General features: G+C 42.1%; 1 protein-coding gene and 3 long non-coding RNA genes across 4 annotated transcripts; 2 read left to right on the plus strand and 2 right to left on the minus strand.

The window, feature by feature from the left end:
- Window positions 1-862: 862 nt before the first annotated feature.
- LOC120105063 lies at window positions 863-4,693 on the minus strand. Its single transcript, XR_005507429.1, has 3 exons — window positions 2,484-4,693; window positions 1,736-1,777; window positions 863-1,045 (listed from the first exon to the last, which is right to left on the minus strand). It is a non-coding gene; the product is annotated as an uncharacterized LOC120105063 (long non-coding RNA).
- A 20,087-nt stretch (window positions 4,694-24,780) lies between these two features.
- Window positions 24,781-26,974, plus strand: LOC120105064. Its single transcript, XR_005507430.1, has 2 exons — window positions 24,781-26,106; window positions 26,203-26,974. It is a non-coding gene; the product is annotated as an uncharacterized LOC120105064 (long non-coding RNA).
- Window positions 26,975-28,607: 1,633 nt separating this feature from the next.
- Window positions 28,608-29,195, minus strand: LOC120105061. Its single transcript, XR_005507427.1, has 2 exons — window positions 29,072-29,195; window positions 28,608-28,927 (listed from the first exon to the last, which is right to left on the minus strand). It is a non-coding gene; the product is annotated as an uncharacterized LOC120105061 (long non-coding RNA).
- Window positions 29,196-47,867: 18,672 nt separating this feature from the next.
- On the plus strand, window positions 47,868-60,858 carry LOC103706073 (F-box/kelch-repeat protein OR23). The gene is given in 4 exon segments (XM_008790052.3): window positions 47,868-48,002; window positions 49,459-49,614; window positions 49,616-50,394; window positions 60,346-60,858. Coding segments are annotated over 4 exon segments (1,359 nt in total). The 3' UTR covers window positions 60,635-60,858.
- The last annotated feature ends 11,231 nt before the right edge of the window (window positions 60,859-72,089 follow it).

The raw sequence follows: 72,089 nt of genomic DNA on the forward strand, positions 1-72,089 counted from the left end.
TAATGAGGAGGTATGATAGTCATAATGATAAAACACCCAAAAGCTAAGAGAAGGTGAAAAGGTGGATGAATGTAGACATCCCCAAGGGATAAGGGGCACATCTAGAAGTTACAAAAAGTGGAAAATCCAAGAGGTGGAGAAACTCAAGAGGTGAAAGTTAAGTGGTCATCCACCTAAATATGGTGGATTCATAACAGATCCCTTTTTCTTTCTTTTCTTTCTTCTTCTTTGTTTCTTCTTTTTTCTTCTTGCAAAATAGAGTAGGAAGGGGTGCGCTGGCCCGCTGATGGTGACTGGGGGTGGTTCATGACCAGAACGTCAATGACAGGCGACATTGATGACGGTGGGCATGATGACAAGTGGCTGGCAGAGGAAGAGAAAAGAAATAAAAATAGAGGGTCGAGCCGACTTTTAGGAAGAGATAGACAGAGAATGGAGACCGAGGAATATGGTAATGGCAACGACCATTCACAGCCAGTAAGTTGAAGGCCGATGACAGTAACATTGGCGGCCACGACGTTGTTCAAAGAGAAGGAAAAGCAAAGAATCGAACAGGGGAAGAGCCATGGAAGATCTAATCCATGAGAGAATCCGATAATTTCTCACCAAAATCAGGTCAATCAAATCTCCTCTTTGATAGAAAAGATGGAGAGAGGAATTTTGAAAGAATAGACGTGGAGCTTACCTCATCTCTAAAGAGATTCAGTGGCAGCCACAATGAACTTTGAATATGTCATGCCCCCGGCCCGGGATCGCGAGCCGGGGGTCCGCGCCAAACCGCCGCACACCTATAGGAAACTCTCCCCACGAGCATGCAAGGCATCTTAACCAAATCTCGAAAATATAACTAAAATAATTCAGCTGAAATAAATGCAATCTTACTCCATTGACTGACTCAAATTATAAAGTCTCACAGTTCTCAATATGCAGCGGAACAATAAAAATAAAACATTAATTTAAATAAAGCCTAATCTAAGATAACTTGTGCTTCAGTTCTTCAAGTCGCTCTCCCATTTTAAATCTCCGATAAGTTAGTTCTCGGAATCTGTAAAACAATAAAAAATTGTATAATGAGCTAGATAGCCCAGTAAGTAATAAACATCTTATCTAGACGATTCATATAATAACATAAAATATCAATTGAAATAATGATGAATCAGCATAAAGACATAATCAATTTCTTTTCAAACATAAATCCATTGAAATCCGTATCTTTCAAATATCCATATACATAATCATAAATCCAATTCGAAACAAATCACATTCAACTCAACAGCCTTTAACTATGACCACACTTATACCCTGTGGCTAGGCCAGAATCAGAACCGCACTTATACCCTGTGGAGTGGCCCAAAATACCGCACTTATACCCTACGGAGTGGGCCAAAATACCACACTTATACCCTGTGGTGGGGCTAGAATTGCCAATGCATAACCTCCAATTGGCAGGGTCCAAAACATAGTCAGGCTGAGAGTTCTAAATCTGATGCACATCAAAATTCTTTTGGTAACATAATAGATATATCATAATCCGATCTAAATATGCATATACGATGCAAGAACAGTAAATATAACAATAGTCCGAAAAATATTATTCCAGTTCACATATTAATTTTTCATTCAAATCATCATCTCGTAAAATTCATAAATCACATATAAATTCATTAACAATTTATTTAATGCAAAAATAATATTATATAAATGAAGAGTCTAGGAAAGGCAGTTCATTACTTACATCCAATGCGATCCAATTAATCTCACAAATCCCTCGCAGAACCTAATATCCAAAAATCATATTTTTCTTTTTAAATTCATCACAATATATATAAAACTTAAATTTTTAACATTCTCACAGGGCCGACCCTGCAGAGGTGTCTAACACCCTAGGTTCGGATTCGGATTCGGGTTCATACCCGTAAACCACCCTCTCCCTTTATTTATTTATTTATTTATTTGTTTTTTCTTTCTTTCTTTCGTTCTTTCTTTTTTCTTTCTTTTCTTTTCTTTTTCTTTTCTTTTCTTCTTCTTTTCTTTTCTTTCTTTCCTTCTCTTTTCTTTTTCTTCTCTCCTTCTCCAGAACCTTCTCCCGACTTCTTCTCTTTCCCCCTTTTCTTTCTTCTTCCTTCTTCTTTCTCCCGACTTCTTCTCCTTCCCCCCCTTTCTTTCTTCTTCTTTCTTCTCCCGAAGCTTCCTCTCCTTCCTTCTTTTTTTTTTTCATCTTCTCCCCTTCCCCTCTTCTCCCATGACCATGGAGGGGGAGGTGCGACCCCATGTCGAGGCTCGGAGGGGGCAGCCTGAGGCCGGTGGCACCGGCTGCGCCTGCGGCTAGCCGGCAATGCCCACGGTCGGGACCAGCGGCGTCGGCGACGCTTGCGGCCGCACACGGGTAAGTCCCCTCTTCCCTCTCTTCTTTCTTTCGTTCTTTTTCTTTCTTTTTTTTTATCAAATGGCACAACAAGGAGGTGAAGGTTGAGAACCCTTACCTTAGCCCTGGTGAAGATCCGGCGGCTTTCTTCCTCTCCGGCGGCTCTCTTCCTCTCCGGCGGCAATGGAACCACCCGGATCAAAGAAGACCGGCTTCAACGGCTCCCTCCCTCTCTCTCTCTCTCTCTCTCTCTCTCTCTCTCTCTCGGATGGCTGCACGAGTAAGAAGAACACCCAAGGAAGGAGGTCTGGCGGCTCCTCTTCCGGTGGTCTCAAAGGGAAGGAGAAGAAGCCCTAAAAACAAGGCTTCCTTCTTCTTCGGGATGGAAAGAATCCATCCCGCTGCCTCACGTGAGGCCAAGTCTTGGGACCGGCCGGTGAAGTAGACCGGGCCCAGTTCCAGGGTCTCACGGAATAGCTAGTAGGAGATGGTAGCCAAACTCTTGAGATTAAACCAAAAACCAAGAGAGAAAGAGAGAGAAGCTCGAGATGCCTCTCTAGGGGTGGTGGGGTTCTTATATAGCTGGTGGAAGCTGGCTTTCCTAGCCTCCATCAGAAATCGGAGAGGAGCAGACTGCCTCCTCCCCATACTAAAATACGGGTCTTCACCCCGATTTGGGCTATACAAGGCCCATTTCAAACTAGTCCATGGGCCAAACTCCAGGTTGCACCCCAAATAAAACACCAGGCCTTTCAAGTGGACCATGCCTGGTTCACTTTTGGCCAGGGTATTACATGCATAAAGATTGGCTCCCTCTCGTAAATCCAACAATAAGAGTACTCGACTGTGAATTAAATTATTTCATATATAATGAAATTCAAGAACTTCTAGTCATTTTACTATATGATGCAAAGGTGTTCAAATGCTATTTATTGGTTGAGAAACATTATAGAATCAAAGCAGAATCCTAATAGAATTCATGGAAGAGTTTGAAGTTTGGTTTAAGAGGCCTTTTATCACGTATAAAAGTTAATGTAGAGTTATGTATTTCATTTTGGTGTTTGTGTTGGAACTCATAACAAGAGATAAATAAAAATAAAATAAGATTGGCTGTAAGTGGACAAGTATATAAGTTTCATATTAAAGATATTTTATTAGATAACCAAAATTTGTTCTATTAGGTTCAAAGGTCAAGAATCAAAATTATTATATGTAGTTGTTTGCTATGGAGCCTCTCCTAGAACAAGCATGCCAAAGAATTTGTTGACACAAGTTAGGTGGCAGGCATATGATGTATGCACCAATATGTTACCGATATCGGATCAATTGAAAAGATGGTGATTGAAGAGAGGATAGAGAGCAGTGTGGGTTTAAGTACCTTAAACTTTAAGAACTTTTACAACCATCATACCATCAATTAAAGAAGATGGATCTAGATAGGAATAGAGATATATTATTGAGTTACTATAGTAGAGATTTTAAGTTACAACTACTCTTAAGGTAAAAACTACTAGTAAATTGAGAACTAAGATGAGATAAAATACATTGATCTGGATTGTCTAAGGATCTTTTACAACTCTGGTGGTTGCCACCAACTCTAGCCAACACTTTTAGTAGTTTAGATAACTAACTGATGCCAGTTATCTTTCACTGTGTACGGTCATCATCATAGTCCCTCTGCACCATCCATCAAACCGACAATCATATTTTTGTAGCCTCGGTTGATTCAAACTTTTACATTGCCATCTTTCTTTACTCCAGCCTACAATACGATCTTCTGCATTTTAGGAATAACTTGGAGACTGATTCAATTATCTTAGCCTACTCTTGCCGGTTATTTGACTTCATACATCTTGTATTGTAATTGATTTGTTGGTCCACTCATTAGCATCATGGCCGAATTTTACCTCTTTGGTCTATACTAATGCAGGTAAATTTTCTCATGGCAGGATCCTGTCCAACTCAGCAAGGATCATATGATTTTTATTTATGTTTACTTCATCTAATATTATCCACTTGGTGCTTACTAATGGCCTATATTGTATGAGATATTAGTACGTTGCTCCATTATTATCATGCAAAATGCACACCGCTAATCTAATTGAACATTTAGATCTTGTAAGATAGGATGAAGTGGCACCATTTTTGTAATAAATTATGCATTCAAGTAATTTTTTTTTATTTTTTGATCCCCATTTAACCCATAGACACCTACGGTATGGGTTGGTGTAGGATCCATTAAAATTTAACCCATATCTTGACGCATATAACATTATGTACATTTTAAGAGACCCAAATCTAGACCTAAAAAATTTGATGGGTCTCTCTTGGACCAATATCCAGCTTGTAAACCCATGCATTCGGATCAGAATTGTGTTTTTTTTAAAATAAAAATATAGAAATTAAAGTAGAAAATAATGTTTATATATATATATATATATATTAAAAATTATTTTTAAACAAAAATGGAAGTGAGAAACATTCACATTTTTTTTAAGTCGGTTTAACTGGATGGGAAAGCCCTATTTGTGCCTCCTGACTGTCCTCTCCTTCTCCTTCGCGCCCTAATCCACATTCCGCCGTGACCCTCTGATGCTCCGTCCGGCCCTCGGACGCTCCGACCCTACCCTCCCACGCTCCGGTCTAGATAAAAGTCATCCCTTCTACCTCTCTCTCTCTCTCTCGCCCTCGTCTCTCTGCTTTTCTCTGTAACGTACCTCCTCATGTATGCACGTGACATATTTGGTGAATGTAATGTGCCTCCTCATGCAGGCATGTGACATATTTAGTGTTTGACATGTTCAATAGTTTGTAGTTAGTCTATTTCTGTTCCTACAAAAGTGGCGATACTTTCAGGAAAAGAGTTGCACACATATTAGGTAGTTTGCTTGTATTTTGTTGGATTGTTGTAACTTCTCCTGCGTGGGAAGATAGATTCTATTTTTGTGGGTTGTTGCAACTTCCCCTGCATGGGAAGATGGAGTCCAAGCTTCAGTTTTAGGAGTATTAGGAGTGGTTGTAACTTCCTCCTCCAATATAGGAGAGGAATCATTTATATTTCAGTTTTGAAAGAATAGAAGGGGAACATTGAAAACCCAAATCTCGTATCCAAGTTAGGAGGTAAGGAGCTGCCTCGAATTAGTTCCAGCAAATTTCACAAACATCCTTTACACAACCCCAATTTCCACTCATAAACCACCCTCATACTTTGTTGCCTCACCTATAAAATAACCCTCGGGTACGTTCCAACTGGTATCAGAGCCAGGCTTTCCTCATCATGGCTGAATCCACACGTAATGCCAAGCTCGATGAAATGATGCATCTTCTTAAGGCAACAACAGAGGCTCATGGCAAGCTGCTCCTTGATCAAGGAAAAATTCTCCAGGAAATAATCGGGAGGATGTCTCGTGTTGATGCAATATTGGAGAGCATCTCAGCTGGGCCACAATTTGAGCGGGGGGAGACTTCAAATGCACAGTCGCCCATCCAATCAGCTAGATCTGGAGATACCAACCAGTGTATTCAAACTCGAATAGCTAGGTTGGAATTTCCCAGATTTGATGGAGCTGACCCTGCTGGTTGGTTGTATCGAGCAGATCAATTCTTCCTTCACCAACAGATCCCCAACACTCATAAGTTACTGCTGGCCTCCTTCCATCTTGAAGGGAAAGCTTTGCAGTGGTTTCGATGAGTTGAGAAGGCAGGAGCTATATCCAATTGGGAGGACTTCTCCAAGGGTCTTCTCACACGCTTCAGCCCCAACCAGTATGAAGATCCCACCGGCTTATTGACGAAGCTCCGGCAATCTACTTCTGTGGAGCACTATCAAACACTATTCGAAGAGCTTGCCAACCGCACCGAAGGACTCAATGAGTCCTTCATGATCAGCTGTTTCGTGGGTAGACTTCGGGAGGATATACGACTAAGTGTGCAAATGCTACGACCTCAGACACTTTCTGACGCTATTGGCCTCGCTTGGATGCAGGAGGAGAAGGTCAGCACTCGACGAAGGCAAAATCATCTTGATCAGAGAAGGTCTAGTATAAATTCTCCTCCTAAACCTCCTACTCTTATTATTAAGAAGCTAACACCTGTCGAAATGAAAGAAAGAAGAGACAAGGGTCTCTGTTACAACTGTGATGAAAATTTTTTTCTTGGCCACAAGTGTCGTCAAGGGAAGCTATACCTAATGGAGGGTAGCTGGGCCAAGATGGGGGAGCCAGAGGTCGAAGCCGAGGCCCTCGAAGATGTCGTCGAGAAGGAAGAATGCTCTGAGCCAGAGTTGGCGATTTCCCTCCATGCAATCACAGGAAGTCGATCCCCTCAAACCATGCACGTGAAGGGGATGCTTGGCCGAGTCCCAGTCGTGGTGCTCATAGACACGGGCAGCACCCACAATTTCCTCACCCCCAGGATAGCAAGGAAGGTTGGACCCACGATCTGGATACCAAGCTTGAGGTCTCGGTTGCCAATGGAGATCGAGTGCATGGTCAAGGCAAAAGCACCGGCGTCAAGATGCGCATCCAAGGAGTCCCTCTAATCGTGGACTTCTTCATCTTGGAATTGGGAGGCTACGAAGCTGTCTTGGGAGCTGATTGGTTGCAAAAACTTGGGCCAATCACATGGGACTTTGCCAATCTCACAATGGAGTTCCAGTTGGGGTCGAGTAATACAAGCTTAATGGGAAAGCAGAGAAGAAATTGGAGTTTATAACAGAGAAGGATGTGGGCAAAAACATCTCTACCCATAACTCTTGTTTTCTACTTCAAGTACAAACGTTGCAGACAACCTCTGAAGATAGGAAGATCCCATTGCCAATAGAAGAGCTCTTGTCCAGCTATGCTGATGTGTTCCAAGAGCCCTGTGGTCTTCCTCCTTCACGTACATGGGACCATCAGATACCGTTGGTGCCAGGCACTAAACCCATGAACTCTCGCCCATACAGATACCCACACTACTAGAAATCTGAAATAGAGAGGTTGGTGGGAGAATTACTACAACAGGGGGTTGTACGCAGGGGCGGCTCAATACATTCTGGGGCCTAAGGCGAATCCAATGAATGAGGCCTTTTTTTTAATAATAATTTTTTTAATAATAATTTTTTTAATAAATATAAAATACTTAAAAAAATATATGAAAATAGATAGCTATCAAGTATACTATTTCAATCATGAATCTAAGAAGTTTTTCAATTTAATATAATTCTTGAATGGAAGCACATAAAAATAATTATTCTAAATGAAGGGCCATGAAACTGATTAAATAACTGAGATAATGCTTGGCAATACTGTTTACCATGTCAAGCAAGAGCCGAATAGGAAAAGGTCATCTCATGGCACTTCATGGTCAAAGTAAAGAAAAGAATTTGTCCATAAAGAAACCTCTCAATAAGAGAAAGTAGGGTTATTATGGGAAATTCACTCCATCAAATTAATAAAAGTCCCATCCCACCATCTCCCCTTCAAGTGAGTACCCAAGCAGCAACTGCAACATCACGGCACAGCAGCCATTCAACCCCCTCCCTCCTTTTCTCTCTCTACCACCCAAGAGGGGAGAAGAAACCGAGAGGAGAAAACTAAAAGAATCTCCACCCTCCAAGACGTCCATCTCCAATCCCCCTATCTTTCTTCCGGATGGCCCAGCTGGATCAGGAGTAATGTGAGGGAAGGAAAACCAAGACCAAAACCAAAAAAGAGAAGGGATGAAAGGTAAGAGTGGCTTCAGGCATCTATCAAGCCAACCAAATCTCTCTCTCTCTCTCCCCCCCCCTCCCACCCAAAACAAAACTACTGTCCCCAACTTCCAAATTGCCCCTCTGCAGGCCAGGAAACTCTCCATCGATGGAGGGGGAAAGATTCGTAGCCAGCTCCTGATCCCGTTTATATGGGGCCTTTGATTCCTTTTGATCAGCCTCCCGGGGCCTTCCATTGGCCCGGGGCCTTAGGCGACCGCCTCAGTCGCCTAAGGCTCGGGCCGGCCCTGGTTGTACGACCAAGTCAAGGCCCTTTTGCCTCACCTGTGTTGCTGGTGCGAAAGAGCGATAGTTCATGGAGACTTTGTGTCGACTATCGAGTGTTGAACCAGGCTACCATCAAGGATAAATTTTCCATTCCCATCATTGAGGAGCTGCTAGATGAGTTACATGGTGCTCAAGTCTTCTCCAAGCTCGACTTAAGGTCGGGCTACCATCAAATCAGAGTGAAGCCAGAGGACGTTTCCAAAACCGCCTTCCGAACACATGAAGGGCACTACGAGTTCCTGGTGATGCCTTTCGGCCTCACCAATGCTCCATCAACCTTTCAAGGGCTTATGAATGAGGTATTTCGCCCCTTCTTGAGAAGGTTTGTTTTAGTATTTTTTGATGATATCCTCGTGTACAGTCTGAATATTAAGGATCATTTGTTTCATTTAAAGACTGTACTAGAGCTGCTCCGTACTAACAAGTTGTTTGCAAAGAAAAGTAAATGTATTTTTGGAAGTACTTCTATCGAATATTTAGGACATATCATATCCAAGGATGGAGTTGTAGCTAATCCTGAGAAGATTCAATGTATGCTGGACTGGCCTCAACCCAAGAACCTCAAAGGATTTTGAGGTTTTCTTGGCCTCACGGGGTACTACCGCCGCTTTATACAAGACTATGCGAGGATTGTCCACCCCTTGACTGAAATGCTGAAGAAAAACTCATTCAATTGGACTGAAGAATCACTACGGGCATTCAACCAATTGAAGGAGGCCATGACACGACCACCAGTTCTAGCTCTCCCAGATTTTAATAATTGGGTTTTAAAAATAATTATTACAATTAAATGGTTTGTGAGATACTAATTAATCCTTTTTGCAAGTTGATTAATTAGATGCTATGTGCAGTGAATGAAATGAAAGTAAGAGAGACAAATGCAATCACAAACACAATGATTTTATAGTGGTTCGGAGCTAACCCTTGCTCCTACGTCCACTCCCCAAGCCTCACTTGGGAATTCACTATAACCCCTCGGATTACAGCCGGTTGTTTTACAAGCTCACAACCAAACTTGTTGTTTTACGAGGTCACAACGAACTCGGTCGGTTTTTCCAGGCTCACCGACTAGAACCACCCCGATTGTTTTTCCAGGATCACAATCGAACCCTTACACGTTGGTTTCAACCTAGGCTCACCAACAAACCTATACACCCTTGATTCAATCCCCTGATTGAATCAAGTAAGAACCAAATGGAAAGAAAGAACAAAGAGAAAAAGTACAGCTTCTAGGAAAGCAGATATTCAGCAATATAAACAATAGAGAAGTTAAGAGCCCTCAAACTATTTTATGACGATGTAGAGGAGGGCTTCTTGAACTCTGGGTCTCCTCTTGAATATCTTGAAGACTTGAAGGCAGATGGAGACTTCTTTAATGCTGGAAAGAGTTGGTTGAATGGAGTTAATAGCCCTCTTCCTTCTTTTCCGTTGAAATCAGTTTGCAGATGGAGGATTCTTGTTTTCTTTGAGTGGAATGTCACTTCTCTGCTTTGCTACAGTCCTCTGTGGCTATTTAAGCCATTCCCTACGGAAACTAGCCGTTAGACTCACTTTACTAGCCGTTCTGCACATTCTGCACATCCTGACAATGTGTCCGTTGGGATCGGAGTCGACTCGCGCGATCTAGAGTCGACTCGGCTGTAGCAGGAGTCGACTCATGCTTTTCTGGAGTCGGCTCGGCAACTGTTCCGGATTTGAATTAAAGTGAGCTTCTCGACTGGGAGTCGACTCGACTTAACCCGGAGTCGACTCGCCAAAACCTGGAGCTGACCTGGCATTTTAGGAGTCGGCTCATCCCATGGAATCCATAGAGCTATTCTTCAACTTGGCTCACTCGAGTCGACTCGGAAATTCTGGGAGTCGACTCGGCGCTCAGAGCCCGAACTCCCGATTTTCTGTCTTTTGGCTCGTGCAGTCTTGGAGTCGACTCGAACTGTTCCGGAGTCGACTCGGCTCTCAGTATCCGAAAAACAGCTTTCTGTCTTTTTGGAGTGGCGCTGCCTTGGAGTCGACTCGAACTGTCTTGGAGTCGACTCGCGTCTCAGAGACAACAATTCTGTCTACTGTCTTTTTGGGGTCGCGCTGTCTCGGAGTCGACTCGGGCTTTGCGGGAGTCGACTCGGCTCTCAGTGTCCGAAAACTGCTCTCTGACTTTTGCCTTGTATAACACTGAGAGTCGACTCTTGCTTTCTTTGGAGTCGACCTGCCAACCATCGGAGTCAACTCGCGTTCCTCAGGAGTCGACTCGGCTCTCAGGGTCGAAAATTGCTCTCTGACCTTTTTGTCTGTAACTCCCTGGAGTCGACTCATACTACTCCGGAGTCGACTCGGTAAGCATCGGAGTCGACTCGCGCTCTTCAGGAGTCGACTCACTGACAGGTTTTGAGTTGAGTCTTTCTGTTCGTCTGTCAGTTCTCAGTCGGAGTCGATTCATAACGTTCCGGAGTCGACTCGAGCCTGTGCCAATGCTTCTGATACGCCTGGAGTCGACTCGTAATATCCCGGAGTCGACTCGAGTCTCAGACTTTGGTTCAACTTGACTTCTTAACTTATCCAAAATATCTTGAACCAAATCTAGATGCACTTAACCATAAATTTATAAGATTTTTACTGAAACACTAGATTGAATTCATTAGTAAACATAAGATATACTCAAATGCTTTGAGCTCATCAAAATTTAATAGGATTATGATCAATCACTCCACAATCTCCCCCTTTTTGATGATGACAAAACATTGAGTATATGTAAAGTGAATTGCACAACAAACAAGGAAATTTATAATAAAATTTTTGAAATGAATTTAAGTGTCTGGTTATTTAATTTATCCAAACTTGAAAGGTGTGAAACAATAAATTTTGAAGTTAGAGCTCCCCCTTTCATTTGGAATTATATAAGCCTTCATGTCATGCAATCAATTATTTGGCTTATATATATTTAATGATTTTGCTTTCTTAAAAATTCAGATTCTCCCCCTCAACATATGCATTCAACTTTGTTTTGATTCTCTGAATTTTCTTTTAGTGCATTGAAGCTTTTGAACTTAAATTTTTGGTTTTTAGAGGGAAAATCTGCCAATTTGTTCTTGAGTATGATTCAACTAATCTCCGAATATCCCTTGAATAGATTCTGGAGATTACTCCATTAGGAGCCCCAACAGAGAGATAATGAGCCTCGAGGTATTGAATCCACTAAGAACAAATTATTGTGTGTTTTAAAAGTTTTTCTTTTTATTGATTTTCATTGATTCCTTTTACATATCTATTAAATATATTCTCCCCCTTTTTGTCATCGTATCAAAAAGGAAGAAGGCAGAACACACAAGCAAGCAGAGATCAATGTGCACAATTTTGAAGAAATTTGTCTACTCATTGTATTGATGTATATGTAAGTACATTTGTGAATACAATAAGTAAAGCAGTAAATACATGTCAAAGTAAACATAATCAGCTAGGGCTTCCTCGAGGATGTGGCTCCTCCTCTCAGTCTGGACTGCTCCATGAGGAGACCGACTCCATCCGTGACGTTCCCCAGCTGGGTGATGATGGCCGAGGTGGCCCTACTGTGCGTCGTGGATAGCTCGAGCAGAGTCTCCTGAAGTGTATCCAGCTTGGCGATCAGCACATTCGCCAAGCGCTCGGCCCCCTGACTAGTAGTGCCCATATCGTGTCGGATGTCATCTCGCATCTTTCGTGTGTTGCTTGTGACATCGCTCATGTTGGAGAACTGGGCTTGTATCAGGCTTCTGACGTTGAAGATCTCCTCCCTCAGATGAGCCGTCATCTCGGTCACGGCTGATAAGGAGGGAACCAACGCAGAAGAGGGGGCAGTGGTTGGACCTCTGAGCTCCCTCAGAAGATCGTCCCGAAGATCTCTAACAATCTCCTGCCGCAACTTTCGAAGCTGCTCAGGAGAAATCCGAACTTCCATCGACTGAGTGGGTGGAGCTGAGGAGGAGGGTCCGGCTGAGGTGGGTGGAGCTGAGGTGGAGGGAAAGGTGGGGAAGTCTGAATCAGGGTCAGGACTGGGGGAATGTCTGGTAGTAGGTGTGGAGGAAGATGGTTTCCTGACCCATGTTCCCTCTACCTTATGAAACCCCATCCTGTGTAGGGTTCCCTCACCCATGCGATATGTCCATCGCAATGCGCGAGAGGGTTCTCCCTCAGGAATAGGGATCTCGGACTCCCTAAAGATAAGAGTGTATAGCATCCCATAAGGGAGGGTGAGCCTAGGTCTGTCTAGTGGCTCACATAGGTATCTATAGATCATCTTGGGGAAGTTAATAGGTGTGTCTTGGATAATGTAATACATGAGGGCTAGGTCCCTCTCAGACACAAAGTCAAAACGGCCGGTTTTAGGGAATAGTGTCCTAGAAATAATGCTCAGGAGGAGCCGCATCTCAACAGAAAGAGAGCCAGCGGGCACCTCGTCTAGTGGGGACTGGGGTGGACTCCCTAAAATGGCCGTAAGGGCCTCAGTCCTATCCTCGGGGTGTGTAGGAGATACCCCTACTTGGGGAAGATGGAGGATTTGAGCTATGAAATCCTCCGAAATAAATAATGGGACACCCGCTACGGTTCCCTCTATACCCCCATTGCCCCTATGCACGGTTCCATAGAACTCCCTAACTAGACCTGGGTATGTGGGGAGATCTAATGAACACAAGAACTCTAAACCTTGGGCCCTTAACCTCTCTCCTATAGTGAAGCCCTCCCGGGAGAGATAGTCAAAGTTGACGTATCTCCCGGTGGAGACCGCCTTCCCGGCGCACGGTCGCGAGGGAACCGGCCTCGGCGGGGAACGAACCGGAGGTTGTGGCCTCGCGGGATCGTTTCGAGCTTTGGACCGTCGCTCGGCGCCGGTCGCGGGTTGGGGCCTCTTCCGGCTCGAGACAACCGACTTGCGAGGCATTCTTGACCTAGGGAAGGGGAATGTAACCTAAGGGACGGAAGAGGGTCGACGTAAAAGCCCTAAGGATGGTCGGAGACGACGTAGGAGACGGCTCTAGGGTTTGTGAACAGTGGCGACGGTGAATAGAAGTTTTGATTAAACGCTTGGATTAGGGTTAAAAACCCGGATCCCGACCGCGAGTCGACTCCTGTAAGTCTCGAGTCGACTCGTCCTCGAGTCGACTCCAAAATATGCGCGAGTCGACTCCCCTAATGCTGTCATCGACCTCGAGTCGACTCCCGTCTATGGGCGAGTCGACTCTCCTTATGCGGCCATCGATCTCGAGTCGACTCCCGTCTATATGCGAGTCGACTCCTCCGTATGAGCCGACTCTGAAACTTACTCGAGTCGTCTCGAACTCTGGCACGCACCTAAAAATCATGCTATTATCGTACCAAATGAGGGACAATCACTAAGTTATGATCTGATTTGATGATCATAGATGAGAAACTCTATATTTAGCACAATCTAATCATCAAAATCAATGAACTAGAAGAGAATATCACTAGGATGGATCAATCACTCCTAATCCTCTCCTAAGCACACTAAATCTCTCTTCACTCAAGGGTTTAGTGAAGATATCAGCTAATTGATCATCAGTGCAAACAAATTGAAGTGTCACATCACCATTCAGTACATGATCTCTTATGAAGTGATGTCTTATCTCAATATGTTTAGTTCTTGAATGCTGAATTGGATTTTTAGTTAGATTAATGGCACTTGTATTATCACAATTAATGGAAATTTTATCTTGTTTAATGCCATAATCTTCCAATTGTTGTTTGATCCACATGATTTGAGCACAACAACTCCCGGCTGCAACATATTCAGCTTCAACAGTAGATAATGCAACCGAGTTTTGTTTCTTGCTAAACCATGAGATTAAGTTTTCTCCTAGGAATTGACATGACCCGCTGATGCTTTTTCTATCAAGTTTACATCCAGCAAAGTCTGAATCTGTGTATCCTATTAAGTTCAGGCTAGATTCTTTAGAATACCATAGACCTATATTTTTTGTTCCTATTAGGTATTTAAAGATTTTCTTGACTGCAATTAGATGAGATTCCTTAGGATTAGACTGATATCTAGCACACATGCATACACTAAACATGATATCAGGTCTACTTGCAGTGAGATACAATAAAGATCCTATCATACCTCTATATAACTTTTGATCTACAGATTTGCCTGATTCATCTTGGTCTAATTTGCATGATGAGCTCATGGGTGTGCTGATTGACTTGTTTTCCTCCATATCAAACTTCTTAAGCATCTCCTTGATGTATTTGGCTTGATTGATGAAGATCCCTTCTTCAGATTGTTTGATTTGAAGCCCGAGGAAATAGTTCAGCTCTCCCATCATGCTCATCTCAAACTCATTCTGCATCAAGTCAGCAAATTCTTCGCAGAGGCGATTGTTAGTAGCACCGAAAATAATATCATCAACATAAATCTGCACTAATAACATATCTTTGTTTTTCTTCTTTAGAAACAATGTTGTATCTACAATTCCCCTAGAGAACTCATGTTCTAGTAAGAATTTGCTAAGCCTTTCATACCATGCTCTAGGTGCTTGTTTCAAACCATAAAGTGCTTTGTTCAGTTTATACACATGATTAGGGTATTGATGATTCTCAAAACCAGGAGGTTGTTCTACATACACCTCCTCATTAATATACCCATTTAAAAATGCACTTTTTACATCCATTTGAAATAACTTGAAATCCTTAGAGCATGCAAATGCTAATAATAATCTAATTGCCTCGAGTCTAGCTACAGGAGCAAAGGTTTCATCAAAATCTATACCTTCTTCTTGATTATACCCCTTTGCTACTAGTCTAGCCTTATTCCTTATTACAATTCCATTTTCATCAAGTTTGTTTTTATATATCCATTTGGTACCTATAATTGAATATTCAGAAGGTCATTCAACTAGATTCCATACCTCGTTTCTAGTAAATTGGTTTAATTCTTCTTGCATTGCATTTATCCAATTTACATCTTTTTCAGCTTCTTCTATGTGTTTGGGCTCAAAATGTGAGACAAAAGCTGGATGATTATTTAAGTTCCTAAGGGAAGCTCTAGTCCTAACAGGTTGAGATGGATCATCTAAAATTAATTCCTTAGGATGCCCGTGAGCATACTTCCAAGCCTTAGTCAACTCATGATCCATAATAGCCTCTTGACTTGATGCTGCATTTCCAAGTAATTTTTGTTCATTATCTTGTAATGTCATCTCATCAATCTTTTCTTCAAGAATTTCAGCATCATCATCAAGATTAACTTTCTTACTAGAAGAGGTATCACTAGAATCATCAAAAACAACATGTATAGATTCTTCTATAACTAGGGTTCTTTTATTGAAAACTCTATAGGCTTTACTAGTTGTAGAGTACCCCAAAAATATACCCTCATCAGATTTAGAGTCAAATTTTTCTAGATTATCTTTTCCATTATTATGAACAAAACACCTACATCCAAAGACATGAAAATAGTTCACTTTTGGTTTTCTGTTTTTCCAAAGTTCATAAGGTGTTTTCTTTATAATGGGTCTCAATAAAACTCTATTTAATATATGACATGAGGTATTGATGGCTTCTCCCCAAAAGTACTTAGGGAGGTTACTTTCACATAACATGGTTCTAGCCATTTCCTCTAGAGTTCTATTTTTTCTTTCCACAACTCCATTTTGTTGTGGTGTCCTAGGTGTAGAAAAATTATGAGTTATCCCCTTTTTACTACAAAACTCATCAAATAAATGATTTTCAAATTCGGTTCCATGGTCACTTCTAATATCTATGACTGAAGTATCTCTAGCATTTGTTACTTCTTTATAAAATTTTTTGAAAATTGAAAATACTTGATCCTTATGAGCTAAGAACATGACCCAAGTGTATCTAGAATAATCATCTACAATAACTAGACCATATTTATTTCCACCTAGACTTGTGGTTCTAGTTGGTCCGAATAGATCCATGTGTAGTAGTTCTAGAGGTCTAGAGGTAGAGACACAATTTATAGATTTAAAGGAGTTCCTTGATTGTTTGCCAAATGGACATGCTTCACATATTTTATTCTTTTCAAACTTTAGTTTTGGCAAACCTATCACGGAATCTCTTTTAACTAGTTTTGATATTGTGTCCATGCTTGCATGACCTAACTTACGGTGCCATAACCAACTAGCATCATTATCCTTAGTTTCATTAACAACTAAACATGGGTTATGTTTGGCAAGATCCTCAAGGTCTACTACATACACATTCCCACGTCTTATTTCTTTAAAAACTAAACTATTGTCATTTGAGTTGGTTATGATGCATAAGGTTGGTTTGAACAAAACATCAAAACCTCTATCACATAATTGACTAATGCTAAGTAGATTATGCTTAAGACCATCAACATATCGAACATTATCAATAAAGGTTGAAGGGGTAATTTGTACTTTACCTATACCAATGATGTGACCTTGGTTATTGTCTCCAAATGTCACAGCACCTCCCTTCTTAGCTTCAAGGGTGAAGAATTGATCCTTGTCACCCGTCATGTGTCTTGAGCAGCCACTATCCAAGTACCAACAATTTTTGTCTACCTTGGCTGCAAGACACTCCTACACAAGCAAATCATACAACTTTAGGTACCCAAGTTTTCTTGGGTCCTTCATGGTTAGTAATGTTGGTTCCTTTTGGAACCCAAATCCTTTTAATTTTTCTTTTAGTTTTTCCTTTTCTATAATCACACACATTTGCTTTATGTCCTAATGTTCCACAGCAAAAACATGTTATTTTCTTATTTTTACTCTCCCCTGCTTTAACAAAGAAATTACTAAGGAGTTTTTGCTTATTTTTAGGTTTATATCCTAAACCCGCTCTATTGAATACAGCTCGTTGACTATTAAGTATCATCTCTAATTTTTCTGAGCTATATGTAAATTTTTCTACAAGAGGCTTGTACTTTTCAAGTTCTAGTGTCAATTTTTGTTTTTCTGTTTTTAGATTATTTAGTTCTTTTGTGAGACTCTCTTTTAAGATATGTTTATTATTTTTAAGTTCTAATATTTCTTTGTTCAGCCTTTCGTTATCTTTAGTTAAGGTATTATTCTTTTGAATCAAGATTTGGTTGCTTGTCTTAAGTTCTGCATTTTCTTTAATAAAAACATCTTTATCCTTAACTAATGTATCATATTTACGGAGGTGAGTTTGGTTAGTTACTTTTAATTCTTTGTTTTTAAGGTTTATTGTCTTGTACTCATCCATTAATTCATTGAAAGCATCATATAATTCATCGAAAGTAAAATCTAAATGTGTTCCGGATATTACCTCATTGTCGTTAGCCATAAAACAAAGGTTGGCCTTTTCTTCTTGTTCCTCATCCGATGATGATGAAGATGTATCGGAGTCCGATAGGGTGGAGACGAGGACTTTCTTTTTCTTGTGCTTGCTCCCCTTCTTCAGCAAAGGACACTCAGCTCTGAAGTGCCCCGGCTTCTTACACTCATAACAGCCGATCCCCTCATTTTCCCTTTTCTTACCTTTATCCTTGTGATAGGAACTTGATGGGCCTCTCCTTTGATGTGAGGATTTCTTCCGGTTGATGAATCTTCTGAATTTTCTTACAAGGAGAGCCTCATCATCATCTTCCTCATTATCTTCCTCTTCACTGCTACTGCTGCAAGATAAGTCTTTGTTAGTTGAAACAGATTTTAATGCTATTACCTTTTTCTTGTGAGAGGACTCTTCTTCGCTGTGTTGTTTCATTGTGAGCTCGTGCGTCATTAGGGATCCAAGAAGCTCCTCAAGTGGAAGCTTGTTCAAGTCCTTGGCTTCTTGGATTGCCGTCACCTTGGCTTCCCATGACCTTGGTAGACAGCGAAGAATCTTCCTGACAAGCTCACTGTTAGTATAATTTTTGCCAAGGCTTTTTAGGCCATTGACAATGTCAGTAAATCTAGTGAACATGCAAGTGATAGTTTCATTAGAATCCATCTTAAACAATTCATACTTATGAACTAATATATTTATTTTGGATTCTTTGACTTGATTCGTGCCCTCATGGGTCACTTCAAGTCTATCCCAAATCTCTTTTGCAGAATTGCAAGTAGAGACTCTATTGAATTCATTTCTATCTAATGCACAGTAAAGCACATTCATTGCTTTGGCATTGAGTTGTGCCTTCCTAAAGTCATTGTCATCCCAATCCTTTTCAAGTTTGGGTACAGTGACACCCTCTACATAGATGGACGGGATGTATGGTCCATTTAGTATAATGGTCCACATCTCATAGTCTTGGGCTTGGATAAATATTCTCATCCTAGCCTTCCAATATGAGTAGTCGGATCCATTAAAGAATGGGGGTCTTTGGGTGGACTGGCCCTCAATGTGGGAAGATCCAAATGGGGTTGTCATTTTGATCTTTTACTCTTTGGGTAAAAGAGTTCAGGCTCTGATACCACTTGTTGCCCAGATAGACAACCCAAGAGGGGGGTGAATTGGGTTTTAAAAATAATTATTACAATTAAATGGTTTGTGAGATACTAATTAATCCTTTTTGCAAGTTGATTAATTAGATGCTATGTGCAGTGAATGAAATGAAAGTAAGAGAGACAAATGCAATCACAAACACAATGATTTTATAGTGGTTCGGAGCTAACCCTTGCTCCTACGTCCACTCCCCAAGCCTCACTTGGGAATTCACTATAACCCCTCGGGTTACAGCCGGTTGTTTTACAAGCTCACAACCAAACTTGTTGTTTTACGAGGTCACAACGAACTCGGTCGGTTTTTCCAGGCTCACCGACTAGAACCACCCCGATTGTTTTCCCAGGATCACAATCGAACCCTTACACGTTGGTTTCAACCTAGGCTCACCAACAAACCTATATACCCTTGATTCAATCCCCTGATTGAATCAAGTAAGAACCAAATGGAAAGAAAGAACAAAGAGAAAAAGTACAGCTTCTAGGAAAGCAGATATTCAGCAATATAAACAATAGAGAAGTTAAGAGCCCTCAAACTATTTTATGACGATGTAGAGGAGGGCTTCTTGAACTCTGGGTCTCCTCTTGAATGTCTTGAAGACTTGAAGGCAGATGGAGACTTCTTTAATGCTGGGAAGAGTTGGTTGAATGGAGTTAATAGCCCTCTTCCTTCTTTTCCGTTGAAATCAGTTTGCAGATGGAGGATTCTTGTTTTCTTTGAGTGGAATGTCACTTCTCTGCTTTGCTACAGTCCTCTGTGGCTATTTAAGCCATTCCCTACGGAAACTAGCCGTTAGACTCACTTTACTAGCCGTTTTGCACATTCTGCACATCCTGACAATGTGTCCGTTGGGATCGGAGTCGACTCGCGCGATCTGGAGTCGACTCGGCTGTAGCAGGAGTCGACTCATGCTTTTCTGGAGTCAGCTTGGCAACTGTTCCGGATTTGAATTAAAGTGAGCTTCTCGACTGGGAGTCGACTCGACTTAACCCGGAGTCGACTCGCCAAAACCTGGAGCTGACCTGGCATTTTAGGAGTCGGCTCATCCCATGGAATCCATAGAGCTATTCTTCAACTTGGCTCACTCGAGTCGACTCGGAAATTCTGGGAGTCGACTCGGCGCTCAGAGCCCGAACTTCCGATTTTCTGTCTTTTGGCTCGTGCAGTCTTGGAGTCGACTCGAACTGTTCCGGAGTCGACTCGGCTCTCAGTATCCGAAAAACAGCTTTCTGTCTTTTTGGAGTGGCGCTGCCTTGGAGTCGACTCGAACTGTCTTGGAGTCGACTCGCGTCTCAGAGACAACAATTCTGTCTACTGTCTTTTTGGGGTCGCGCTGTCTCGGAGTCGACTCGGGCTTTGCGGGAGTCGACTCGGCTCTCAGTGTCCGAAAACTGCTCTCTGACTTTTGCCTTGTATAACACTGAGAGTCGACTCTTGCTTTCTTTGGAGTCGACCTGCCAACCATCGGAGTCGACTCGCGTTCCTCAGGAGTCGACTCGGCTCTCAGGGTCGAAAATTGCTCTCTGACCTTTTTGTCTGTAACTCCCTGGAGTCGACTCGGTAAGCATCGGAGTCGACTCGCGCTCTTCAGGAGTCGACTCACTGACAGGTTTTGAGTTGAGTCTTGCTGTTCGTCTGTCAGTTCTCAGTCGGAGTCGACTCATAACGTTCCGGAGTCGACTCGAGCCTGTGCCAATGCTTCTGATACGCCTGGAGTCGACTCGTAATATCCCGGAGTCGACTCGAGTCTCAGACTTTGGTTCAACTTGACTTCTTAACTTATCCAAAATATCTTGAACCAAATCTAGATGCACTTAACCATAAATTTATAAGATTTTCACTGAAACACTAGATTGAATTCATTAGTAAACATAAGATATACTCAAATGCTTTGAGCTCATCAAAATCAAATAGGGTTATGATCAATCACTCCACAGTTGAGATTTTAGCCATTTCCATGCCAGTGGCTGATTGGTTGGAGGAGTTGAAAGGAGAGCACTACCAAGATGCACACATCCAAGAGTTATTACAACAAATTCAAGCTGGGCAAGCGGATTCTTCCAAGTACTCGACCAAGGGAGGACTTCTATTCTACAAGGACAGGTTTTACATATCCACTCACTCTCCATTCAAGGCTAAAGTCCTTTCTTTTATGCATGACAGTCCCATAGGAGGCCATGCTGGTTACCACAAAACTTATCAGCGGATCAAGCGAGATTTTTACTAGCAACATCTCAAAAAAGATGTACGTAGATACATCAAGGAGTGCGACCTTTGCCAGCGCACCAATGCTGAGAATGTGCATCTGGCGGGACTCCTCCAACTGCTAGACATTCCCACAAGCATCTGGACAGCCATATCAATGGACTTCATCGATGGGTTGCCTTTATCCCAAGGGAGATCAATGCACACTTCATAGCAATGGCTCATCCCTACACTGCAGCTATGGTGGCTCGTCAATTCCTCGAACACATATTCAAGCTACATGGAATGCCAACTTTAATTGTGAGTGATCGGGATGCAATATTCTTAAGCAATTTTTGGAAGTAATTTTTCAAGCTCCAAGGGACTAAACTAAACATGTCATCTGCCTATCATCCCCAATCAAATGGCCAGTCGGAGGTTGTCAACAAATGTCTAGAACGATACCTTTGCAGCTTTTGTGGTTTGAAGCCAAAAGAATGGAGTAAATGGCTTGCCAATCATCACTCAACAGCTGGAATGACTCCATTTCAGATTGTGTATGGCATTCCTCCTCCCAAACTCATCTCTTATGTTCGAGGTATGGCCAGAGTGGAGGCTGTGGATGCGGCTCTTCGTAGCAGGGAAGAGATTCTGATAAGCCTCAAGGATAACTTGAAAAAAACACAAGAGCGCATGAAGTTTATGGTTGATCGGCGTCGGACTGACCAGGAGTTCAACGTCGGTGATTGGGTATTTCTCCGTCTTCAGCCATATAGGCAACAGTCCATTAATTTGAGGACTAATTTGAAGTTGTCACACAAATATTTCGGTCCTTACCGAGTCCTAGAGAGAATTGGATTGGTGGCATATTGCCTGGAGCTTCCCCCTCAATCTCGAGTTCATCCTGTTTTTCATGTCTCGTGTCTCAAGAGAAAAGTGGGAGAAAATATCTCTGTACAAACCCATCTACCAGAATCAGATCAAGATGGTATCCTTATTATGGAACCTGAGGCTATTTTGCAGAGGAAGATGGTGAAACGAGGCAATCGGGCTGTCACCAAAGTGCTCGTTAGTTGGAAGGGATTAGAAGACGAGGACGCAACGTGGGAGGACTACTACAAGCTTCGGGAAAGATTTCCTAATCATCAGCTCGAGGATGATCCGGTTGCTGAGAGGGAGGGAATGTAACGTGCCTCCTCATGCAGGCACGTGACATATTTGGTGAATATAACGTGCCTCCTCGTGCAGGCATGTGACATATTTAGGCCCTATTTGGGAGAGCTTTTGGAGGGCTAAAAAGCACTTTTTGGCCCTCCAAAAGTACTTTTAGATAAAAAATGATGTTTGGTAAAATTTTCGGAAAGCTGTTTCAGCTTTTGTGGGAAGCTTAAAACAGCTTTTGGGGAGAAGCTCCAATTTGGAGCTTTCCGAAAATGCTGTTTTCAACTTTGTCGGGAAGCTATTTTTGGACCAAAATACACCCATTTAAATCATACTTTTTCCCCCCAAAATCCTTATCTCGCTTCTTCCTTTCTCCCTTTCCCTCTCAATCTTCTTCTTCCTTTCTCTCTATTTGTTAGAGAGATAAATGGTCATTAGAAGGATAACAAATTAATTTACACTAATAATTATAATATTTTATATATTTATTATTGTATTATACTATAAATATAAAATTATATTACATTATATCATAATACATTGATATGTTATTTAAATAATTTAATATTATATTAAATTATTATTCTATAATATATAATGTTATATTACTATATTATAATAATATTATATTACATTACATTAATATTATACTATATCATATATTTATGTATTAATACATATTATATTTTATCATGCTCTGTTATATAATACTGGTAATGTCCTTTATGGTCATTTTGTCACACAAAAGTACTTTCTCAGTTTGTTTACTAAACATATGTTAAAGTGCCATAGCACTTTAGAAATGTAGTTACCAAACAGCAAACAGTTTTTTATAAATGCTCTGCTTCAAACAGCTCTACTTCTAACAGCTCTACTTCCAAAAGCTCTACTATTAACAGCTTCCCCAATCAAGGCCTTAGTATCTGACCTGTTCAGTAGTTTGTAGTTAGTCTATTTCTGTTTCCTACAAAAGTGGCGATTCTTTCAGGAAAAGAGTTGCACACATATTAGGTAGTTTGCTTGTATTTTGTTGGATTGTTGTAACTTCTCCTGCGTGGGAAGATAGATTCTATTTTTGTGGATTGTTGCAACTTCCCCTGCATGGGAAGATGGAGTCCAAGCTTCAGTTTTAGGAGTATTAGGAGTGGTTGTAACTTCCTCCTCCAATATAGGAGAGGAATCATTTATATTTCAGTTTTGAAAGAATAGAAGGGGAACATTGAAAACCCAAATCCCGTATCCAAGTTAGGAGGTAAGGAGCTACCTCGAATTAGTTCCAGCAAATTTCACAAACATCCTTTACACAACCCTAATTTCCACTCATAAACCACCCTCATACTCTGTTGCCTCACCTATAAACCATCGAACAACCCTCGGGTACGTTCCATTCTCCCGTACAACAGATCCGGCCTCACACGGACGATGCCAGATGACTCCACTGGTTGTTCTCTTTCTACCAAGTGGGGAGAGATTTAGTGGTGGTGGTAACGGTGGTAATGGGGATGGTGATCCGTCCACAGGTGTTTGCCCCTTTTTTTTGTGTGTGTTATTGCTGCTTCAGGAAATGAACAACAGTGAAAGATCATCAGGATTTGGGAGGATTTGGGAGGAAATGAACAGCAGTGAAAGATCCATGCCTGGGGGAAGACTCATAGCCGATCATTTTCAGTGGATGATTGGTGATGGCCAGGATATTATGGTCTTCATGAAGTATTCTAATATGGATGTTGTTGATGAGGAACATACTATTGCAGATATTACTAATATTGAGGGAGTGGGATGAGCAATTATTATCTAATCTATGCCCATCGGAGTTGCTATAAATTGTTGCTTCCATGGTAGTCCAAGGAACAAAGCACTTGAATGATTATGCTGGGACGAAAATTTGAGGATCCAGGTCCATGTTCAGGAATTACAGGATATAATGAAACCACCCAGACATGTTCATCATCATGTGCCGTTTGCATGGATTTGTGTGAGGGCCCGTGCGGGCGTGTGTTTAGTCCCACATCGGTTATTCGCTGGGTAGATCTTGGGTACTTATACAGGATCAAGGAACTCAAATAATAACTTCCGGCTAGCCATTTTAGGTGAGGTCCTGGGTTGTTACAAATGGTATCAGAGCGGACCCGGCCCATAATCTATGTGGACTAGGGGACACTGCAGCACAGATCCATTGGGACTGACCACGGACTGATTGTGGTGCTTGTGATTAGATTTGAATGGATTTGAACCCTTAGCCTGATGAGAACGTCAGGGCTTGAACGGGGGGAGTATGTGAGAACTCGTGCGGGCGTGTGTTTAGTCTCATATCGGTTATTTGCTGGGTAGATCTTGGGTACTTATACATGATCAAGGAACTCAAATAATACCTTCCGGCTAGCCATTTTGGGTGAGGTCCTAGGTTGTTACAAATGGTATCAGAGCGGATCCGGTCCATAACCTATGTAGACTAGGGGACACTGCAGCATCGATCCATTGGGACTGACCACGGGCCGATCGTGGTATTTGTGATTAGATTTGAATAGATTTGAACCCTTAGGCTGACGAGGATGTCAGGGCTTAAACGAGGGGAGTATGTGAGGATCCGTGCGGGCGTGTGTTTAGTCCCACATCGGTTATTCGCTGGGTAAATCTTGGGTACTTATACAGGATCAAGGAACCGAAACAATACCTTCCAGCTAGCCATTTTGGGTGAGGTGCTGGGTTGTTACAATTTGTTCCGCAAAAGTAGCAACATGGGTCTTAAATTTTTCCATTGCAAGGCCACTTAGAAACGGTTACCGTGATTTTTCCTTCCCTTGTATGACCTGAACAGGGAAAATTTGCTTGAGTACATTGACCTGAACAAAAATTCTTTTTGGCATTCGATGTATGGTGAAATTGTTTACAGGATACAAGGTGTCCTAATATGGTTTATGGTCCTAAGCAAAAGCTCTCTGTCTAACAAAATTATGATACAACTTGTGAGGTTAAACCATCTCAGCTCTGAATGGCAAGCCAGAATGGTCAGTAAATGATCTAGAATTTAGATGAGAAGTGGGAAAGCAGCTTATTAACAGCTTCTGAAAGAAATTTACACTTTTGTACTGGCCAGGAATTGCATGAACCATCCAAATAAATTTTGCATATTCTAGATAGCAGAATTCAGTGCTTGATTGCTTGCAAATGCAGACTTGCTACTTTTAGATAAAAACTGATTTGTCATGGTGAAGAGCATATTGATGAATAATCTTCTATGACTGCTGTTCTTCAATTTATATCTATGCCTTCGCTCCTGGTTCTTCAGTATAATGGCATCGTGTTATGGTTCCTTAATTACTTCTCTCATTTGTGCATGACTTTGTATTTTTTTACTTTGCCTCAATTGTCAAGTATGGTTATTTTTTGCTGCAACTTTATGCATGATTGTGTTCTAATCAAGTATACTCCACCATAACTCTCCAATCTCACCTACTGTCATTCCAGTGTGTATTCTATACAACTGGGCCCCTTATAATCTCTGAATTGCAGGATCTAAATTTTTAGAGGTATCTTTTTGTTCAAAAGGATGATCATGTTTTTTTGTTATTCATTTCTTTTTCCATTAGATGGTAGATTATATGAATATTATCATGCATGAAACTGAGAATGACGATGTGGTTGAGGTTTTGCTGTATGGAAAAAAGAGAACGAAGAATTGTTCTTCTCACTAATGGAAGATATTAGATCTTAAAGGGAAAAGACCAACAACATTTTTTTCGAAATCTGCATATTTGAGAAACTTTGAATGCACAAAGTAAAAAAAAACTATACGGATGTACAACTTAGAAACAAGTTCAACTAATTGAGGACTTGGAAATGAGATTTCGCTAAGTTGATAAAAGAGACGGGAATTGGTTACCACTCATTAACAGGGGAGGTGATTGCAACTGAAGAAGTTTGGCGAAGGTTATACAAGATAAATTGAAAACTAGTAGGTCATAAATATTTACTTTTAATTTTTTAATACTTCAAAAGATATCATCTACATGGTTTAATAAAATGTTGATATATGGTGAATTTTTCTTAGGTCAACAAATCTGCAAGAAAATTTCGAAAGAAGGATGCCCTATGTTCGAAAAATTGAGCATGATATTTGGGACACTACAGCTTGTGGGCACTTGTTGCATCCTTCAACTAACAGTCCTTCAGACATTGAAAATTGGAAGAAGTAGGAGAGCACGAATTAGAGGTTCAGTTTGTTGATCATGATCCTCCAGTCAGAGGTCGCCGAAGTCAGTCTGCCACCCCATCAAGATCCAACCGAGAAAAAGATCCAGCTTTGGTTAATGCACTGAAGACCTTTAATCGGCAAAGGGGATTAAGAAACATGCTTATGGAGAAAAAAATTGACAAGCTCATCTACTGGATTTGGTTCTTCAGCTACATCTAACTCATCTCATACAAATCTTGTAAAAGAAAGTATGCAAGCTTTGAATGCTCTCCCAGGAGTAGATGGAACGACTTATGCAAAGGTAGTGGAGAAGTTTTGTGTGGACCATGTTATGATGGAAAAGTTCATGGATTAAAGGAAAATGGATTGGCTTAAAAGCCTTTAGTGATGATATGAGACGTGACAATTTGTTAGGATTTGGCTATGTTTTCATCATGAGATCCTGGACTTCATGTCTTTGGACTTGTCTTATGTGTTTTTGGATGTCATATGTTTGGAGCTTCGTAGTCACATTTTTGTACACTTGCTTTACTTCATGTGTTTGTGGAACATCTATGTGTTGACTTTTTGAAATTTGAAACTATTTTATGAACCTGTCATAACATATATGGATATGCATTTTGGTTGACTTTATGAACATGTGATGCTTATATTTATGTCTTTCTGGATGTCATGTCTCTCTTAGTCATGTGTGTTGAGTTTTGGTTGACCGATCTAGTTCACTGCTGTATATTGACAAGTTGGAGAGATGGCATCTAATAGCTATGACCCAGACTCATCCAATGAGTTTGATTGTGATGTGGATGAGATGCTATTATTTACAGTCATTGCTGAATATCATGATAAGTATTTATATAAGCGATTTTGTACAACCTCTTGTTTGACCGGGCACGTTATATAGTCGAGGTGCTCCAGGGTCATCCAGATAAATGTTATGATTAATTCAAAATGGAGCCACATATATTTATAGATTTTTGCAACTTATTGAAGGAGACACATCTTTTGAAAATTTAAAAATTTTGTTTGTAGAGGAGCATGTTGCAATATTTCTGATGACGATATCTGATAACGAGTGAAATCGAGTGAAATCGAGTTATGGAAGAAAGTTTTCAACACACACGCGAAACCATATCTCGATACTTCAATAAAGTTCTTAAGCAAATATGTCATCTTGCCAAGGAATTAATTGTTCACCCTTCTTTTGATACAACTCCTTCTGAGTTTCGATTCAATTCTAAGTATTATCCTTTTTTTAAGGTAATTTATTTTAATCAATAATTTCATATATTTTGGTATACATTATGAATTATATTTCTTGCTATATTATGAATGATGTTTCTTGTTTTTATCTTATGCAGAACTATATTGGTGCTATAGATGGAACACTTATTGCTGCTTATGTCCCAGTGAATGAGCAAATTCTGCATTGTGGGAAGAGGATAGATCTAACACAAAATATTATGGCTGCTTGTGCATTCAACATGTGCTTTACACATATACTAATTTGGTTGGGAAGGAACTGCAAATGAGTCATGAATGTTCCTAGAGTGCCTAACAAACCCAGAATGCAAATTTCCTTTACCCCTTGAAGGTAATTTGATATCATGATATCTTACTTTCCTCTAATTATATAATGTTGTAACAAAGTGATATATATATGTTCTTGATATAGGGAAATACTATCTCGTCGGTTCGGGGTACCCCAATATGGTAGATTTTTATCACCAAATCATGGAGAGAGATATTATCACTACAAGAAAATACACTTTCAGCGACTAAGATTCTAGTCGCCGAATAACCATATTTGGTCGCCGAAACCTTTTCGCGACTAGCATACCCTTCGTCGCCGAACCCTAGTCACTAAAAGGTTTTGGCGACCAATATTGTGTGGTCACCTAAGGTACACCAACAACGACCAACGTTTGGTTGCCGAAGAAAATTATCAGCGACCAAATCTGTTGTCGCTAATTTCAACGCCGACCAAATAGTTGGTCGTGGAAGGTTTGTCTTCCGCTACCAAAAAAATGGTTACTGAATGTCTATCTTTCCCCACCAATAGTTTGGTCGCAGAATGTATTGGAATGCATTGGCAACAAACATTTTTTGGTGGCAGAAAGTATTAACCTGTATTTAATTAACAATTCAAATTATAAGCGTAATATTTATTTTTGGGCTCATTCCAAATCCTGTACAAACAACACAGCCTATCCAATATCCATATTGCATAATACATTTGCTCATCCAAATAGAAGTATACACAATGTTGGAGAATCCATAATCATTCATTATAAATATCATCATCTATAAGTCTAAAGTCAAGCATACCTATTAACTATACATCAAAATGTTTCATCCATACCATATGTTAAGGTGATAATCATCACCAAACACATCAAAATGTAAATTAAAAATCCAAAAATATCTGATGTTGCTATTCATCCAAACAACCATCATGTAGACAAAAATATTCTTATACCAAAAACTAGATTCTGCTTGTAGACAACTCCACCATGATCATCTGAACAAAAGCTATCCATGTATCAGAAACTAGATTTTACATGCTCATAACTCCACCATGTATCTGAGAAAGCAAAAAAGAATACACAATCAATAACCACATGTAAATAATAATAAACTAAAATTCAAGTATAAGTTCCCAATGACATTTCGTTTAATTTGGTCCAAATCTCTAAATAACCTACGTAATATAAATGAGAATACATACCAACGAGTATTTGTACTACCAGTTGAATACATGGCCCCATCATGATGGATAGATGACTTATGCGTATGAGTCTTTCCCTTTAAGAACTCTGTCACCAAACTTGTAAGATGTGCAATTTGCTTCTGTTCTTCTCTCGCTCTTTCTTTTCCTCCTCACGCTCTCTCCTCTCTTGCTCCATTGCCTCCGCAGGCTCCTCACGCTCTATCTCACGCTCCGTCTTCATCTCTTCCATCTCAGCTTTAAGTTTCTGCAACTCCCCAACATGGTCTTGTGACACACAACTAGGTGTGGAAGAAGATGAAGAGGGCTTCGGTCCATCCCCAAATCCAAGAATGTATCTCTTCCTTTTTCCAAGTATCTGCCTAGACATCTCCTCTGATGTTAATTGCACACCGGACTGGGAAGATTCTTCTCGCGAGCTTAACATCTTTGACTGTCAATGCAAAGGTAATAACAGAATTAAATGTATATAAAAATTGGCACGGGCAGAAACTGATTTAAATGATTATTGAGATTTTAGATACCCTACATGTTTCACGGCGCAAATAGGATCAATCCACTCTTTGTTCTTCTTGGTATGCGTTTTCTTATGGAATTCTAAAAATTCAAGATTTTCAGAACCATTAAACTCCAGCTGCAAAGTGTAATTTAGATTAGCATATAGCCACTACATAATAAGAAAACTAAAATAACTGACAGATCTACTTGCATAAAAGGATTCCAAAAATATACTTGTAGCAAACTAGAATAAAACATATTACCTGTATAGTCATTATTGCAACAAATGATCGAGATCCTGAACAATGATTGTACTCAAGCTTTTTCCTATTCTTTTTGCCAGCTTTTGATCTCACCTTCAAAAAAATACAAATTAAAAATCTAAAGAAAACATTATGATCAAATATTTTACTTATAAACTCTGAAGCACTAAATATGTAAGTTACCTTGTGTTCTTTGCTTTTCCACACATCGTCAATTAAGTGGCGCCAATCCTCTTGAGTCACATGTTCGTATGGATGACTATAAGGGTCCACATGTAAGACGTTCTTAAGATGCTTGTAATGCAATTTCATATTGTGCCTCCAATTTTTGTGAATATTGTAGCATTTTCTGTGGACAGCTTGCTGAGCTACTAGATTGCCATGATAATCATCTGAGATTTTGAATTTGTCCTAAAAACATAAGTAAAATCATTATGTAGTATGATCAATGCAACTATTACAAGTACCTAAAAAAATATTGTGCAATAAATAATTACAAGGACAGATTGTATGATAGCAGATTGAGTAGCCTCGTCTACATGCCGCCACGTCGGTATGCCCTTAATTGGACACATTCTTCTAATATACACCCCCAACAGATTGGCTACCTTTGGGGCATTAATACCACATAAAGCATTCCACTCATCAAGTACTGGAACAGGGAGCTTTTCTCCGCCATTCTGGGCAATGAGCTTATCAATTCCTTTTCCAACTGTCTTACCCCGCACGCGCTTTGATGATGAACCTACTAAAATACTTAAATACTTTAGGCCATAAGACAAACCTGCTAGTGATAGACAAAGAGAACGCAAAAAAAAAAACACAAAACTACTGAAATGCCATCATTTTACCAAGAATATCTTAGCAATAATAAGATTCAGAAAGATGAGTTTTCTCACCCACGCTGTTGGCAATAATAGGTGGACTTGAAAGCTCGTGGGTTTGTTGGGTAGAAAAGGTGGGGAGCAGAGTAGGTTGGGCAGCCATCATGGGCACAAGTTCAGCATCTCTAGAAGAATTCAGTCCTTCATTATCAGATGGCAGATACTCTTCATCATCATCGCCATTGCTAATCTTGTTCGGTCCTTCATTACCATTCTGATTTGAACCAAACAATGCCTTGGACATGCCCGGTATGCCAAGAGCCTCTAATCTCATTGAGTTCATTTCAATTCTTTTTTGCCTTTGCCTTTCGTATCCCGTCAGCTTCTGGGACAAGCACCCAGGCTTCACAAATTTTTTACCTACTTTGTGCATCTTTCACAATAAAAATCAGATAGATACATTACATTCAGCCATAAAGAAATATGAAGTAAAAAGTAAATCACACTGTCCATAAAAAACAGAAGCAAGTAAGATAAAAATGGGATGATTTTCATTAACATAAAAAATAGAAGCATGTAGGATAAAATTGTTCAACTTTTCTATAGATAGATCATTAGAGAAATATATCATGGCTCTAATCTAGATATGTATCACTGTCACTATCAATGTCTTCTTCTTCAATCGCTAGGCTCCTCCATTACTTCATCGACACTCCCCCGGCTTGATCTCGCCCACGGCACTGCAAAATGACCTCCTCTTGAATAATTTCAGCATCAATATATATCTGCGCAAATCCATTGTGGTTGGCTCTTCAATGGAAATTGGTTCACGTCATTGGTTTCATCTTGTTGGAACGCATGATTGAGAACAATGGTTTCTTCAACATCATTGGGTTCTAAATCACTCATCTGTGGCACATCCCATATACCTCGATGCTTGAATCTTGTTGGACAACTTTCCAATTGCCATCGTCTCGTCTGCCAGTGTCATTAATATAGAATACTGCTGCACTTGACTCGATAGTACAAAAGAATCATCTTTGTACCACCGACTTCTTGTATCAATGCTAGTGCAATGCGCATCAATGCAGAAAGTTTTTTTACTTCCAGTGTTGAACCATTCGCATTGGAACAAGACGACTCGTTGTCTGAACATATATGTTAATTCCCAAACTTTGCACAAGTAACCGTAGAAGTCAATCGGTTGCCCTTCGTGGTCCCCTTCAACAACTAACCCCACTATTCTGGCTTTCACGGCGGTTGTCACGTTCGATGGTATGGAATCGGACACCATTACAAAAGCACCCTGAATATATGTTGACTATCGGACGAGGACCGTTGGCCAATGACCATAATTCATCAGTAGCTTCCGGTGATCGCTGGTTTCGAAGTTGAGTCATCTATAACAAAAAAGTGACATAATATGTTACTTCACTTTCAAATACAAGGATAACTCAAGGTGCCTACATGTTAATTAATTTTGCTTATGCGATCTTTGAACCACTTGGAAAATTCTTTACGTTGTCTGTTGTGATGTCAACTTCACTCTCACCTTGTATGTAGTTCTTGTGTTCCCTATTCGACATTCTGTAACGCTATAAGTAACATATAAGTCTAAACAACTAAATATATAATAGCTGAACCTTAATAAGCAAGTTAAAAAAAACATACTCTCGATATTGATCCCACTTCTGAACTATTGTATAAGACAACATTCAGCCATCTCGAGTTCATTGATCGGCACATCAGGTCCCCTTCGGATTAACCCAAATGGTCGGGCACTTTGAGTGAAGACTGCTAACCCGTGCACGATCACCACCGTCCATCATTCCTTTCTTCTCTGTTAAACACTGTTTCGATTCCATCGAGGTACATTGAGCAAATGTTGTACTCTCTTTAGAAATATAGCCTCAGCGATAGAACCTTCTGGGTGAGCTCGGTTGGCAACAAATTCTTTGAGAACTCCGAGTAACCTACGATAAATTATAGCTCATGCTATAGAAAAATTCTTACATGTACAATAATATACATGATTACTATTCCTACTATACGGTTGCAAACAATTACCTTTCAATTGGATACATCCATTGATATTGCACTGGCCTCCAAGAATAGCCTCGCGAGGCAAGTGAATAGCTAGATGAACCATGACATCAAAGAGGCAGGAGAGAAAATCTTCTCAAGCTTGCAAAGAATAAGAACAATTTGGTCCTCTAATTTTTTCAACTCAGCTATTTTTAGTGCCTTGGAGCACAATTGCTCAAAGAAATTGCCTAACTGAAATAATGCAGTATTAAGTTCTTTGTTGAGGTACCCACGCATTCCAACTGGAAGAAGGCGTTGCAAAAGAATATGATAGTCATGACTTTTCAGACCCGATAATTTACCACCTTGAGTACTTACACAACTAGAGATGTTTGCCGCATAGCCATCTGGAAACTTAATCGATTTTAAAAAAATCACAAAACCCTTGTCTCTCTTGCGGGGACAATGTGTACAATGCTGGAGGCTTCTCATAAGATCCGTTCGCCCGCTTTTTTAGGTGTAACTCCTTCCGTATACCCATATCTGCCAAATCCATACGTGCTTTTTCTGTATCCTTGCATTTCCCATCTACTTCCAGTAATGTCCCAACAATATTTTCTGCAATGTTCTTTTCTATGTGCATGACATCCAAGTTGTGACGCAGCTTGAGTGTTTTCCAATAAGGAAGATCAAACAAATACTTTTCTTGGCCCAAATCGTGTCATCATCTTTGCCCCTTTCTCTTTTCTATTAATGCTTGGATGCTTGCTGTGGAGTGATTGATCATAACCCTATTTGATTTTGATGAGATCAAAGCAATTGAGTATATCTATTGTTTACTAATGAATTCAATTGAGTGTTTCAGTGAAAATCTTGTCTAAGTGGTTCTAGACTTGGTTCATAATATTTTGGATAAGTTAAGAAGTCAGTTTGAACCAAAGTCTGAGACTCGAGTCGACTCCAGAGTATTACGAGTCGACTCCAAGCGTATCAGGATCACTGGCACGGCTCGAGTCGACTCCTGACTATTACGAGTCGACTCCAACTGAGAACAGACAGACAAACAGAAAGCATCAACTCAAAACCTGTCAACGAGTCGACTCCTGAAGTGCGCGAGTCGACTTCGATGTTCACCGAGTCGACTCCGGGGTAGTATGAGTCGACTCCAGAAGTTACAGACAGAAAAGTCAGAGAGCGAATTTCGACCCTGAGATTCGAGTCGACTCCTGTGGAACGCGAGTCGACTCCGATGGTTGGCAGGTCGACTCCAAAGAAAGTGAGAGTCGACTCCTCAGTGGAACGCAAGGCAAAAGTCAGAGAACCGTTTTCGGACTCTGAGATTCGAGTCGACTCCCGCAATACACGAGTCGACTCCGAGACAGCGCGACCCCAAAAAGACAGAAGACCGATTTACTGTCTCTGAGAGCCGAGTCGACTCCCAGACAGCTCGAGTCGACTCCAAGGCAGCGCTACACCAAAAAGGCAGAAGGCCTGTTTCGGAAACTGAGAGCCGAGTCGACTCCGGAACAGTTCGAGTCGACTCCAAGACTGGACGAGCCAAAAGACAGAAGATCGGGAGTTCGGGCTCTGAGCGCCGAGTCGACTCCCAGGATTGTCGAGTCGACTCGAGGGACCAAGTTGAAAATTGATCTACGGATTTCATGGGAGAGCCGACTCCGAAAATGCCAAGTCAGCTCCAGAAGTTGGCGAGTCGACTCCGGGTCAAGACGAGTCGACTCCCAGTCGAAGAGGCTACTTTAATTCAAATCCGGAACAGTTGCCGAGTCGACTCCAGAAAAGCATGAGTCGACTCCCGCTACAGCCGAGTCGACTCCTGATCGCGCGAGTCGACTCCGACCCCCAACGGACATATTGTCAGGTTGTGCAGAGTGTGCAGAACGGGCAGAAAAAGGTCTAACGGCTAGTTTCCGTGGGGGATGGCTTAAATAGCCACAGAGGACTGTAGCAAGAAAAACACCATTCCATTCAAAGAGATCAAGCTTTCATTCTCTGCAAGTTGGTTTTCAACGAAAAGAGGGAAGAGCGACATTAACTCCATCCAACTTCCTCTTCCCAGCATTAAAGAAGCCTCCTCCTGCATTCAAGTCGACCAGACATTCAAGAGGAGACCCGAAGTTCAAGAAGCCCTACTCTACTCCAACTCAAACGTGTTTGAGGGCTTCTAACTTCTCTCAGTTTATATTGTTATTTATCTGCTTTTGAGAAGCTTGTTTTCTGTTTGTCCCTTTTATTTCCATCTTGTCTTTGCTTGGTTCAATCGGGGATTGAATCAAGGGTGTAGAGGTTGGTTGGTGAGCCGAGTGTAAAACCAACGTGTAAGGGTTCGATTGTGATCCCGGAAAAACAATCGGGGTGGTTCTAGTCGGTGAGCCAGGGAAAACCGACCGAGTTCGTTGTGAGCTCGTAAAACAACAAGTTTGGTTGTGAGCTTGAAAACAACCGGCTGTAATCCAAGGGGTTATAGTGAATTCCCAAGTGAGACTTGGGGAGTGGACGTAGGAGCAAGGGTTAGCTCCGAACCACTATAAAACATTGTGTTTGTGATTGTTTGTCTCTCTCTATTTCTCTCATTTCATTCACAGCACATATAAACGAATAATCATCACGCAAAAGCATTAATTAGTCATCCACAAAGTTTTAATAGCAAATTATTTTAAAACCCAATTCACCCCCCCTCTTGGGTTGTCTATCTGGGCAACAAGTGGTATCAGAGCCTAAACTCTTCTACCCTAAGAGTCAAAGATCAAAATGACAACCCCATTTGGATCTTCCCACATTGAGGGTCAGTCCACCCAAAGACCCCCATTCTTTAATGGATCCGACTACTCATATTGGAAGGCTAGGATGAGAATATTCATCCAAGCCCAAGACTATGAGATGTGGACCATTATAGCAAATGGCCATACATCCCATCCATCTATGTAGAGGGGTCACTGTACCCAAACTAGAAAAGGATTGGGATGAACATGACATGAGAAAGGCACAACTCAATTCTAAAGCAATGAATGTGCTTTACTGTGCACTAGATAGGAATGAATTCAATAGAGTCTCTACTTGCAATTCTGCAAAAGAGATTTGGGACAGACTTGAAGTGACCCATGAGGGCACGAATCAAGTCAAAGAATCCAAAATAAATATATTGGTTCATAAGTATGAACTATTTAAATGGATTCTAATGAAACAATCACTAGCATGTTCACTAGGTTTACTGACATTGTCAATGGCCTAAAAAGCCTTGGCAAAAACTATACTAACAGTGATCTTGTCAGGAAAATTCTTCGCTGTCTACCAAGGTCATGGGAAGCCAAGGTGACGGCAATCCAAGAAGCTAAGGACTTGAACAAGCTTCCACTTGAAGAGCTCCTTGGATCCCTAATGACTCACGAGCTAACCATGAAGCAACACAGCGAAGAAGAGTCCTCCATAAGAAAAAGGTAATAGCTCTTAAATCTACATCATCTAACAAAGACTTGTCTTGCAGTAGCAGCAGTGAAGAAAGATCATGAGGGAGATGATGATGAGGCTCTTCTTGTGCGCAAGTTCAGAAAATTCATCAACCACAAGAAGTCCTATCATCAAAGGAGAGGCCCCTCAAATTCTATCGCAAGGATAAAGGTAAGGAAAGGAAAATGAGGGGATTGGTGCTATGAGTGCAAGAAGCCGGGACACATCAGAGCTGAGTGTCCCTTACTAAGAAGGGCAGCAAGTACAAGAAGAAGAAAGCCCTTGTCACCACCTTATCGGACTCCGACGCATCATCTTCATCATCGGATGAGGAACAAGAAGAAAAGGCCAATTTCTGCTTCATGGCCAATGAAAATGAGGTAACATCCGAAACGCATCTAGATTTTACTTTTGATGAATTGTATGATGCATTTAATGAACTAATGATTGAATATAAGGCTATAAACTTAAGAATAAAGAGCTAAAACTAGCTAATCAATCTTACTACATAAATATGATAAATTAGTTAAGGATAAGGACTCTATCACCAAAGAAAATTAGAACTTAAGACAAGCAACCAACTCTTAATTCAAAAACTAATACCTTAAGTAAAGATAATGAAAAACTAACTAAGAAAATTTCAGAACTTAAAAACAATAAACAAATCTTAAACGAGAATCTCATAAAAGACTTAAACATTCTAAAAACGAAAAACAAACTCTAACTAAAGAACTTGAAAATACAAACCTTTGGTTGAAAATTTACATATAGTTCTGAAAAATTAAATATGATACTTAATAGTCAACGAGCAGTATTCAATAGAGCAGGTTTAGGATATAAACCTAAAAATAAGCAAAAACTTCTTAGTAACTTCTTTGTTAAAGCAGGAGAAAGTAAAACTAAGAAAATAACCTGTTTTGTTGTGGAACTTAGGACATAAAGCAAATGTGTGTGATTATAGAAAAGGAAAAACAAAAGAAAAATTAAAAGGGTATGGGTTCCAAAAGGAACCAACATGACTAACCATGAAGGACCCAAGAAAACTTGGGTACCTAAGATTATATGATTGCTTGTGTAGGAGTGTCTTGCAGCCAAGGTCAACAAAAATTGCTGGTACTTGGATAGTGGCTGCTCAAGACACATGACGGGTGACAAGGATCAATTCTTCACCCTTGAAGCTAAGAAGGGAGGTGCTGTGACTTTTGGAGACAACAACCAAGGTCACATCATTGGTATAGGTAAAGTTCAAATTACCCCTTCTACTTTTATTGATAATGTTCGATATGTTGATGGTCTTAAGCATAATTTATTAAGCATTAGTCAATTATGTGATAGAGGCTATAATGTTATGTTTAAACCATCACTATGCATATAACAAACCCAAATGACAATAGTTTAGTTTTTAAAGGAATAAGACGTGGGAATGTGTATGTTGTAGATCTTGAGGATCTTGCCAAACACAACCCATGCTTAGTTGTTAATGAAACTAAGGACAATGATGCTAGTTGGTTATGGCACCGTAAGTTAGGTCATGCAAGCATGGACACAATATCTAAACTAGTTAAAAGAGATTCTGTGATAGGTTTGCCAAAACTAAGATTTGAAAAGAATAAAATATGTGAAGCTTGTCAATATGGCAAACAATCTAGGAACTCCTTTAAATCCATAAAATGTGTCTCTACCTCTAGACCTCTAGAATTATTACACATGGACCTATTCGGACCAACTAGAACAACAAGCCTAGGTGGAAATAAATATGGTCTAGTTATTGTAGATGATTATTCTAGATACACTTGGGTATGTTCTTAGCACATAAGATCAAGCTTTTTCAGTTTTAAAAATTTCAAAGAAGTAACCAATGCTAGAGATACTCAGTAATAGCTATTAGAAGTGACCATGGTACCGAATTTGAAAATCATTTATTTGATGAGTTTTGTAGTAAAAAGGGATAACTCACAATTTTTCTGCACCTAGGACACCACAACAAAATGGAGTTGTGGAGAGGAAAAATAGAACTCTAGAGGAAATGGCTAGAACTATGTTATGTGAAAGTAACCTCCCTAAGTACTTTTGGGGAGAAGCCATTAATACTTCTTGTCATATATTAAATAGAGTTTTATTGAGACCCATTATAAAGAAAACACCTTATGAACTTTGGAAAAACAGAAAACCAAAGGTAAACTACTTTCATGTTTTTGGATGTAGGTGTTTTGTTCATAATAATGGGAAAGATAATCTAGGAAAATTTGACTCTAAATCTGATGAGGCATATTCTTGGGTACTCTACAACTAGCAAAGCCTATAGAGTCTTTAATAAAAGAACCCTAGTTATAGAAGAATCTATACATGTTGTTTTGATGATTCTAGTGACATCTCTTCTAGCAAGAGAGTTAATTTTGATGATGATGCTGAAATTCTTGAAGAAAAGATAGATGAGATGACATTACAAGATGATAATCAAAAATTAATTGAAGTGCATCATCAAGCCAAGAGCTATTGTGGATCATGGGCTAACTAAAGCTTGGAGGTATGCTCACGGGCATCCTAAGGAATTAATTCTAGATGATCCATCTCAACCTATTAGGACTAGAGCATCCCTTAGGAACTTAAATAATCATCTAGCCTTTGTTTCACATTTTGAGCCCAAACACATAGAAGAAGCTGAAAAAGATGTAAATTGGATAAATGCAATGCAAGAAGAATTAAACCAATTTACTAGAAACAAAGTATGGAATCTAGTTGAAAGACCTCTGAATATCAATTATAGGTACCAAATGGATTTATAAAAATAAACTTGATGAAAATGGAATTGTAATAAGGAATAAGGCTAGACTAGTAGCAAAGGGTTATAATCAAGAAGAAGGTATAGATTTTGATGAAACCTTTGCTCCGGTAGCTAGACTTGAAGCAATTAGATTTTACTAGCTTTTGCATGCTCTAAGGACTTTCAAATTATTTCAAATGGATGTAAAAAGTGCATTTTTAAATGGGTATATTAATGAGGAGGTATATGTAGAACAACCTCCTGGTTTTGAAAATCATCAATACCCTAATCATGTTTATAAATTGAACAAAGCACTTTATGGTTTGAAACAAGCACCTAGAGCATGGTATGAGAGGCTTAGCAAATTCCTATTAGAACATGAGTTCTCTAGGGGTAATGTAGATACAACATTGTTTCTAAAGAAGAAAAACAAAGATATGTTATTAGTACAGATTTATGTTGATGATATTATTTTCGGTGCTACTAACAATCGCCTCTGCGAAGAATTTGCTAACTTGATGCAGAGTGAATTTGAGATGAGCATGATGGGAGAGCTGAACTACTTCCTGGACTTCAAATCAAACAATCTGAAGGAGGCATCTTCATCAATCAAGCCAAATACATCAAGGAGATGCTCAAGAAGTTTGATATGGAGGGAAACAATCAATCAGCACCCCCATGAGCTCATCATGCAAATTAGACCAAGATGAATCAGGTAAATCTGTAGATCAGAAACTATATAGAGGTATGATAGGATCTTTATTGTATCTTACTGCAAGTAGACCTGATATCATGTTTAGTGTTTGCATGTGTGCTAGATATCAGTCTAATCCTAAGGAATCACATCTAATTGCAGTAAAGAGAATCTTTAAATACCTAATAGGAACTAAGAATATAGGTTATGGTATTCTAAAGAATCTAGCCTGAACTTAATAGGATACACAGATTCAGACTTTGCTGGATGTAAACTTGATAGAAAAAGCACCAGCGGGTCATGTCAATTCCTAGGAGAAAACTTAATCTCATGGTTTAGCAAGAAACAAAACTCGGTTGCATTATCTACTGCTGAAGCTGAATATGTTGCAGCCGGGAGTTGTTGTGCTCAAATCTTATGGATCAAACAACAATTAGAAGATTATGGCATTAAACAAGATAAAATACCCATTAATTGTGATAATACAAGTGCCATTAATCTAACTAAAAATCCAATTCAGCATTCAAGAACTAAACATATTGAGATAAGACATCACTTCATAAGAGATCATGTACTGAATGGTGATGTGACACTCAATTTGTTTGTACTGATGATCAATTAGCTGACATTTTTACAAAACCCCTAAGTGAAGAGAGATTTAGTGTGCTTAGGAGGGGATTAGGAGTGATTGATCCATCCTAGTGGTAGTTTCCACTAGATTCATTGATTTTGATGATTAGATTGTGGTTAAAATAGAGTTTCTTTTCAATGATCATCAAATCAGATCATAATTTAGTGATTTTCCCTCATTCGGCACGAACATAGCATGATTTTTAGGTGCGTGCCAAAGTTCGAGACGACTCGAGTAAGTTTCAGAGTCGGCTCGTAAGGGGGAGTCGACTCGCGCATTTCGGGAGTCGACTCGAGGTCGATGGCAGCAGAGGGGAGTCGACTCGCATACAGTCGGGAGTCGACTCGAGGTCAATAGGCGCATAAGGAGAGTCGACTCGCGCATATTTTGGAGTCGACTCGAGGTCGAGTCGACTCGCGACTCAGAGGAGTCGACTCGCAGTCGGGATCCGACTTTTTAACCCTAACTCCATCGTTTTAAAACATTTCTTTTCCGCCGCCACTGTTCAAACCCTAGAGCCGACTCCTAGTCGTCTCCGGCCGCCCCAAGCTTTTTCCGTCGACTTTTCACCGTCCATTAGGTTTTCTCCCATTCTAGGTCACCATGCCTCGTAAAGCCGTGTCCGGAAGAGGCCCCAACCCGCGCCGGTCCGAGCGGCGTTCCAAGGCTCGGAACGATCCCGCGAGGCCACAACCTCCGGCTCGTTCCCCGCCGAGGGCGGTTCCCGCGAGGCCGTGCGCCGGGAAGGCGGTCTCCACCGGGAGATACGTCGATTTCGACTATCTCTCCCGGGAGGGCTTCACCATAGGTGAGAGATTGCGTGTCCAGGGCTTAGAGTATTTCCTTACATTAGATCTCCCCACTTACCCTGGATTAGTTAGAGAGTTTTACGGTACCGTCCATCGGGGAGATGGGGGTATAGAGGGCACGGTAGCCGGTGTCCCTTGTTCATTTCGGAGGATATCATTGCCCACATCCTCCACCTTCCACAAGTAGGGGTGGCTCCCACACACCCCGAGGATAGGACTGAGGCCCTTACGGCCATTCTAGGATACCTCCTCAGTCCCCTTTAGACGAGGTATCCGCTAGCTCACTTCCTGTTGAGGTGCGGATCCTCCTGAGCATTTGTCTAGGTCCATTTTCCCGAAGACTGGCCGCTTCGATTTTGTCTGAGAGGGACCTCGCCCTTATGTTTTATATTCTTCAGGACACCCCAATCAACTTCCCAAACTCATTTATAGATATCTATGTGAGCCACTAGATAGACCTAGGCTCACCCTCCCCTACGGTATGATGTTCACTCTTTGTTTAGGGAGTACGAGATTCCCATTCCTGAGGGGGAACCCTCTCGCGCATTGCGATGGACAGATCGCATGCGTCCGGGGACCCTACACAGGATGGGGTTTCGGAAGGTAGGGGACATGGGTTAGGAAGTCTTCCACCTCCACACATACCACCAGACACTCTCCTAGTCCTGAGCCAGATTCTGACTATCCTGACTTTCCCTCCACTTCTGCTCCTACCACCTCAGCCGGACCCTCCTCCTCAGCTCCACCACCATGGAGGTCCGGATCGCTCCTGAGCAGCTCCTGGAGTTGCGGCAGGAGATTGTAGAGACCTGCGAGATGATCTACTTCGGGAGCTCCGAGGTTCAGTGCCTGCTCCCACTCCTGCACCCACATCTTCTGAGTTGGTCCCTTCCTTGACAGCCGTGACTGACATGACGGCCCATGTACGGGAAGAGATCTACAACGAGGAGTTGTCAGGCTCAGTTCTCCAGTATGAGTGAGGTCACGGGCATCACTCGGAAGATGCGCGATGACATCCGGAAGGACATGAGCACCACTACTCAGGGGGCCGAGCGCTTGTCGAATGTGCTCATCGACAAGCTGGACGCACTCAGAAGTCGGTGACCTCGAGCTCTCCACTACACATAGCAGGGCCATTCGCCATTATCCTCAGCTCGGGCATGTACAGATGCGGTCACCCTCCTCATGGAGCAGAACAGATTGAGAGGAGGAGCCACATCCTCGAGAGGAGGAGACATCCTCGAGAGGAGGAGACATCCTCGAGAGGAGGAGCTACATCCTCGAGGAGACCTAGCTGTTTTGTGTTTTATTTTGACATGTATTTTTTGCTTTACTTATTGTATTCTCAAATGTATTTACATACATCAATACAATGAGTAGACATTCTCTTCAATTCTGTGCAATTTGATCTATGATTGATTGTGTGTTCTGCTTACCTCCTTTTTGATACGATGACAAAAAGGGGGAGAAATATTGTAGATATGTAAATGGAATCAACATAAAAGAAATCAAAATGAGAATCAAAAATTAAAACATAATTTGTTCTTAGTGGATTTGGTACCTCGAGGCTCATTATCTCTCTGTGGGGCTCCTAATGGAGTAATCTCCAGAATCTATTCAAGGGATATTCGGAGATTAGCTGAATCCAACTCAAGAACAAATTGACAGATTTTCCCTCTAAAAACCAAAAATTTAAAAGTTCAAAAACTTCAATGCATTAAAAGAAATTCAGAGAATCAAAACAAAGTAGAATGCATATGTTGAGGGGAGAATCTGAATTTTTAAGAAAGCTAAATCATTAAATATATATAAGCCAAACAATTGATTGCATGATATGAAGGCTTATATAATTCCAAATGAAAGGGGGAGCTTTAACTCCAAAATTTATTGTTTCACACCTTTCAAGCTTGGAAATTAAATTACCAGACATTGAATTCATTTATGGATTTTATTTCCTTGTTTATTGAGCAATTCACTTTACATATACTCAAAGTTTTGTCATCATCAAAAAGGGGGAGATTGTGGAGTGATTGATTAAAACCCTATTTGATTTTGATGAGCTCAAAGCATTGAGTATATCTTTGTTTACTAATGAATTCAATTGAGTGTTTCAGTGAAAATCTTGTCTAAGTGTTCTAGACTTGGTTCATAATATTTTGGATAAGTTAAGAAGTCAGTTTGAACCAAAGTCTGAGACTCGAGTCGACTCCAGAGTATTACGAGTCGACTCCAAGCGTATCAGAATCACTGGCACGGGCTCGAGTCGACTCCGGACCATTACGAGTCGACTCCAACTGAGAACAGACAGACAAACAGAAAGCATCAACTCAAAACCTGTCAGCGAGTCGACTCCTGAAGTGCGCGAGTCGACTCCGATGTTTACCGAGTCGACTCCGTGAAGTATGAGTCGACTCCAAGGAGTTACAGACAGAAAAGTCAGAGAGCGTTTTCGACCCTGAGATTCGAGTCGACTCCTGTGGAACGCGAGTCGACTCCGATGGTTGGCAGGTCGACTCCAAAGAAAGTGAGAGTCGACTCTCAGTGGTACACAAGGCAAAAGTCAGAGACGTTTTCGGACTCTGAGATTCGAGTCGACTCCCGCAACACGAGTCGACTCCGAGACACCGCGACCCCAAAAAGACAGAAGACCAATTTGCTGTCTCTGAGAGCCGAGTCGACTCCCAGACAGCTCGAGTCGACTCCAAGGCAGCGCTTACACCAAAAACAGAAGACTAAGTTTCGGAAACTGAGAGCCGAGTCGACTCCGGAACAGTTCGAGTCGACTCCAAGACTGGACGAGCCAAAAGACAGAAGATCGGAGTTCGGGCTCTGAGCGCCGAGTCGACTCCCAGGATTGTCGAGTCGACTCGAGTGGACCAAGTTGAAAATAGATCCACGGACTCATGGGATGAGCCGACTCCGAAAATGCCAAGTCAGCTCCAGAAGTTGGCGAGTCGACTCCGGGTCAAGTCGAGTCGACTCCCAGTCGAAGAGGCACTTTAATTCAAATCCGGAACAGTTGCCGAGTCGACTCCAGAAAAGCATGAGTCGACTCCCGCTACAGCCGAGTCGACTCCTGATCGCGCGAGTCGACTCCAACCCCCAACGGACATATTGTCAGGTTGTGCAGAGTGTGCAGAACGGGCAGAAAAAGGTCTCTAACGGCTAGTTTCCGTGGGGGATGGCTTAAATAGCCACAGAGGACTGTAGCAAGCAGAGAACACCATTCCATTCAAAGTAATCAAGCTTTCAATCTCTGCAACCTGGTTTTCAACGAAAAGAGGGAAGAGCAACATTAACTGCATCCACTACTTCTTCCCACATTAAAGAGAGATCTCCTCCTGCATTCAAGTCGACCAGACATTCAAGAGGAGACCCGAAGTTCAAGAAGCCCTACTCTACTCCAACTCAAACGTGTTTGAGGGCTTCTAACTTCTCTTGTTTATATTGTTATTTATCTGCTTTTGAGAAGCTTGTTTTCTGTTGTTTCCTTATTTCCATCTTGTCTTTGCTTGGTTCAATCGGGGGATTGAATCAAGGGTGTAGAGGTTGGTTGGTGAGCCGAGTGTAAAACCAACGTGTAAGGGTTCGATTGTGATCCCGGAAAAACAATCGGGTTGGTTCTAGTCGGTGAGCCAGGGAAAACCGACCGAGTTCGTTGTGAGCTCGTAAAACAACAAGTTTGGTTGTGAGCTTGAAAACAACCGGCTGTAATCCAAGGGGTTATAGTGAATTCCCAAGTGAGACTTGGGGAGTGGACGTAGGAGCAAGGGTTAGCTCCGAACCACTATAAAACATTGTGTTTGTGATTGTTTGTCTCTCTCTATTCTCTCATTTCATTCACAGCACATAAACGAATCAATCATCACGCAAAAAGCATTAATTAGTCATCACAAAACGTTTTAAATAGCAAATTATTTTAAACCCAATTCACCCCCCTCTTGGGTTGTCTATCTGGGCAACACTTGCCCAACGGCTTGTATGTCCCTGAATTAATTTGCTCCAAGATCTCTTCTCCCGTGAACTCTCGTGGCCTTGACCTGTCCTCACTTTTACCATTAAAGAGCTTGCTCTTTCGCCATATGTGGTTCTCAGGCAAGAAACGCCTCGCACCCATATAGCCAATCTTACTCCTCAAACGTTCTGATGAAACATCTTCGTTACAAATGGGACAAGCCAAATAACCTTTTGTTGGCCATCCAGACATGTTACCATATGCAGGAAAGTCATTAATGGTCCACATGAGAGCAGCACGCATTCTAAATGTACTTCCACTAGAGGCATCATAAGTTTGCACGCCATCTTTCCAAAGCTCTTTCAACTCATCAATTAATGGCCTCAAGTAAACATCTATTTCTTTACCGGGAGCCGTTTTTCCGAGAATGGTTTTGACATTTTCTGTTCGGAAGCACTCGAGAAGCAATGACAGCATACAAAATTGCTCTTTCATACACTTCCAAGGTGGAAGATTATAAGCCATCATGATAACGGGCCACATACTGTACGATGTGCTCATATTTCCAAAAGGATTGAAACCATCGGTGGCTAGCCCTAACCTCACATTCCGCGGATCCTTGGAAAACTCAGGATGTTGCCGATCAAAGTTCTTCCATTCCTCCCCATCAGCCGGATGTCTTAATGTTTCGTCATCCACTAGCTTCTCCTTGTGCCATCTCATATCTACAGCTATTTTCGGGGACAAAAATAAGCGCTTCAATCTCGGTGTCAGGGGAAAGTACCGCAAAATTTTATGAGGGATCTTCTTACCGTTACCATCATTCAGCTTATATCTAGGCTCATCACATATAGGCATTTCTCCAGGTCCGCATTCTCCTTCCAAAAAAGAGCACAATCATATTTGCATGCATGAATTAGCACATATCCCAAACCCAAATCTCGTAAAAATTTCTTGACTTCATAAAGGGTCCATGGAACAGACTTATCACACTCCGGTAGAATTTCCTTGTATACCTTCATGTTCATGTCAAAAGAGGAATTGCTCCACTGGTTGTACACCTTAATATGAAGCATCTTAATAACGAATGATAATACTATAAAAGTTTTGCAACCAGGATAAACAGGTCGTTCAGCATCATCGAACAACTTATCAAAATTCTGTGCATCCTCCCTCCCCAAGTTATTAGGCAATTCATCAATATCGTCATTCATGAAAGCGCCCATGTAAACAGCTTCCAGCATATTAGACAATTCGTCCCTATCATCGGTGCCATCCCCAGCCATTCTATCCTCAACACCTCCACCATTGTCACAGTTAGCATCATTTGAAACACAAGATTGATGCACGTGAACAGATTCTCCATGTTGCACCCAAGTCTTGTAAGAAGGCGAGATTCCTTTCAACATCAAATGAATCTTGACAACTTGAATGCTTTGTTTTTTGTCATTCATGCACTCGACACAAGGACACCAAATATCATTTGCTGAGCCTAAATTTGCCACCACAAATTCAATAAAGGACTTCACCCCTTCTCTATATTCTTTACTCCTTCATTCTATTTTTTATTTGTCATCCAACTCTTGTCCATGACTCACCTACAAGTACTTCATCAAGTTAGATTGATTAGTTTATAGATTTATTTTTGTACCCTGCAAAAAAACTTGCAGCAGAAACCAGGGGTGGCCCAATACATTTGGGGGCTAAGACAAATTCAGTGAATGGGGCCTTTTCTTTTTATTATTATTATAATAATAATAAATTTTAATAAGTATAAAATAGTTAAAAAAATGATATGAAAATAGATAGCTGTCAGTATACTATTTCAATAAAGATGCATGAATCTAACAAAGATAGACAAGAAGCCTCTTCAGTTTAATATAATTCTTGAATAGAAGAATGGAAAAATAATTAGTTTAAAAGAAATCCCATCCCACATCTCCCATCTCCCATCTCCCCTTCAATACCCAAGCTACATCACAGGCACGGCAACCATCCAACCCAACAATTAAAGAATCGATACCCAAGCAACATCACAGCACGGCAACCTCCAACCCAAACAATTAAAAGAATCTCACCCTCTAAGAAGCCATCTCCAATCCCTCTGTCTTTCTTCCCGATGGCCCATCTGGATCAGGAGTAACGTGAGGGAAGGAAAACCAAGACCAAAGCCAAAAAGTGAAGGGATGAAAGCCCAACCAAATCCCTCCCCTCTCTTTCTCTCCACCCAAAACAAAACTATTGTCCCCAAATCCCTCGTCGCTCCTTTCCCTGCCGGCCAAGAAAAGGCCCTCGCCCCAAATCCCCTTCGCCTCCTCGCTCTCTCTCCTGCCGGCCTGACCGGAATGGACTTGATCTTTCCCTGTGGCGGCGGCGGCGAAGGATGAGAAGCCCTGCGGTGGCGCGGTGGCTGCGGTGGCAGCGAAGGAGGAGAAGCCTGCGGTGGCGGCGAAGGAGGAGAAGCCCTCCGCGGTCGCTGCGGTGGCTGTGGTGGCGGCGAAGGACGAGAAGCCCCCAACGACCCCACACTCTCCCTCTCCCTCCCGGCCTCTGCTAAATCAAACAATGGAGGACCCCCACCTCTCCTCTCCCTCTCCTCTCCTCTCCCTCCCGGCCTCTGCTAAATAAATAACGGAGGAGGAGTACATACCTTGAAACGCCGACGCCGGACGAACGGGCGAACGGAGAGGCGATGGCACCTGTTGAGTGCGCAGGTTGAACTGCCCATTGTCTACAGGCGCGACAGATTGTTCCGACAGAGCAGGTTTTAAGCTCTGTAACGATCCTTGGAAGGTTGGAGTACAACATTATGAAACACGTGATGTGTCGCAAGTGCCTCGTGACTTCATGCTAGTTGTCATTCCTTCAATGGATGTTGATGTTGTTTGGGGATGGAGCCCTTCCTCTAGCATCGATCTGTTGACCACCGAATCTGTGCTCAGGTTGGAGAGTAGCTCGGATGACTTGAGGTTGGTTAGAGTTGAGCTAAGCAGGCTGGCCGAGGTGCGAGGGATGGATCTCTTCCAGATATGGCTTGCAAAAAAGTCCACTTGTCGGAGAGTTTCTAGCGGGGGATCCTACGATACCTAAGTCAGAATGATAAGGCAATAACGTAGAAGGAAGAGGATTTTAGCATAGTGTGGTCTCTGTGAGTAATAGGGCGTGCGTATCTAAAGTCTCCAAGCCTGTTTCTTTATATAGGAGAGCCAAGTTTGTCGTTATCTGGGTCTGACGTAGCGTGCAATGATTGCTAGGTGACGACTGGTAGTATGAACGAGGTGTGGATTTTAGTTCGCGTGGGTATTGGGCAGTGCTGGTGGGGCGCAGGTCGTGGCACTGCTATGACTACATACTACTAGAGTTGTCAATTATTGGAACTGTCAGTCTTTATTGATGCGTGCCGATTGTTCTCTTTGGCTGATGACTTCTTGGCTGATCAGCCCCTTGGCTCGGATCGAGGCGTCTCATTTTGGTTGGTCGGCTGCTGAGTTGGGATCGAGATTATTCTTCTTTGGGCTGAGATTAAAGTATCTAATATGGCCGAGGCCACCTAATTTTAGTTGGTCGGGCTACTGGATTGGGATCGAGGTTATTATTCTTTGGGCTAAGTTTCTAAGTATCCAATGTTTCCTCGAACAATATCTATGTTTATTCCAGAGGAGGTGAGTGTGGTTTGTTTGAATATTTGGTATGCTTATCCCTTGTTTGAATTTTTGAAAAGCTCGGCACATTCCCCACGACAGGGAAAAAAACCTCAGTGGCAATCCCGTAACACCACCAACCTGTTAGGGGCATTATTGTCCTTCTATTTTATGGTCGGCAACCGTCCAAGTTACCGTACAAAGTTTATGGCATTTGAGGGCGGGCCCACTCCCCTCCCTCCCATTTCCATCCGTTCCCGCTATGGACGGAAACAGTCCTCCTTTTTAAAATAATATTAGATATACTAGATTAAATATCATTAGATGTCATGTCCTCTACTAAATCTTAAGGCCTTCAAGGTCAGTTTCCAGGCCTTGGCCGAGTCACAACTAATATTATTAGATATTCCACTGCAGCGAACGCCCACGACTTTCCGTTCCGTTCATTCTCAAACTATACGACGCTGCAACCAGTTGGACAAACTATCACGCCAGTTCCACTGAGACACGAGGACCACAAATCCAACAGTAAGATCAACTGAGACACTTGTAATGAAAACACCTATGAAACCAAATGAAAATTCGACACCTAGCCAACCTCATGACACGCACAGGCTTCCTCGAACAGCCATATGCTGCTATCCCCGCTTCATGCTCCTAAGAACACAGCTAATCCTCCCCGAACGGCCCCCACGTGGAACGACTTTCTCTTGCCCCTAACGCTTCCTGTGAGACATAATAAGCCAACCGCACTCCGCTTCGCTCGTATTTCGGATCCCATCCTCGACCGATGGCCTCCGCTGCCGCCGGAACCCTAGCCCCCGCCGGCGAGGCCCAGACCCCTAATACCTGGCCTCCCCGACGACCTCGCGGCGGTGATACTTGCCTCCCTCCCGTACTCCCACCAAGCCCGCCTTCGCGCTACCTCTCGGTCGTGGAACGCCTTCCTCGCCCCCAGCTTCCTCCTCCCCCTCCCGCCGCCGCCTCCGCCTTCCGCCGCGCCAGCTCCTCTGCCTCTTCCCGGCGGACCCCTCCCTCGCCCCGCCGTACCTCTTCGACCCCGCCGCTGCCGCCTGGGCGCCGCTCCCCCCACTCCCTTGCAGCCCCCACCTCTACGGCCTCTCAAATTTCGTCCCCGTCTCCCTTGGCCCCCACCTCTACGTTCTCGGCGGCTCCCACTTCGACGCCCGATCCTACCCCCTCGGCCACCCCACCGCCTCAGCCGCCGCCCACCGGCTGGACCTTAGCGCCCCGCCCTCGCTCCTCGCCTGGCACCGCCTCCCCGACATGCTCTCCCCGCGAGGCAGCTTCGCCTGCGCCCCCGTCCCCGGCGGCGGCGGCGGCGGTTGCATCATTGTCGCCGGCGGCGGGTCCCGCCACTCCATGTTCCCCTCCGAGGGCAGCCGGATGAGCTCCGTCGAGTGGTACGACGTTGACTCCGGCGAGTGGAAGATGGGGGAAGGGCTGCCGAGGTACCGGGCCGGTTGCGTGGGGTTCTTGGTCCCGCGGGGGGAGGAAAGGGAGTTCTGGGTGATGGGAGGATACGGGGATTATCGGACAGTGTCGGGGGTGGTCCCAGCCGACGTTTATTACAGGGATGCCGTGGTGCTTGGGATGAGGAGCGGGAAGTGGAGGGAGGTGGGGGAGATGTGGGAGGAAGGGGAGAGAAGGAAGCTTGGGTCGGTTGTGGTTGTTGATGGAGAGGATTGGCAGGCGCCAGGGATTTTCATGCTCGATAGAAATGATATTTTGAGGTGATTCCTTTTTCCGCTTCTTTTTTGCTTGTCTAATTGCCTTGTTGCTTTGAATGTGCTACCTTTTGGTGATTGTGATTCTTTGTGTTACTTGTTTGGCTTAATTCTTGGAAGTCTTTTAGAAAAGATGCTAGTTGTATTTTAGAGACTCCATATGAAGTCCATACTAATTTAAGCTAGTTACGCATATTGGATAGGGCTTTGTGATGCCAAAGACAGATTATGCGTGCTATTGAAGAATTACTGATCTGTTAGATTTTTTATGACGGTATGAACTTATCTTAGATTTTGTGGAAGTCATTGCATAGTTTACTGTTCATAGTGAGCTGATTCCAATGCATCTAAATGATATTGTTGCTAGAGAATATGAAAAAAATTGTTATCCATCAATAAAATGAATAAAAGATAAAGAGAAGATTGTCCTCGTCTCTGCTGTGTGAATTTTGGCCCCCTCAGTCCTAGTCCAGTTGGGAAAATTTCAATAGGTCTACCTGATATGGTTTATTTTCTACCATTCAATGAACAACCCCCTCCTATATTATGCCCATGAGTTGAAGAGGTTGAACTATTAAAATACCAAATAAATGCTGTTAATAAGTCATGAGAAATTTCAAGGCCTGTTTGGATGCTTGATAAGCTATAGACTAGATGCCTCTTCACAAAGAGTGGTAGTTGAAGAGGAGAGGAGATATGTGAAAGGACAGTTTTTAAGAGATCAAGCGAGGCTACTGGTGCAACTAATCTTTGAAAATCAAGGTGAGGAATTTCCTTAAAAATGTGATTTACAAGTGACCTCACTCAAATTTCAAACATAAAAATTATTATCATAATTGAAGAATATGTGTGGACCCCAACTAGTTGGTGAAAATAATTTCAAATGTAAAATAATTGTCATAATTGAAAGATATGAGTGGACCCAGCCAGTTGGTGTACGAGTGTCCTCACTCAAACTTTGATGAGGAACCTTTGTCTGGGTGCTATTTGTGTCTTCCTGTGAATTACAAATGAGGATGTAAATTACAAATGAGGATGTAAGTGGACCCTAAGCTAGGTGGTCCATGAGTGGCATCACTTGAATTTCAATGAGGAAACTTTTGGCTTGGTGGTATGCTTGAATCCTTAATCAAGTGTATGAGTGGACCTAGAGGTTATGAACGGCTCCATTTGCATCAGCAGCTAGGATGATGAGGGGTCTCATCTGATTGTCGGTGAGGATACGGGTAGCCTCGCTTTCATTCGCGATGATGATATAAGTGGCCTTGATGGTACGAGTGAAACCTTATAAAATAATATGAAACTATATGAAATATCAAAATTTGATGTAAAATGTGATTTGATCACTTTCTTCTGAATGAAGGATTTTAATTTCTGGAATTTTCATTAACAAAGTGGTTTAGTGAACCTTCCCTGAACTTTCAAAGTATATATGATTGGCAATCTAATGCAAATTATCTGAACTCTTCTTGACAGTCATGTGTTTCAACTCTTTTGCTGCAGTTTTTTTTTCTTATGCAGGCTTATAATTTTACGTTATTTTAGTGAGGTCACACTTGGACTTTTAGTGATAATTCGGAATGTCTTATGGATTAAAGGTCATGTGTTTTTCAGTGCAAAACCTAAATCCTGGACCCTTTAGAAGTTTACTTGGTAGGCTTTGTAGCTCACCTTATCTATGAAATGATTTTTCTGAGGGATAGGTGAGCGACTCTAATGGACTTTTCAAAGAAGTGGTATGAGTTACTTGAAATTTCGTTTTTGGATCAAATGATTAGTGAAGCGATACTGAGAACATAGTTTTCATGTTATATTGTTATCATCAATGATAAAGTATTGTGTATTAGAGAATATGTTCAAGTCGTAAAGTGATGTTGTGTCAAATGTTTTGGGTTATAATATATTTAGTCATATATAGTTGGATCATACTGATTCCTTTGAGGATTTTTTAACTTCCAATGATGTTCTGATCTTAAATTTAAATTATATTTTGATTGCTTATATTGGTCACACTCGGGATTTGGGCGAGTTTGAATTTCTGGTTGTGAGAAACACTTGTCTTGTGACAAAGTGTTTATACATACATTAGCTGTTCAGCCATCCAAATGGGTCCTTATTCAATAAGCATTCATGATGTTGTTTGTTTAATTTATAGTAGATTGGCCTTGTTGCTGTTACTAGGATGTGATAGTTGGGAGAACATTGATAGAATTTTTAAGGTTTCCAAGTATTGGTAGAATGCACCTACAAGCTACATAGTTGTGATGGTGGGAAAAGGTTTTTCAATGTAGAGTGCTGAATTGTGATCGAAAATTACCTGGGTGTAGTTATTTGTAGTGAGCTTTTTTGACATTGTCTATTAGTATAAAGCTTTTTGCCTATAGGATTTAGGAGTTTGTAGTATTTGCATCATGAAATAATTGTGGATAAGAAGCATTCATTGGTAAATTGTCTGTAATATAATCAATTTATCATTAAAATTCTAGACTATCAATCAAGTAAAGCATTATATAAAAAATTACCGATTTTGAATTCTTTTTTTTCAAGTACAACCGTCTTGAATCTGTTTGATGCACACATAAAAGATGTAGAAAATACATGATATTTTGTTTGTAGCCAATTTGGATTGTTTAAATCATGATCAGAGGTGTGGCTATAGTAGAATTTCAATGGGAAGCATTCAGGGGATATGCTCTCAAAAGCATTATTTTTTTTATAATTGAAAATATTCACTCTTGTATTAATATTTCATCTAGCTTTGGAATTTTTAGTGGTGTGTGGAGCAATCTGACTGTCTATTCCCTTAGTGAATGACCATAAACCTGGCATCTCCTTTTTTTTGCCTTTGTATTGGGTGTGGTGGGGTGCCTTGTTGGCTGATCCTTCCATGAGAACCCCTCTATCTACTTGAGCAAGGTTGATGGAGATTACAATTGATCCATTCTAGACTAATGCCATGGTTACTAGCAAGGAATGCCGTACTTGTCAGTACCTATGCGTACGGATCGTATTATACCATACTGGTACTTAATCAGAACATAGTAGAGGAGGTGTACCGACATCAGCACTGAGTGTCAGTATGTCCAACTGGCTCCCGTACTAGACGTACCAACAGAGTAATAGATTGGTACTGGTATGGGGTCCGGTACTGAGACGACATACTTTGGTTATCAGTCCTCTTGATGAAGCTTAATAGTCATCTATCTTGATTTTACAGTCAAGGATGCTAAATCTACCAGCCCTCTATCTCAATTTTACTTGGGAGTGTGCCAAGTTTACAACTCTACTGTCCCAAAGATATCAATTCTAAAAACCATTTTACAAGTATGTATCTTGAAGATTCTATTTTAGGATATGAAGTTTATTAGTTATTTGTCTCAAAGCTACTAATCTTGCGTATTAAGCATATGTCCTAATTAAAGCTGATCATGGACCGGGCCTCAGGCCTAAACTCTATTCATTTTTAATTGGGCTTCGGGCCGGGCTTATGTAAAATTTGATATTTTGTGTGCCTAAGCCCGGCCCTGATCAGCTTTAGTCCTAATTTTATGAGTCTAGAGGTCCAGGTTCATTGGTCCTTATCCCAATTTTACTAGTCAAAGGTGCAAAGTTTGTCCGTTCGCTATCTCAAATGTACAAATCTTAAGAAACATCATTAATTATCATGTGCTATAAAGTTACTAGTTTTATGTATGAAACTTACTAGTCATTTGCTCCAAAATCAGAACGGTAAAACTAGCAACTCTTGATATCCTAAGGAAATAAAGAAAGAGGAATGAGTGGAATAGATGGTGGAGGGAGAAGGGGGTGGGCGGGAGACTAAAGAGGAATGGATGGACAAGAGGGAGGAGTTGATAGTAGATGGGAAGGAGGAAGGGTGAGAGATGGAGAGAGATGGGATCAAGAGAGATTAGATCGCTAGAGAGAGATGACAATCTTAAAGGGAGAAATGGGATCGGGAGAGATGGGATGGAGGAAAAGAGTGTGGGTTATCTCAGCCAAGGTTTTAAATCCAGTGGAATGGGGATATTCCAGTTTGTCCATGGAACGGGATGCCCCGCTGTCTCGCTCCATCCTGGCAACGATGCTGATTTTGCATCTCGGTGGATATCCTCTATCTCTGCCCCCTTCTTCTTTCTTTCTTTTCTTCTTTCTTTCTTTTTCTTCTACCTTCCTTTTCTTTCCTTTTTCTGTCTTTTTCTTATCCGTTCTTTTATTTCTTTTTCCTTTTTTGTTCTTTCTGCTTCCTTTCTTTCTTCTTTTCTTCCTTTCCTTTTCTTCTCCCTTCCTTTCTCTCTTCCCTTTTTCTTCTTTTCTTTCACTTTTTTCTTTTCTTCATCTTTCCTTCCTTTCTTTCTTCTTCTTCTTCTCTCCCCAAATGGGGTTTTGGAGTTCTAACCCGGTCCTGGTCCCGTTTTCTCATAAGAATGGGACGGGATGGCTGGGACATTCCCCATCCTACTGGAATTTAAAACCTTTCTTTATTTTTCTATGTGCATGCTTTTGCACCTACTCTCAATTAAGCAACTAAGATCATGCCACACCATATAAAGTCCTCATATTTGTTGTTTATAAGCCATTAGAGATTAGTTTTGCAAGGAGGGTGAGCCTTCGTACAAGAGTAAAGTTGCTCCATTGTGACTTGGAGGTCACGGGTTCTAAATACAAAAATAACCTCATCGCATATGAGGTAAGGTTGTGTACATTTGATCCCCCAGACTTTGCAATGATGGGAGCCTTGTGCATTGAGCTGCTCTTTTAGAGATTACTTTGCGATCTATAGTTATTTCAGGTTTATTTGTGTTGCTATCACATCATCAGGCTTATTTTCTGACACATCACATTGGATGCCTCCCTCCCTTTTCTTCAGCAGGGTTTTTGTTCTTATGATGAGATCTGCTTTTGAGTTTGCTTGTCTTATCCCTGACACAAAGCTGAGAACCTTTTGTGAGACCACCCTGGTGTAAATTAGGATCTATTTTCTCCCTTCTCCCCCCTTCCTACCTTTCCCTCTATTTTCTAATTTTTCATTCTTTTATCTTCTTTTATCAACCTAACCTTGAAAATCACTCCCATATCAAAACACCAACTTTTCGTTTGAGTGGAACCAACTACCTTATATCCACCTTTACTCTCTTGATCATCTATCACTTGTAACCCCCTAAGCCAAGCATTTATTAGTCCCAAACTCTTTATAAACAGTCTAGCTGCCCTCTAAGATCTATTCAACTTCTCTCCAGCCCTAGGCTCTCAAATCTACTGTTAAATCTGAACCCCTTGTAGATCTAGTTCCACTAGTATACTACTTGAGATGATCCCTGATCAGGAAATAGAATTGCTCAATCTCGGACTTGGGAAAGGATTCGGTTGATCTCTGAGAAGGTTTTAAGGATAGGACTTTTCCTAGTTGCGGTGTTCTTCTTAAATTTTGGATTTGTCTTGAAATTTGGCAATACATTTACTAATTTCAAAATGAGTTAATATTGATCTATCAATTCATTTCCATTCTTGCATTTCCTTTTATTAGATTTGGTGTAGGACAGTCTTGATTAATGAAAGTTCAAGGATGCTTAATGGCTTGTTTTGGGCGAACAGAGATAGGGAATTTATGTGAGAAGCTAGGGTTTATGTTGGAATATGGATCGGAAAGGATTTGGGTGCAAAATAGGGTAAAAAAGATGAAGTTTTGAGGGTTTTATGTGAGCTGGAGAGAAAAGGAAATAAAAATTTTGTTTGTTTTGTGAATCTGAAGGGTAATTGATAGATTGGTGGCTATGCGTTTGTTGCTATTGGTAGCTGGGGTTTAGTGGGGATGGAATCAGATCTGAATTTGAGGTTTTAGGGTGTTGTCATTTTAAGAAAAAGAAGAAGAAGAGAGAGATTTTCTAGGAATTACACCTAGAATTCTGTAGGCATCACATCTAGGGTTAGAATTGCATCACAAAACTCCAAAAGAAAGCATAATTACTTAGAAAAATCTCTGAAATTTTTTTGATTGTCTACATAATAAGGGATTACAACCCTATTTATAGAGTTCTAATATTCCTAATCCTACTCCTACAAGGGCTTGGAGTCCAAATAACAAATCTGTAAATTTTGTTTAATAAGACCTCACTAAAGATCATAAATAAAGTCTCAAAACATAAATAGACCTAAAATATGGCCCACGAGCCCTATGAGCCTATGTCCGGAAAACTTGGAAAATTACAAAAATACTCTTGATTCTAAAAATTTAAGAAAACATTCATAAAACTGAACCAACATTACACTATTGCTGAAAAACATAAAATTAAGATTCCATCATGAATAGTTGATCCTAAGAAAGGTCTCAAGAGGGTCCCATATCATCCAACACATTCCAAATCAAGGCTTGAGCATTAGAACCAGCCTTAGAACACTTTTTATAAGTCTTCAATGGCTGAAGCCAGTGTCCTCCATCATCTCTCCGACTTGAGATGTCTTGACTCCAGCAAGTTAAAAGCATGTAATCTATTATAAAGATCATGATCAAGCTTTTGTAGCTCTTGATCTATGATCCATGTCCACTCTGAAAGCGGATGCCCTCTCCATTTGACAAGATACTTTTGGTTGCTACCACCTCTTGTAGAAATCACTTGATGGTCAATAATGTCTTCAATCTCTCCTTCAAACGTGGGGCTAGTGGAATTCTAGCAATGAGGGTGTTATGTTGTGCATCATCATCACTGGCATTGATACAAAGTGAGATTTTCAACATTAAAGACGTTATTGTCCCCATATCTTTGGGCAGGTTAAGAACATAAGCATTTGAGCTGATTTTCTTGAGAATCTTATAGAGACCAGGACTTTTTGAGTAAAGTTTCTTGTATTCATTCTTAGCATAATGTTTAGGTCTGATTCGCACCATAACCATGTTTCCTTTGAATTCAGCAAACCATCTCCTCAAATCAGTGTGTACTTTATATCCTTCATTGTTCAAAGTAATCTTTCTTCGAATTTCATCATGTAGCTCGAGAATATGCTTGGAAAAAGTTTCAGCTTTATTCAGCTTCTCGCTAAAATAAGCAATTGGATGGCTTTCTTGACTAAGTATACCTTCTAGACCAACATGCAATTCATCACAAGATACCGGAAACACCTTATAAAAATCCAGAAGGTGCAAAACATATGCTTCAGTCATCCTTCTCTTAACTTGTTCAAATACTTTTGTTGCTATCTTGGTCCAAACAAACTATCCTTTCTTCATGCAATTAGTGATTGGAGCCATTATAGTGCTGAAATTTTTAATGAAACACCTATAAAATGAAGCTAATCCATGAAAACTGCGACTTCATACAAAGTAGGAGGAGTAGGCTACTCTGGAATAGCTTTGACTTTTTCCAGATCAACCTCCACTCCTTTAGAAGAAACAACAAAGCCCAAAAAGACAACACTTGAAGTCATGAATGAACGCTTCTTCAATTTTATGTAAAACTTCTCTAGGCAAAGAACTCTCATAATTTGTAGATGAGAGATGTGTTCCTCTTTGGTGTTAGTATATGAGTCATGAGGCACATGAATGTGCTAGGGGCATTAGAAAGGCCAAAAGGCATGACCAACTATTCATAGAGGCTATCCTTGGTCTTAAAGGCTGTTTTGTATTCATCTCGAGGCCTTTTACGGATTTAACGATGGTCACTTTTTAAATCTATCTGTGAAAAGATAGGAGAACCACCCATACCATCCAACATATCATTAGGACGAGGCATAGGAAGCCAATACTTGACAGTAATTATCTTAATAGCTCGTCTATCAACACACATGCGCCTAGAACCATCCTTCTTTGGTGTAAGTAAAGTAGGAACAATACATGGACTCAAACTTTTGTGAATACATCCTTAGCAGCTCTTCGACTTGCCTTTTGAGTTCATTATGCTTACTTGGATTCATGCAATAGTCAGGAAAGTTAGGGACTCCGGTCTAAGTCGGACAGCAACATAGTTACTTCTGGAGGCATATTTGAGTCATAACCAGCAGCTATTTCTTTCACTTCTCGAGCTACTAAAGGACAATTAACACTTGATTTCTTGCTCTCAGCTTAAAAGCGCTTCTTGGTTAGGATAGTGAGGTGCATTTTCTTATTTTCAGTAACAGCATTAGCCTTTAAGTCACCAGCTTTTTTCTTTTCAGCAATCTTGGAACTTGGCTCCTTAAATTTCTCCATCTCAGTTATAGTTATAGGCTTCAAAACAATTATTTTTCTCACCAAAAGAGAAAGTATGAGTGCTTTCTTTTCTAGAATGTTGCACATCTAGATCATAAAGCCATGGTCGACCAAGAAGAATGTAAGTAATTTTCATAGGAATCATATCATACCATATAGAATCATTGTAAGCACCAGTAGTAAAGGAGATGGTTTATCTTTGAGTTACCGGAATGGTAGCATTGTCAGTCCAAGCAACCTTGTATGGTTAGGGGTGTGGGTCAGTCAGAAGCTTGAGGCGCTCAGTTGATGCTGAAACAACATTCATCCAATCGAGCATTATTGTTACTTCCGGATGTTTCTTCAAGAGCACTAGCTATCAGGTTGCAACTAGGTTGAGAAAAACTGGCTTTCGACGTCATCCAATCGAGCATTTAGCCCATCTAGTTTCTCCATGATTCTGAACAGCATCTCATCTCGTTGAATATCAGTCGGTCTTCCTCTAAAAGACCTTCCTGTACATATCAACGTGTTGCAAACCTCATCGCTGATACCAAACTGGTGTAGGATAGTCTTGATTAGGGAAAATTAAGGGATGCTTAATGGGTTATTTTATGCTAAAAAGTGTAGGTAATTTGTGTAAAGTTGGGGTTTATGTTGGTATATAAATGGGAAGCGATTTCGGTGCAAAATTGGGTCAAAAAGATGGAAGTTTTGAGAGCCTTGTGTGAGCTGGAAAAAAATGAGGAGTAAAAATGTTGTTTTTGTGAATCTGAAGGCTAATTGATGAATAGGTAGGTGGCTATGGGTTTGTTGCTTTTGGTTGCTAGAGTTTAGTGGGGATGGAATTGGATCTGAATTTGAGGTTTTAGAATGTTGTAATTAAAAGAAAAAAAGAAAGGAGGGATTTTCTAGGAATCACACCTAGAACCTATAGGCATCATACCTAGGGTTAGAATTGCATCGTACAACTCTAAAAGAAAGCATAGTTGCTTAGGAAAAATGTTTGAAGTTGTTGATTGCTTTCATAATGAGAGATTATGGCTCTATTTATAGAGTTCTAATACTCATACTACTAGGAGTTGGACTCCATATAACAAATCTGTAACTTTGGCTAATAAGACCCCGCTAAAGACCGTAAATGAAGCTCTCAAACAAAAGTAGACTTAAAATACGACCCATAAGCCCTATGACGGCCCATGTCCAAAAAATGTGGCAAATTACAAGAATACTCCTAACTCTAAAAACTTAAGAAAACATTCATAAAACTGAACGACATTATCGTACTGTTGAAAAACATAAATTAAGATTCTATAATGACTAGTTGACCCTAAGCAAGGTCCCAAGAAGGTCCATATCATCCAACACATTCCACATCAAGGCTTGAGCATTAGAACTAGCCTTAGGATGCCTTTTATAGGTCTTCAGTGGCTGCTGCCAATTTCCTCCATCAAAATTGCGTCAATATCCACATTTTGTTTTGTGTATCATATGCATACCAACAGGTGCAATAATTTCTTTTAGCTGTGTTGAAGCCTTATCTATTATTGCATACAGTTTTTCAGTCTGTCCTGTGTCATAATTGAAATCAGGGTTTAGCTTTTCACTGTTCTAACATTTACAACCTTGCTGAGCACTAACGTTAGGCATGTTTAATGCATGCAAGGAGAACATTCATAGTCATATGCATTGTGGTTTGAGAATCATAATTCAAATGTGAAATAAATAGTGGATGATATCAGACGTGAAATACTAAAAGAGCACAATTTTCATCCCCTTATTTGTGACAAATGCAGATATGATTTTGCTTTGAACCGATGGTTGAAAGAGTCAAGTCTGCGAAGGAAGGTTCCAGCAGATGAGCGTTGTGGCTTTATTGCTATGAATGGAGAGTTGTATGTGCTGACCAATGCAATACAGATCACTGATGGATCGGATCCCCGAAGACTGCCCAAGAAAAGGCTTACTCTAGAAATTCAAATGTACAACCCTGATAAGAGGAAATGGAGGTTCCTAACTTCAAATACACCATTCCATCAACCTATACATTTTAAAACTGCAGTTGCATGTACCATTGGATTATAATTTTGTGGGTGATCATTCCTGCATGTGCAGTTTAATGTAATCAGTCAACTTGCATTACTCGGGCTTCTGTGAATATAAATACTTTGATGTAAACTGTCATTTTAAGTAGTGGTCTGCTGGTAAATGCCATTAACCTATATGTCAATCGCAATTATTTATGTATACCAACATTGGATACATTAAATCTCTGTACATATTATGGGTTCGATATATCTTTTTGTATCGTTTGATTATGTTTTTTATTCTTGGTTTATTTTAGTAGCTAGCTTGCTTGATAAAGTCTCAGAAGTAAAGCGCCCTAATTGGAGCCGCAGTCACATTTGCTGAGTTTAAAAATAGTTGCATACTAGTTCTTCTCAGAAAAGAATTTAATTGTCAGGCTATGGAAGAGCAATTGAAGTCTTGATACCATGCAAATGCAATTTTCTGTCCAAAGCGCTTACGTCAACCCTCTGCTTAGTCCATGCGGCCTGTCACAAATTCTTCCTCTAGCAACTAGATGTTTTAGATTCGACTTTTGGATGCTACATGTATGCATGGGTTGATTGGGAGACCTATCACATTCTCGTACCACAAGCATAAGCAAAAACGCCTCATCCGGGGTATTTGTCGATCCTACAAATTTTTTTATAAAGAAAAGTAGATGGAGGATATGGAGTACAATGCCCAATTTTTTTTATCATATTCGGTTGCTATTCATAACTTCATTGGGGATAATTGCAAGTAAAAATTTTGAGTTCCAATCTTATGATGATGACGATGATGTACCCCTCTTGATTGTTTAAAGATTGATAAATCATAGGAAGAATTGAGTACGGAACAAAATCAAATAAAGAGTAACCATAAGATGGATGCTATTTGTAGGGATGCAAATGGGCCGGGTCATGAGTGATCTCGACTCAATTCGGTTTCTTGTTAGAGTCCTAATTTTGGATCTAGACCCAACCCAATAAAAAATTGAATCAGGTTGGGTTCACCGCTACAATTTTTGATCTAACAGATCATTCGGGTTGGGTTGGGTCTATGCATAAGCCGGACTCAACCCAAAAAATTTAGGCCCGGTTCAGGTGCGGGTCGGGTCAACCCATCCATGGTTTCAGAATTTGTTTGCATCTCCGCAGGCTGCGGCCCACAAGCCCAAATAATTTTACAGATTCAGGTCGGGTCGGAGTAGGTCGTATGATTGAAAATCTAAAATTTCTCAAATTTCAAATGAATCCGGTTGGATCGGATCGGGTCTGAATTCAGTAAACCCAGACCCGACCCAGAAAATGGAATGGGTCCAATTTTAGAACCCAACTCGGCCCCATGGGTCCTCCAAAATAGATCGAGTTGGGCCTAAGTGGGTTGGATCGGGTAGGGTTACTGGTCAACCCGACCCATTTGCAGCCTTAGTTATATGTGATCATATTGCGACCCTTCTTATAACTTGTTGACTTCTTTCTTTATAACATCGGGCTTGTAATATATATTATTGTACTTAGTATTTTCGTATTTTCAATCTGAGTTAAAATTTCTTTTTTGCTTGTTTCATTTTTATTGCTATTAGAATTTAAGAATTTCCATTTCAAATCATTCTTTGTTATCGGGTAATCTCCCCTTGAAAGATAATTACACTGTTTATTATAATACATAGATTAATAAAAATATATACAAATTATAGATTATTAATACTTTATACTATATTATATTTATATGAAAGTAATATTATAATGTAATATTATTATAATATTATTCTAGTATAATAATATTGCATTCACATATTATAATAATGATATCATAATATGTAAGAATATATTAATATGTAATAATAATAATTGTAATACCTTATATTAAAATATTGTATTATATTTGTTAAATATACATCATATAATATTATTATATTATATTGTTACACTATCATGCTATATTATATTATACTATGTTATATTATAATAATATTATATTAGATTATATTACATAATTATAATAGTATTTTTAGATTTATTTATTTCTAAACTTGATTATTTTACTGAATCCTATCTGTTCTTGGATCCTACTTGTGAGTTCAATCATGGACCTAACTGTGCTTAGGTATATATTTTCTGGAATCACGTTGATTAGGAAAAATAGTTTATTCAAATTATTTGGTTTTTCAAATAAATAAGGTTTTAAATCATTTGAATTTTGAGTTAATCATATGTTTTTGTTGGGAAGATTTGAATATCGTGTCAATGTCAAGTAAAGAAATTATTGGGTGAAACGTAATTGCAGTCAAAATGTGAAACTATTAATGAGTAGATACATTGGGGATGTCCAAATCATACGATCTATATATGATTCACTGGATGACAGCCGAGCGATACTCGATATATATAGACTTGATTAGAACTGATCAGAATATATAGATATAAACGTGATTGGATCTAGGCCATATCTTAGAGGCTATTTATGGTAACCTTGGAGGCTATAACATCCCATTTGCCGGATGGCCTCTCCTACTACAAATGGCACCCGTTATATTTCTCTCAAACTAAATCCAAGTTTACCATTGCTGTGCTTCTGCTTCCAACTTCAACGAAGTTCTTCCTTTTCTTCCTCTTCCTTTGGGCCTGCTTTACAACCCATCCAAATCCTCGACAAGCACCATCAACTCCTGCTGGTCGCCTAGATGCAGTTATCTTCTCAATTGCTTATCCCTCAATCGCTCAATGGAACTGTTTTTCCTGCAAAATATACTTGCAGGTGTTGTGGTTGCCGCACCACCAATTGTCGTTGAAGCTGCAATTGGAGCTAGAATTACTTATGGTTCTGTTGAACAGTGGAGCTAACATCTGCTATTCAAGTCTATGTTTTATTGAACATATTTGGTCCCAAGATGTTATTCTTAATCATAGTCATTCCAGTTCTCCTTGAAATGGTTATCATGTCTTTACAAATAATGTTGTTAACAATAGAGCACTAGTTTTCTATCATACTGATCAGAAGATCAACCGTCAAGAAGAGCTTACATCCCCACCCCCACCCTGCCCCACAAACCTCCCCTACCCCAGCCACTACTGCTTGCTTTTTTCCCTTTTAATTTTTTTTTATGTAGGCCATCAAGAGCTCATTTCCTCCAAGTGGTGCAGCTCATAGTGGAGCCTGGTTTATCTTTTGACATTGTCCATGGTGATAGTGATATAGGCATTGGAAATTATTTGGATGTGTCGTATCCAGTAGAAGTGTGAACACAGAATATCCAAAATGTTTATGTTGAATCATCTTCTCAATCTCATGCATAACTAGAACTGTCATCAAGATGGGGCGGGATAGCGGGGCATCCCATTCCATGGAGAACCTAGGACACCCCATACCAAAGGTTTTAAAATTTTGATTAAAAGACTAAGAACGAGTAAAATTGGAGAGTATGAATCAAATCCTTTGGATAAATTTTACGAACAAAATAGAATATCAATGAAATAACTCCTCGTCACTCACCGGAATCAACTGATGTTGTAGAAAGGAAAGAGAGAACTCTTAAAGAAATGATGAATGCTATACTTGTATGTTTCAGGCTGTCTACCAACATGTGGATGGAGACAATTCTATAAGCTTGTCACATACAAAATAAAATTCTTCATAAAAATACAAGTAAAACTCCTAATGAACTTTGGCATAGATAGCCACCAAACATAAATTACTTAACATTGTGGTGATACTTGGTGACAGAACATTGCTGCTCCCGCTGTAACATTGCTGCGGAGCGTCAGCTCATGGAATCAGGCAGTGTAGTCCTCCATTGATAAACTTTCTTGGCGGTGTTTTAGAAGATCTTCGAAGAGAGTCTCTTCATAATCAAGGAGAAGATTCTCTTTAAATCGAAGCTTCATCTCTTCCCAATTAGTGATGGGAGGTTGACAAAGGTGATGAAGCTTTTCCTCCATACTGTGCCACCAAATACGAGTTTGGCCCTTCAACTTCATCTTTACGAATTGAACCTTCCGCTCATTGGTCATGTTGTACCACTCGAAATAATATTTGAGCGACATCAACCAATCTTGGAGGTGCTTGGAACCATGCTTCTGTTGTAATCACCAACATCAACACGTACCCGATTCGATGCGTCATCGAAGTCGTCATGCTCCCGCTGTTCCTGCCGTCAATATAAGTTTTCAAAATTAATCCCCATGTGAGGATTGATTGGGGGAGGTACACGGAGACCCCCTGGGCGGCGTTGGGGTGGAAGAACCCTAAGAGAATGGATCTCGGTGTTGGGATCTCCTCCTTGTGACGCTTCTGAACTTTCTGGGTGTTCATGGGCACCATGATCATCTTCATAGTTGTTTGGCTCAAGGAAGACGCGCTCCAAAACGGCTTTTATCTTTTGATTTAAGGCAGCCATCTAATGGAGAAGTTCATCTATCTCCTCAGCACGTTGCCTCTCGTTGTTGTAGGGGCGGCCACTTCTGGTACTCATGGTAATCAAGGATTTTCGCTCTGATACCAATTGACGTAGACGGGGGATGGAAGGTTGTTGAAACTTGGATGATGGTGGCTGATTTCTCTCTCTTTGTTTTTTGGTCAATGGTATGCTTTGATCTAAAGCTTATAAGCAAAAACAATATTAATTGTTTTGATACTTAGCGGTTTCTAAAATTTCATCTATTAGAGTTTTTGTTTGCCATTATTTCTATATGCAAACTTGTTATGCATCAAGTAGATGTGAAAACTGTATTTTTTAATGGTGAACTTGAAGAAGAATCAGCATGGAGCAACCTCAGGGATATGAGGTCTCTGTTTACCTGCTCTTTCTTTCTGCCCTTTTCTTCCTTTCTTTGCTCTTCCAGCATGTTATGCCAACATATCTGTCAGCTTGTTAAATTATAGGCTGATTTTGTGATTTGACATTGTAAGCACATGGGCATACTTTGCAATGCCATATTCATACTCGATTATATAGAAGAATTTCCATAGACAATACTGCCTAAACACAACTTACATTCAATTTTGTAGGTTGAAATCTACACTAGGTTTTACAAGGACTCAACTTTTGTGATCCAGGAAGCAGGATCTTTCCACTGAGATTTATTTTTGAAGGAGGGCTACAAAGGCATTCGGAATTAGTGTTCCCCATTTTTTGTGTTGGAATCAACAGTCGCTTGATATTGGGCTTACTTATGTTCTCCTGCAAATAGTTAGCTGAAAATTTTATAGTTTGTGGTTTGAATGGTGTTTTGGTAATGAAACGAATTGTTGGATATCTTTCATTTTCCATAGCAGAATTCAGAGAAAAATGAAACAGTGTTGGGAGTTGGGTTTGCCAAGTTATTCACCTTCCTAATTTGATCTTTAGTTATTATGGATAAAATGATGCTGGTCTTATAAATATTCTTTTGCCAGGGATGGTCTGATCTGCCATAAGAAATGGTAAGCAGCAGCTATGGACATCACAGTTCACTAGCTGGTAAGCTGCGGGAGTGGCTTTGCAGCACCAACCATGGGTCCGGTCCGTCCGGAAGGTCTGGGATGAACGCTATGGTGCTTTTTTATGGGGGATTTTCAGTGTCTCTAAATACAACTGGGGTGTTAGAATCTTGTCAGATGTTACCCGTGCACTGTTAGAAGCATTTGAGTGGAACTTTATGCAGCAGGAAACTTATGGACCTCATTTCGATGGGTCTTGTACTTGGAGGTTGTAGGATATTGTGCCTAAGGGAAGCCAGAAGGATATGTGTTGCTGGAAATTGGACCCGAGGGCGGCCGTCGGCTGGAGAAGAGGAGCTCCGCTGCCTGGGTGGCGGCACGTCGGCGGGCGGCGTCCTCCTGGAGACCTGCAAGAAGCCGGTGGCCGGGCTCTCCGGCGTCGGCCCTCCGATGGTTAAGTCAGTCAGGGGTATGTATGGGGAAAGAAAAAGTGAGACGGAAAGAACCCCCCCTAAGTGGAGGAATTCCCCTTTTATAGGGAGGATCGGGCTACCTGTGACGTGACAGAGCAAATTGGTTGTCGTACAATTGGTCATTAATGCTTGATCATGTAAGTCAATGCTATCATGGTAGGAGATTAGGCCGGAGTCTGTCATCACGGAGTCGCCATCATTTGTAGGCATGCGGATTTGCCGTGAGAGACTCGATGTCCGTAGGCGACGGAAACCATACGCTTTAATTGTTGAGTAAGCCCAGGGGCCTGCAAGGGCCATGCGTTTTGACTGTTGAGTGAACCGGGTGTCTGCACGACCCTTACACATTAATTGTCTGCACGACCGTGCTGCGGGTGGACGTAATCTCAGTGTGCAACTCAGGCGTCCTTAGGTTGGTAAGACTGAGTATCCCCAAGCCGGAGGAGGTCTGCTCAGTTGGCCCCTGCTCGGAGGGGTCTGTCCGGTCGGCCCCTGCTCGGAGGGGTCTGCTCGGCTGGCCCCTGCTCGGAGAGGTCTGCTCGGTCGGCCCCTGCTCGGCTGGCCCCTGCTTGGAGGGGCCTGCTCGGTTAGCCCCTGCTCGGAGGGGTCTGCTTACCAAAGCGTGGCGACACTTTTTCCCCCCAACACTACCCCCCGACTTCCGAGCTCGAGCTGTTCGGAAGTTCGAGCGCGGGAAGTAGCATTAATGTGGTTTAGGGGATTTTGAATTATCGTGCGTTTCGAGACGCTTTTAATGGGCAGCGCCTCTTTCTCCAGAGACGTTTTATCATCCCCCTTTTCGTTTTTCGAAGCGTCCTCGCGTCGTGGGCTCATGATGAGACCACACGATCCGACGTGACGCTTCCGTATTCGAAGTGCCGGTTCGGATTAAATGCGGCGCCCTTAACTCTTAGGGTTAACGCGCGTCGTGATCCGAGCGGGGAGCAGCGCTTTCGTTTCGCAGATCTGGGCCGTCAGTGGGGTTTATATATATATCCTTCGTCTTCTCCTATTGCCTTCATCTTCTTCCCATTTTCTTCTCAACCCGAAGTAACCGATCTCCGGCGAACCTCCCACAGGTCTTTTTCGTTTATTCGGAGTCCCCCTCTTTCTTCCTCCTCTCTTTTCCAATGGGTTCCGGTGCGAATGAAATCGGGTCCGCCATGAGCGAGGCTGAAGTCGAGATGGTCGAGGAGTGGTTCTTTCCTCAGCGAGGGTTCCGATTGGAACCCGCTGGCTTGGGGGATCGAGTAACGAACCCCCCAGTAGGCCGGATCGGAGTGTACCTGGAGGCGCTCTGGGCCGGCCTACGGTTTCCCTTCCATGGGTTCATGAACGAGTTGCTCACGGAGTACCAGCTGGTCCTGGCGCAACTCGCTCCGAACGCATGGAGGACGATCGTCGGGTTCCTGTCGCTGTGCTTGGCGTACGGGATTCCGACCTCCGTGAATGTTTTCCGGCGACTTTTTATGTTGAAGTCGAATCCGGGAGACGGAGAGTGGCTCTATGTCGCCCTTCGGGCGGGTCGGCTACTCTTCCAGGACGCTCCGTCGTCCATTCACGACTGGAAGAAGAAATTTTCTTTTTAGGTTCCGAGCGAACGTGGGGGTTTGACCCTAGGTGGAGGCTGAGCCGACTCAGGGCTGTCAACAAAATCCCTAAGCTTTCTGCACGCGAGCAGGGGATCCTTGACGCCGTTCGCAGCCTCGGGGACGGTATCCTCCTAAGCGGCCTCATAAGCGAGGACGCTTTGGTGAATGTAGGCCTGAGCTCGGCACGTCCTAAGGGTAAGGGTAACAGTAGGAAGCCCTCTTTCTTTCTCTTTTCTCTTTTTTTTTTTTTTGCATTTCTTATCTTGCTCGTCCTTGTAGACATCGCGAAAATGGTAACGAAAAACGAAGTTCTGTATGCCCGGTTCCGAAAGAGGGCTGCAGAGCTCGGAGGAGAGCCGCTCGAGCCAAAGAAGAAAGCGGCAAAGGTCTCCGCTCCTCAAGTCGGCCCCTCTGAAGCTGCTAGGAGGGGTGGTCCGAGCTCGGAGCCCGGAAGCTCGGGGGGGGTGACCACGGCGCTCGCGTGCCCGGCGCCGCTCTCACAGATCTCTGGTCGGCCTCCCATCCGATCCAAGGGCTCGGCATCCGAGCCGGGCAGCAGCCAAGGGGCTGCGAGGCCGCCTTCCCCGGGGGTGACGAGGCCCAGCCTCCTCGACCCGCCGGAGAATGAGGGCCAACAAGAAAGACGGTCCTATGTTGTGGAGTGGACGGTGTCCGAGGGCGACTCAGCCCTCGAGAATATTGAGACGGTGCAGCAACTCTTCCGCATCGCACTCCTTCCAGCCGATAGGGCGAAGATTCAGGCCATGAGCCTGAACCAATTTTTGGAGTCGGCCCGCCTCTCCGCTGTTCGGGTAAGTTTTTTTTTTTACTGTCACTTATTCCCTACGTCTTTAACTCTGGTGCTCCAATTCTATTTTCGACCTAATTTCTGCCTTGATCGCAGCATCTTCACGAGGTCGAGACGCTGATCACGCTTGGGGCGGATTACAAAGAGCGGGCCCGTCGGAGTTCACGGGCTCTGGAGGAGGCCGATCGGAAATTGGCGGAGCTCGAGCTCCACAAGAAGGAGCTCTTGCTCAGAGTAGGCGCCACCGAGGACGAAGTCAAGCTCCTATTGATGGCGCTTGATGAGGAGAAGGCCGCTCATACTCTGGCCAGATCAGAGTTGCGGGCCGCCGAGGCTCGCCTGGCCGAGGCGCAGTCTCTGCTCGCTATCCGCGAGCAGAGAGCAAAAGAAGCAGAGCAGAAGGCCGAGCGACTCGAAGCTCGGGAAAAAGAGGCCCAAGAACGGGCTCAGGATGCCGTCCGACTCTTCCGAGAATCGGAAGAGTTTCGAGAGCTGCTCGAGGAGGAGGCCGTGAACGGCCTTATCCAGGGGTTCAACGACTTCCGCAATCAACTACGCCAGCTCTGCCCCGATTTTGATCTCAGTCTACTCCAGCCCGGAGCTGGAGTCGAGGGCCTCGGGGCGGAGCCAGCCGAGGCGACCGGAGAGGCAGTTCCGGAGGCCTCCGCGGAAGAGGCCGCTCGGGAGCCACTCCCGAGGTCGCGCCTAGAGGCACTGAAGGCGGCGAGCCTGGGACTACTGTCGAGGGGGCCGAAGCCGAGGGCGTTGGAGTCGAGCCCGGGGAGATCTCGGCCGGGGACGCCGCGACAGCCGCCTCTTAGCTTTGTGCTTCTTCTTTTCCTTTTGTAACATGAGGTCGGCCCGTGTCTACCGCACGGCCGAGACTTAATTTTGTACTTGGCCCTCGGGCTTTTTGAATGAAAATATTCTTTAATTTTCGCTCTTCCAACTCTAGCTTATTTTCTAGCTAATGTTTCTCCAAGGCTTTGCTGCGCGGATTCCTGAGTTGCTAAGGCACTTCAGACCGAAAAAATGCCCGAGCTTGTCGAGCTCTTAGATCTGAGTCGCAGTTTCGCGGCCGTAGAGCTCGGGGCCCCAGCTGCGGGGCGCCGTGCTCTAATCATCGTTTCAGGTAGCCAGCTTGTAGCTTAAATCGCACCCCCCGAGCTCGGAATTAAATTTTACCGAGCGACCGAAAAACCGACCTAGGGCTCAAGTAGGCGTGTTCGACTAGATTTCAGTTCGTAGTCGACTCGGCGGAGGACCCCAATATTGGCCGGGGTGCTTTCCGTTAAAAGTATCCGACATAAAAATGAATGGAACACGCGTATCGAGCAAGACAGACGCCAATCAGAGCGTACCTTTTCGGGGCTATATGCCCCGTGCCGCGAACTGTTCTTCGTGGAGGACGGCCCCGAGCTTAATCCAAAGCATGGGGTCGTAGCCCTTTGAGCTCATACACGGAGCTACCGCTGGCTTCGAGACGCCCGAATCGCGACCTGGGTCTAACATCGGAACCAGGCACTGAGGGTCGGCGAGGATTGAGCCGAGCCCGATGGCTGGTGGAGATCGAGCTGAGCTCGATAACTGGTGGAGATCGCGAGGGTACTCCCGTCATTCCGAGGGATCGGGGCACCCCGACCGTAGTCGAGGTATTTGATGGAGATCGAGCCGAGCTCGACAGATGAAGACCGCGAGGGTACTCCCGTCATCCCGAGGGATCGGGGCATCCCGACCGTAGTCGAGGTATTTGATGAAGATCGAGCCAAGCTCGACAGATGGAGATCGAGCCGAGCTCGATGGTCGACGGAGATCGAGCCGAGCTCGATGGTCGACGGAGATCGAGCCGAGCTCGATGGTCGACGGAGATCGAGCCGAGCTCGATGGTCGACGGAGATCGAGCCGAGCTCGATGGTCGACGGAGATCGAGCCGAGCTCGATGGTCGACGGAGATCGAGCCGAGCTCGATGGTCGACGGAGATCGAGCCGAGTTCGATAGCTGGTGGAGATCGAGCCGAGCTCGATATCGGCGCTCCGAATTTTCGCCGAGGCGTCCGGCTTCTTGGTTCAGGCTGTATCCGAGCAGGGTCGTATATACGAGCTGGGCCGGGTCGTCTGGGAGTCAGCATTTAGACATCAGGAGAAGTTTAGCACAATTAAGCAATTGTGAGCAAGTCATTGTAGAAAGGTGAGATTTATGATTGAAGCGGAGGACCCTTCGGGGCTCTATTGGTAATACACTCGGAGATTTTTGGAATTCCAGGTTTGTGGAATGGGGGTCCCGTCAAGGAATTTCAGCTTGTATGCCCCGGGCCGCTGGACGCGTGCGATCTGGTAGGACCCCTCCCAGTTCGGGGCCAGCTTCCCTTGCTCGGTCGGTTGGGAGGCTTCTGCCCTTCTGAGGACGAGGTCCCCCACTTTAAAGGATTTGACTTTGACTTTGGCGTTGTAGTATCACGTCGTCCTTTGCTGATGTTTCGCCATACGAACTCGGGCGGCTTCCATTGTCTCCTCGATCAGGTCCAGGTTACCTCTAAGCTGTGAGGAGCTGGTGCTGGCGTCAAAATACTCTACCCGTGGAGAAGGGAGTCCGATCTCCAGCGGGATGACAGCTTCTGTCCCGTACGTCAGATTGAAAGGAGTTTCGCCGGTGGGCGCACGGAACGTGGTCCGATAAGCCCACAGGACGTTGTACAGGTCTTCGACCCACTGTCCCTTGGACTGGTCGAGTCTGGCCTTGAGCCCCTGCAAAATAGTACGATTCGTTACCTTGGTTTCTCCGTTCATCTGGGGATGCGCGACCGAGGTGAAGCGGTGATCGATGCCAAGCTCGGAGCAGAATTCTCTGAAACGGGTGTTATCAAACTGGCGACCGTTGTGTGATATGAGGACGCGGGGGAGTCCGAATCTGCAAATTATCGACTTCCAAACGAAGTCTCGCATCTTCTGCTCGGTGATCCGGGCAACTGGCTCGGCCTCCACCCATTTAGTGAAATAGTCGATGGAGACAACTAGGAATTTTCTTTGCCCGGTCGCCAGAGGGAACGGTCCCAAGATGTCAATTCTCCATTGGGCGAATGGCCAAGGGGAGCTGATCGAGGTCAACGGGGCCGAGGGCCGTCGTTGGATATTGGCGTTCCTCTGGCATCGGTCGCATCTCCGAACGAAGTCCAGGGTATCCTTCTGGAGTGTCGGCC

Source organism: Phoenix dactylifera, unplaced genomic scaffold, assembly GCF_009389715.1.
Source record: "Phoenix dactylifera cultivar Barhee BC4 unplaced genomic scaffold, palm_55x_up_171113_PBpolish2nd_filt_p 000186F, whole genome shotgun sequence".
Lineage (NCBI taxonomy): Eukaryota > Viridiplantae > Streptophyta > Magnoliopsida > Arecales > Arecaceae > Phoenix > Phoenix dactylifera.